Source organism: Glycine soja, chromosome 3 (genome assembly GCF_004193775.1).
Source record: "Glycine soja cultivar W05 chromosome 3, ASM419377v2, whole genome shotgun sequence".
In the NCBI taxonomy this organism is placed as follows: domain Eukaryota; kingdom Viridiplantae; phylum Streptophyta; class Magnoliopsida; order Fabales; family Fabaceae; genus Glycine; species Glycine soja.
In genome coordinates this window covers 32,071,296-32,143,384 of record NC_041004.1, presented here as the reverse complement: position 1 = coordinate 32,143,384, position 72,089 = coordinate 32,071,296, and the positions used below count along the sequence as shown (strand labels likewise).

The 72,089-nt window shown below is 32.0% G+C and overlaps 4 protein-coding genes and 1 long non-coding RNA gene across 7 annotated transcripts; 1 reads left to right on the top strand and 4 right to left on the bottom strand.

Annotated features, from left to right (window-relative positions):
* Positions 1–14,421: 14,421 nt before the first annotated feature.
* LOC114406467 (probable serine/threonine-protein kinase PBL19) lies at positions 14,422–21,205 on the top strand. Of its 3 annotated transcripts, none has more exons than XM_028369177.1 (5): positions 14,422–14,675; positions 15,246–15,642; positions 18,228–18,488; positions 19,423–19,545; positions 20,204–21,205. In XM_028369177.1, the coding sequence occupies exons 2-5, from the start codon at positions 15,292–15,294 to the stop codon at positions 20,759–20,761; spliced, it is 1,293 nt and encodes a 430-aa protein (XP_028224978.1). In that variant the 5' UTR covers positions 14,422–14,675; positions 15,246–15,291; the 3' UTR covers positions 20,762–21,205. The 3 variants fall into 3 exon arrangements, with proteins under 3 accessions (XP_028224978.1, XP_028224977.1, XP_028224976.1); XM_028369176.1 differs by having other exon boundaries at positions 14,428–14,771; XM_028369175.1 differs by having other exon boundaries at positions 14,428–14,860.
* Positions 21,206–25,221: 4,016 nt separating this feature from the next.
* Positions 25,222–27,071, bottom strand: LOC114405476. Its single transcript, XR_003665238.1, has 3 exons — positions 27,034–27,071; positions 26,613–26,695; positions 25,222–25,269 (listed from the first exon to the last, which is right to left on the bottom strand). It is a non-coding gene; the product is annotated as an uncharacterized LOC114405476 (long non-coding RNA).
* Positions 27,072–31,832: 4,761 nt separating this feature from the next.
* Positions 31,833–33,420, bottom strand: LOC114406466 (FCS-Like Zinc finger 3-like). Its single transcript, XM_028369174.1, has 2 exons — positions 33,109–33,420; positions 31,833–32,435 (listed from the first exon to the last, which is right to left on the bottom strand). Exons 1-2 carry the CDS (start codon positions 33,282–33,284, stop codon positions 32,264–32,266), a joined length of 348 nt encoding a protein of 115 aa, XP_028224975.1. The 5' UTR covers positions 33,285–33,420; the 3' UTR covers positions 31,833–32,263.
* Positions 33,421–47,294: 13,874 nt separating this feature from the next.
* Positions 47,295–50,773, bottom strand: LOC114406465 (ATP synthase subunit delta', mitochondrial-like). Its single transcript, XM_028369173.1, has 2 exons — positions 50,377–50,773; positions 47,295–47,870 (listed from the first exon to the last, which is right to left on the bottom strand). The coding sequence occupies exons 1-2, from the start codon at positions 50,623–50,625 to the stop codon at positions 47,526–47,528; spliced, it is 594 nt and encodes a 197-aa protein (XP_028224974.1). The 5' UTR covers positions 50,626–50,773; the 3' UTR covers positions 47,295–47,525.
* Positions 50,774–60,641: 9,868 nt separating this feature from the next.
* LOC114405475 lies at positions 60,642–61,605 on the bottom strand. Its single transcript, XM_028367989.1, has 2 exons — positions 61,285–61,605; positions 60,642–61,211 (listed from the first exon to the last, which is right to left on the bottom strand). The coding sequence occupies exons 1-2, from the start codon at positions 61,553–61,555 to the stop codon at positions 61,144–61,146; spliced, it is 339 nt and encodes a 112-aa protein (XP_028223790.1). The 5' UTR covers positions 61,556–61,605; the 3' UTR covers positions 60,642–61,143.
* Positions 61,606–72,089: the final 10,484 nt, after the last annotated feature.

Here is a 72,089-nt window from a genome sequence, read left to right as displayed (position 1 = left end):
ATTAAAATTAAGTCTGGCCCGATCGATGATAACGTATTATGGATGCAAGCTAAGCATGTTTTAGAACATGTTTGGAATGGGGAAGAAGACCGGAAATTACACATCAGACGAGCTGTCCCCACGTATCAAGGGGAAGAACAAATACCAGAGCAAATTTTTCCTTTCCTTCGACAATCTTGTTTTTACTGGATTATGAAGATGCGATACTTAAAAATAAATGCCTCATTAATCAGTGCTTTGATAGAAAGATGGAGGCCGGAAACACATACGTTTCACATGAGATGCGGAGAGTGTACTATTACTCTTCAAGATATCTCTGTATTGTTAGGTCTACGTGTAGATGGTTTACCATTAATTGGTCCAACAAATCTTAATTGGGCTGATTTGTGTGAGGAATTATTGGGAGTCAGACCACAAGAAGGTGAAATTAAAGGTAGTGTGATTAAATTAAGTTGGCTGGCTCACCATTTTGCACAAATAAATAACCACGATGACGAAGAACAAGTACGAAGGTTTACCCGTGCATGGATACTAAGATTCATTGGAAGTGTCTTGTTCGTTGACAAAAGTAGTAACAAAGTTTCGCTACGGTACCTTCAATTTTTACGTGACTTTGGAGACTGTAGCACATATGCATGACCTGTTGTACTTGCTTTTTTATACAGAGAGATGTGCAGTGCCACCGATTATAAAACTACATCAATCGGAGGTATGTGCATATTAATACAAATGTGGGCATAGGAGCGATGTATAATTTTGGCTCCAAAGAGGACTCCTCCCCCTGTAGAAAATAAACCACTCGGAAGCATCTTTCATTTAAAAAGAATAAATGGTTTTAGGGTATATTAAATTTTAATCTTTGTAGGTGGCTGCGACATGGAAATCAACATATCAGCAATGATGATGTGAGAGTTTTTCGTCGCAAGTTGGATATTATGAAACGTCATGAGGTAAGAACATGGTATTGTATTTGTAAAATAAAAAATAATATGTTTTATTTTACTAAAATGCTGACAACTATATTGTTATATGCAGTTTGTGTGGGAGCCTTACACAAGAAATGTTATATCATTGTTGCCTCCCGTTTGTGTAGTCGAAAGTGTCGTGTGGTGTGCGGTGGTGCCACTAATTTGTTTCCAAGTTATTGAGTGGCACCAACCGGATAGAGTATTGAGATAATTTGGAATGCAGCAACCAATTCCAGAGTCTCATTCGCAACCCTTGAACATTCATGGCATAACACTGAAAGGGAAACATGACGAAAATTGGGGGCAATTGTTCGCCCTAATGATTGATCAGTGGAACAATCGTCATGCTTTTAGGGTCGACGCTTATCCCCGACAAGAGGGCCTATTGAGCTTTAACTCCGACTACATGGTCTAGTATAGGCGAAAGACAAAGATGTTTGTTGACCCACAAAATGCAAACACAACTACATTGGTATTTTTTTGTTTTTTCAATATTTAACTATAATTTTTTTTTAATGATGCCCATTAATTTTCTGACCCTAATAATTGCAGGCTGAAGTTGTGGGGATAATACAATACATGGTGTCTCCTCAAGGGAGGAATACATGGACAGTTGATGATCTCGTGCCTTATGTGGAGAAAATTACGATTTTATCTGAAGAGCAAGAGAGAATCACTGAGCCTGTGTCACATGGTCCAGCATCAGAGCGTCAATTTCCAGCACAAGAGTTTCACATTCTTCAGTCAAGTGTTGAAACTCAAGGCAGGCTGTTGAAGCGGAAGAATATTCCCAACAAATGGTGGAGCGTGGCCATGGAATGTATTACACGCCACAAACATTTGCTCAGTATCCGACTCATATGTATCAGTATCCTTTTCAGGGTCGTGACACTGATACTTCTGCAAGCGAGCATTCGTTCGGTGGTGTTGCGGAAACACATTCTCATTTTTCATGGCCGACTATGACCCCTTCACAGCAATATCATGGCCCAATTCCAACACCTAATGCCCCATTAGGTACACAATGGAATGTACCAGGACAAATACCTAATGTGGGTGACTTATTAGGTGTTGATTTGCGTCAAAAATTTTCTGCTGAGGCTGACGAAGTAGAAGCGGGGAGACATCAGGGCAGAAGAAATCCTGATCGCCAAGCACGAAGATGGGATCGGCCATGTGGCACATCCTCACGGCATCACGAACACCAAAATGAATAATTTGCATGTCTCTGTTTAAATATGTTGTTGTATATTTCTCATTTGAATTTGACACTTAATCTATCGTATGCAGTTTATTACGGCTTACTAATGGATACAGTTTATGTCGCGCATCAAACTATAATAATAAATAAAGTTAAAAAAAACTAAGGTAGAGAAAAGAAAATAACTAATGTTACTAACTAACGATGAACACCAATGCCATATGTGCACTAAGGTAGACAAAAGAAAATAACTAATGTCACTCAACCTGGATTGATCCACTCCATTTATTTCAACTTCTAAATGTAATTTTATTTCATTAGATGCATGAGTCTGGAGTTTTTCCACCTTCCTGTTTGCTCAGGGGTTACATATTAGGGCTTATGGGTTACTGGTTAGGACTTAGGGCTTACGTGTTAGGGTTTTGGGCTTATGGGTTACTGGTTAGGGCTTAGGGCTTAAATGTTAGGGTTTTGGCTTATGGGTTACTGGTTAGGGCTTAGGTCTTACGTGTTAGGGTTTTTGGCTTATGGGTTACTAGCTAGGGCTTAGGGCTTACGTGTTAGGGTTTTGGGCTTATGGGTTACTGGTTAGGGCTTAGGGCTTACGTGTTAGGGTTTTGGGCTTATGGGTTACTAGTTATGGCTTACAACAATGGTTTAGGGTTAGGGGTATTTGAATGGTTTAGGGTTTATGCTCTATTATTTAGGGCTTAGGGATTATTCTTTAGGGTTTAGGGTTTATTTTGTAGTATTTATTCTGTAGGGCTTAGGGCTTACGCGTTAGGGTTTTGGGGCTTATGGGTTACTGGTTAGGGCTTAGGGCTTACGTGTTAGGGTTTTGGGCTTATGGGTTACTGCTTAGGGCTTACAACAATGGTTTAGGGTTAGAGGTATTTGAATGGTTTAGGGTTTATGCTCTATTATTTAGGGCTTAGGGATTATTCTTTAGGGTTTATGTGTTATTCTTTAGGGTTTAAGGTTTATTCTGTAGTGTTTATTCTGTAAGGTTTAGTCCTTGTTCCAGATAGTCCATAATGACTAAGTCCATAGTTTGTCATTGTAGATAGTTGTCCTTTAGTATCTATTTGAATACCCTTAACTACATCATTGTAGATAGTTCTCCTTTAGTATCAATTTCGAAAATAAGTAATGTATACATTTCCTGACAAAAGTACACATTCAAAAATAACTAACTAACGATTTCATTGAACACCACAAAGTAAATACATTGAATGGAACCTCAACCAATACAAGTCACTAATCAATTAAATGAATTACTCCCACAATCATATTGTATTGGACATCGGCGCCTATTGTGCCCTTCTGCTCCACATCTACTACATTTTTATCGATGGTCAGATGGTTCGAGCCAATCCATCTCATTCCTTATCCTTGTTGATTTTGGCCGACCTTTCTCACGAATTGTAGTTTGGTCAAGGATAAGTGTCCATGCATCATCAAAAGGAGAAATTTTCGGTTCATTCCCAAGAGGCCAAGACTATGCGGAGTATGCTTTTAAGATGTGCTCATTTGTGTAAACAACATCTATATATTGGTAGTAGTTCATGCTCACGTAACCACAAGCTGCAATAATGTGTGAACATGGATAGTGAAGCGCATAATACCTTCCGCATTGACAATAATGGCCATTCAAGTTAACTGCCCACTTTTGTCCGTCACGTTGCATTATAGGATTGAAGGTCTCCTCTACTTCAAGCCTTGTCGATTGGATATCTTACACGCGAACAATGTGCGAACAAGCTTGTTTTTGATTTTTTCTAAGTTCTTTAACAAGCTTAGAACAATATACTTGTCCTTCATTTAATTGTCTTTGGGCTTGGCGACCACGATCAACAAAGTACTTTCGACACCTACTATATGTTGACATGACCAATGTTGTTATCGGTATGTTGCGACAATCCTTCAACACCTTATTCACACATTCTGAGAGGTTGGTTGTCATGTAACCATATCTTCGTCCAGATTTATCGTAAGTCATGCTCCATTTTTCCTTTGAAATGCGATCAATCCATGTTGCTATGGCTGGACTCAATTGACAAAATTTTTCTAAGTTTTGATCAAACACATGCTTGCAAGGAGTGTACGCTGCATCAAATTTGTTACCCGATTTCTTGAACATCTCTTTTTGTTTTGCATTGTTGAATTTGCGATTGAAATTGCTTGCTATGTGTCGAACGCAATACACATGATAACCGTGGGAAGGTTGCCAACCAAGTGCTTCGTTAGCGACAACAGACTTTATACTCGCGTGACGATCAGATATTAGACAAATTCCATTCTTATCTGTGACGTGTTCACGAAAGTGGGCCAAAAACCATGACCATGTTGTTAACGTTTCACCTTCGACCACGACGAATGCTAGAGGAAGAACACCACCATTTCCATCTTGTGATGTGGCCATTAACAGGGTCCCACGGTATTTCCCATATAAATGTGTGTCGTCAACTTGTATGATTGGCTTACAGTACTTAAAAGCCTCTTTACATAGACCAAATGTCCAAAATACTCTTTGAAACTGACGATGTTCGCGACTCACCCTATTACCAACAATAAAATCGTCATGTAGTATTTGAAAATAAGAGCCAAGAGAATGATTTTGCATGTGTGTTAGCCATGACAAAAGTTTCGCATATGACTCTTCCTAATCGCCGTATTCAATTGCAATCGCCTTTTGTTTCGCCATCCATGTTTTTCTGTATGAAACCTTATAGGAAAATTCACTATTTATCCTTTCTTGAATCAAAGAAATTTTTATTGATGGATCTTCTCTGATCATGCTTGTAATTCAACTAATAAATTAAAATAACAAATTAAAATAACAAAATAACACAAAAGTAGGATAATATGAACATAAAAAATGTACCTACTGCACAAGTCGCAATTAAATCTGAATCAAGCTTCTCATGGTCTTGTGTCATACTCATATTTAGACATGTGTGCGGTCCACCCCATTGTGTCACTTTCCATGCATCAGTTTTTTTAGATAAAATTGTCCTCATATAAAAAGGGCAAGGAGACTCTGCGTTGTTGTTAGGGCAACAAACGATATATTTGTGCGATTTTGTTTCAATAACCTTAAAACTTTGATGAACCTTCATCACATATTGTTTCAGTGCATTTTTTACCGCATCTTTACTGTCAAAATCCATGCCAGCATATAATTCTTGTCCAACATTAAAAGTCGTTGGCATGTCCAAACCGCAAATGTCCTCCTCGTCCAGATGACTCCAATTGATATTGTTATAATGCAAAGCATCATTCCAAAATAGATTTTGAATTCCTGGTACACCTAATAATTTAAAAAAAATAGGTCAACAAACTACTCGTATTTAGTTACCATTAAATATAGTTCTCATAAAAAGATAGATGTATTCAACTAATTTTTTATTTCATAAAATTTACCTTCTGTTGGGTGAACAATTGAAACTGGTTCAATGATGTCGGTGACTTCATCGTCTGTATCAGATATTCCATCAATACTATCATCTTCATCCAAAGACTCTTCAACGTATGAGTTAGACGCAAGATAATCATTATCATCATCTTCATCATCATGTAAATTGCTTATATTTCTTGGCAGTTCCGACTCATGATGAGATAGATTATGTCCACATGACGTAACCGAATTTGTAGAACGAAACATAGAACCACCAATAACATTCTTTTCTACGTACAATTCTAGAACTGACATTTGTTGTTGTTGTTGAAAACTTTCGATCATAGTTTCAACATCTTCATCATCACAAATTTGCAAGGCAACATATTTTCCTGAAACTAAAAATCTACAACTTATAGTAGAAATAATTTCATTATTTTCTAACTTTACCTTATCTCCAATTTTTTTTCAAAGCATTGAAACTAATTCCGCATTTAATCTGAATCGTCTTTTTACTACCTTCAAATATTACACCATCATTGTCTTCATATACTTTTCCGTTGAAATACAACACTGTAATAATTGAATTCATGATATACCTACATGAACAAAATTAAAAATAATTAATCATAACAACAATAGTTTTAAAATAAATAAGTGTATTTGTTTGCTTCATCTACTAACTTAAACTTAAACTTAAACTACAGATTAAAATTTTATTCTAACTTAAAAAAACTAGAAGGGAATAATTAAAAAAATTTTATGGCCTGAAAAACCATCAACAAAGGCTTGTAAATAATTAAACATAATTAAAATAACTTCAAAGTAAAAAACCTAATTACAAAAATTAATACGCTTAAACTTCACGTTCAAATTTTTTTCTAAAAAAAATCATTATTACTTCAATTAAATATTTTGTGAATGATAAAAATAAAAAAATCTGTTTGCTTGCTCTATTAAACTTAAACTAGACATTGATACTTCATTCTAACAAAAAAATTATTACTCCAATTAAATAATTAAAAAAAATTCCTTAACTTACAAAACTGGAAGACTCACCTCTAAATATTTTTAAGTCAGAAATAACATCAACAAAAGCTTATAACCCGAAGGGTCACACGTCAAATTTCTAAACCACAAAAATCATGAACAAAGATGTTTACAAATAATTACTCATAATAATTTTAAAAAAAAATTCTAATTCCAAAAATTACTACACTTAAACTTTACCTTCAATTTTTTATCTAACAAAAAAAAATTATTACTTCAACTAATATTTTTTCAATGATAAAAATAAAAAAAAAATTATTTGCTTGCTCTATTAAACTTATACTAGACATTCATACTTTATTCTAAAAACAATTATTACTCTAATTAAATAATTTATGAAAAATTCCTCAACTTCAAAATCTGCAAGTATCACGTATAAATATTCTTAAGGCTGAAATACCTTCAACAAAGGCTTATAAATGGAAGAGTTACACTTAAAAAAATTTCAGACACAAAAACCTAATTTAAATAATTACTAGTAATAATTTTCAAATATAAAATCTAATTCAAAAAATTACTACACTTAAATTTCAGCTTCAAATTTGATTCTAACCACAAAATTTATTACTTCAAAATAAACAATTTGTAAATGATAAAAATTATTAAAAAAAAATAAGTTGAAACAGAATGAAATAATGCTTCTAAAAATTTTACTCAATAAAAATTCCTTCCTTAAAATAAATAAATAAATCCTTACTTTCAATAAATAAATAGAACTTTGAAGATTGAATGAACAAACTTCAAACAAAAACAAACTTCAAAGAAAACATTTCTACCTTTCTTTCTCTCTTCAGACCACTTTCTTTCTCGCTTTAGAATGTGAAATTTGAAGTTATACGATGCTCCTATTTAAACGAAAACTACATAAAGTCTGGCCATTAAAACATGCATGTGACCAAGCCAAAATTACATGAAGTCGTCTGGCCATTTAACCATGCATGTGATCCTCACAAGCCACACTATATGCATGTGACCCTTCTTGCACAGCTGCAACTCCTAGCCTGTAAATGGTTCAGCCCTAGCCTCCGTTGCATGGTTCTGCCTATCCTACAAATGGTTCAGCTTAGCCTGCTCACGAACAGTGCCCTAGCCAGATGCACCTGTCTCGCAGGAAGCAATGGCGGGACTGCTTGTTCGTTGGTCTCGCAAGAAGCAATGGCGGGACACGTTCCACGTCAGCATGTCCCGCCATTGCTGTTGGCGGCTTGGGTACGTGGAATGCTTCCCACAATTGGTGTTGGCGGCACCCTCACCTCGCAGCCACGTCACCACTCTTCTCACCATTGCTTCCGGTGGCACCTGCATCTCGCCATTGCTTCCGGCGGCACCCATACAAAAACAAACTCCCTCCGTTAATACTTTCAGAAGGGACCCTGCTTAATAAATAATTTCTAAAAGGTCCCTGTCATGATTTTTGAAAAAAACAAACAAAATATTTCTACTCAAAAGTTAGCATGATGACCCTACTCCTAAGAAATAATTGTTTATAGCGGCCTTCTTAGTCCAAATGAATTTATTTAGTAATCATGCATTCGAGACTCTGACAATTCAAAACGTATGGATGTGATATAACTGGTAAGGATGGAAAATATAAAGAATTTGTTATTAACTTAAATATGTTTTTATTTTTAATAAATATTTAAATTTTTATTTATTTTTAATAATTTTTTGTTTTAGTGTTGAATTTAATAGACTAATAATTTTATTTTTGATTTTTGATAAATTAGTGAATTTTATATTTATTATCTTATATTTATTTTTTATTTTTTTGAGATTAAAAAAAAGTTACTAATTTATCAAGAATTAAAATAAAATATCAAATTATTATTTTATTAGATATTTAACATAAACCAAAAATTTATTATTAAAAAATAAACAACAAAAATTGAATATACATTAAAATTAAAAAGCATATTTAAATCAAATAGTTAATCCATATTGGACGCCTTTATTTTACATCTTTATCTAGGAAGTTATATTATTATTATTATTTAAGACTACTATTAATTAAGATTGTGTGAGTATCTATCTTTTTTTTTTTGTGTGTTTTTTAGAGGATGAGTATCTATCTATTAAAAAAAGATTGTGTGAGTAAATGTCTACATGTGGAAGATGCCTAAAAAACTTACAAATATCAGTTTGTCAAACCAAAGTCCGTGAAGATGCCCAAACAGATTTCTTTTTTATTTTTTAGCTGCAAATACTGAGACCCGGTTCTTGACACTCTGGAAGGTTACCTAATTCTTGGACAGTACGTAACATAAATTATTTGGTTTTTGTTTATCCTCTGTCCTCTTAGCCTCCTTCTGCCTATTCTTCTTCACTGAAAGCCTGCTCCTTTTATCCTCAGGTTCAAATCTCGACACATTCACCCTCAATTTGTAGCTTCTGATAAAAAAATTGTCCAGCTATAAAGCCAATCTAACGAAGCCAAACCGCGATCCTTTCTTGTCCCTCTTTGCAGGGAAAAAGACCTCCTTCAATACTCTATCCGTCCTTTATTAAAAGACATTGTTAATTAATTTGTGTATTAAATAAATTGATTAATTTAATTATTAGCATTAAATTTATTTGTAATTATAATATTTTTAAAAATTATCTTTAAATAATTAATGCATGGAGATAGAATAATGATAGTGGAGTTTTCATTTTTCAAATTAAACTCCTCAATTCTCTAATCCTCATGAGATAGAGAAAGAAATAATTCATAGTATTGTTTATGGACTCAAATAATTAAGAATATTTTAATAAAAAAATAATTAATACAAAGAAAAGAATACTAGTTTAAAGGATGATAATTTTTTTATGTTCTAAGAGTAATCAAGTTTTATAAACAACATCCTTGAAAAGCATTTAAAAAACAGAAGCAAATTACATAAATCTCTTTAGAGGTTTGTTCTATTTATATATGACCCCTCCTTACATTAATATCTCTTACTATAACAGTGTTAAATTGTTGTATGAAAAGTAAAAGATATTTACATTAATTTTTAATTCATTTTTACGAAAATCTGAAATTGTTATTGATTGCTAAGTGACTCAAACAGAGAAAAAATAGAATCATTCTAGGTCTTCTTCCTTCTTATCCGTGTAGCCAAAGGGGAGCTAGGTTCGTCGCCATCGCACCTTATGTGTTTGTCATCGTGGCACCGTGTTTTCTCCTTTGCATATCTCCTCTATGGTGGTGCTAGGTGTGTTTTTCCTCTGCGGTGGTGTTAGGCGTGTTTCGCCTCCATAGTCATGGTTCATAGCGCGTTTTCCTTCATAGTGGTGATAGGTAAGCTCCTGATATTTTAAAAATATTACACATATACACCATGAGGTTGTAAAAATGTTATACATGCAACTCCTGTCTCTTACATATAATACACTTGTTCCTCCTTTTTTTATAAAAATTACACTCGATATCCCTCTTTCCTCTCACTTGCTGGAGTGTAAAAGAAATGGACTAGAACATTTGAACATCGTCAAAATGAAAAAAAAAATCAATGTCATACCCCCCTGAAAATAAACTAACATTAACTTCACCGCACTCAACAACAATAACTCACAAAGATTCAATAAGGATGTGTCAAAGATAATGAATTTTAAATGAAAGATGAAAGATGTGAATAATTTTGAAATTAAAATTTTAATAAAAATCACGAGTCTATTATGTGATCTAAAAAAATAAAAGATTGGTGTAATTTGTTTTAAAAAAACTATTTACTATTTCCGCTGAAATAAATGTCATTAAACACCCAATGAAGCAAACCACCTACTACCTTCAATTTCAAACTCGGGTGGTTGAAGTAAACGGCCAAATCATGAAATCAACACAGACTAATAATAATTGTAGCCTTTCTCCTAACAAGAAATCTTTACCTACTTTTACGACTAATAGTTTTGTTTCATTAATTACACTTGCATCTAAAGAATATTACTCTCTCCATATGTACTTTTAGTCTTTTGAAGACAATTTTAAACTGAATGATGTTTTCAGTTTTTTAATCAGATAGTCAAATATTTATTTTAATTTTATCATTTGATAAATATTGTTCTCTTGAAAGAATTAATAATATATTTATTAAAAATTAAGAAATAAAATAAGAAAATTTTAATAAAACTATCCCCTAATAAATATTATTTTCTTAGAATACTTATTTTTCTTAATTTATGTAAAAAAAAATCTTAAATATCAATTATTTTGAAACAGAGATGATATTATAATTATCACACTATTCAATTATAACATTGAGGACATGGATCAATTAGTATAGTAATTTTTAGTTTATTTAGTAGTCTTTAGTTGAAGCTTTAGATAGATAATTGTATTAATTAAATATTTAGAAGGAAAATTTTATTTTTTATAATAATCTTATTTAACTTGAATATGACTAACTTCTAATATCCAAGCTAGAGGCTTGAGATGAAATATCAAAAACAATGTTCTGATTGAGCAAAAATAACCAAAGTCGGTTGAGTATTCCTATTTAACCTTGGCCCCCTTTTAGTCACCAACCAATTCTCTTCATAAGCAAATACAAAGGTGGTCTAGCTGGCATTTTTTTTTGTTCTTCTTTTGATTTAATAAACAAGTGTCACTATTTAATCCCTCTAGGTGACCAACCAAATCTCTTCATAAGTAAATAGAAAGGTTTTCTAGATGGCATAATTCTTTTGGTTTAATGAATAAACTTCCTTTTCTCTCCATTTCTTTTTCACTTCCTTTTTTTTTATTATATTGATTATAGCATTATGTACAACATTTCTATCATATTGCTAAGGCTATCGGGAAAAATGTGGTCGACTTTCATAAGAATAACATCCCAGCAGAACTTAATCAACATATTTACCAATAAAGAATATAAACAAAACATGTTTATCTACATTAACTCTCCATTCTTACTCAACCATTCATTGCAATTTGTAAGGCATAGATAAGTGGGTGGTTTTAAGCCCAAGCTTTTCTGCCAACCTAGCCAGTACTTGTAACATTTGTACAATTCCCTCGTCAATGATTAGAGAATAATTTTTTTCCTCCACTGAGCACCTATGGTGAAATATATTCTCTCTTTTGACTATTATCCCTTTCCATACATAAGCTTCCCATGAACCTTCTTTCTCACCATAAAATATTAACTTTATCATCATTAATTCATTTTTAATTTATGTTGCCTATTATTAATATTATTAAAAGTATAAATAGAAAAAATAATTAATATTACATTGAAAAATTAAAATAAAATTTAATTTGGAACTTTTTTTTTCTTTTTTACGTGATAATTATTATAAGATAAATATGACTATTACAAAAATGAATTTAACTATTCATTTGTTCAATTTTTAAAAAATTGAAATGCTCATAAATTGAACTGAACTATGACTTATGAGATTGAAATTAATGTGAAAAATATGTTTTAAAATATAACATGTCTACATATAATAGGTCAAAACTAATTTGGGCATTTCAAAAGTAGTTCAAGGCAATTCGGTTTGGTTTGATTCATCAAAAGTATTACGCGATTCAATTTAGTTCGGTTTCCCCAAACTGCTTTTACAACTTGATTTAATTCTATGGTAATTTAGTTAAATTCTTCTAAACATATTATAACATAGGAGGGAGTAATAAAAGTGCATAATTATTTACTATCAACTGTATCACACTATGTTAATTGGTTTCTTATTAATTTTAAGAAATACTAGTAACACATTAATTAACATATTTTTTATTAGTTAAAATTTAATAAAAATAATAAATTTTTGTGAATCTTACATCATATTTAATAATCTTCTCTGCCTGATTTTATAATTTCAAATAAACTTTAATGAATTAGAGAAGGGTATGTTTGAAGGTGAGCATGGATTTATGTAGGAGGGTTGGGGGCCTTAGCCCCCCTGACTTCTTTAATTTTATAATTTATAATATTAGGTTATTTAGTTTTGTCTGGATACCTAGTTGCAAATATAACGATATTTGAATGTTATTTATTTATTTTTTCTATAAAATATTTTCTTTTCTTTTTATAATCTTAATTATAAAGGTAATGATATTTTTTCTTTATTTTACATAAATATTATATTTTTTTTAATAATTCCATTGTAGAGATAATTGTATTCTTTCCTTTTTAAAACAAAGTATTCAAGTATAATTATTTTCCTTTTTATTAATATATTTTATTTTATAATTTTTATTGCTATTTTAATTATATTTATTTGATTATAATAAGTTTATTGATTTATTTATAATGAATTTAAGCATTAGAGAATATTTATTAATTTACCAATGAGACGAGCTTAAAGAACTATATAAACGATTGGCATGTTGAATTTTTATGCATGCCAACAAATATTATCTCTTCTTAACACTATTTATAGTTTATTTTCTCTGTTTATCTCCTTTCATCTCTATTGTTCTCTGCATTGTTTGCGAGACTTTCTAGCTTTAAATGCACATGTTAATATTTACACGTAGTTGTTTTAAAAGATAAGTTGGTGAGTAGTATAATCTATTTTGATTTAGTAGAGTTTTATAACATAATTAATAGGAGCACTATGGGACTTTTTTTTAAAAAAAAATTGTGGACAATGAAGGTGCTAATTTTGATTATAAATTTGTAAAAGTTCTTGGTGGCATGTATATTATAATCTTTTTTTTTATAGTTAATCTTTCTTATGTGTAAATATATTTTTTATTTTCATTCTGATAGATTAGTAATTTAGTTTATGTTTTGGAATTGTTAAAACTAATATTATATAAATTTTAATTTATACATATTTGATTGATGAAATTTAAATTTATAGTTGACCCCCTGAGCCATCTATGTCCGGCTCTGCCCTTGAAAACGTTTAATAAAAAATGAGTTCTTTAACACTTTTCACTAATTTTTAGTTAAATTAGTCAATAGTTTCTGAACTATTTACGACATTTTAAATGGATCTCCAAATTATTTTTATTAATTAAGTCCATGGATGATGTATTTTATATATATATATATTTGGGTCATTAAGATTTCTAAAATCATCACGAATGTTAATCACGATTGTTAATTCGTATCAATTTTAAATCGCCAAAAGTAATCCTATAGACTTCTTTTTTTTTTTTTAATTTAGGGGTGCAATTAAAAATAATAATTTAGCAACCTATTTAAAAATTCATAAATAGTTCAAATAAAAATTCAGAAACATAAGATAATTTAACCTTAGTTTTTAACATTTATAATACATATCTGTATACTTGATGTGGACGCAAAACTCACATTTATTGTTGTGGTGAAATAAACAAGAATGTCATAGATAGAATACAAACATAATGATTTAATGGAGAAAAATATAGAGTTATATGTAATCTCTCAAAGTGCCTACCAAAAGTAAAATTTTATCCAACAATTATATGTCAAACTAATATACTATATGATAGGGAGATCCAAGGGAGGCAAAAAAGAAAAAAGAAAAATTAAAATTAAAAAATACTCAAAAAAGAAAATATACAAAGAAAAATAGATTTTTGAGTTGATATTTTTTTAGATTTTTTAATAATAGATCATCTCTCTAATTTTATCCATAAAATTAATAATAAGAAAAAAAAGTAGAGAGAGACAAAAAAGACATTAAAAAAATCATCAAGAAAGATTTTAAATTAAATCATATTTCTAAAACCTTGATTATTAATTGTGCCAAAATGATGTGGTATGATCTATTTAATCGATCTCAATAACACAAGACTTTGATGTTGTTATAATACATGTCTATTACACTTTTTTTTTTTTATCTCTATTAAAATTTAAATGAATATATAAGTCCGCGAATGTGAGATTTGATACTTTGAAAGAAAAAAAAACACCTATCCGTCCAAAGCTTAGTCAATGCATTCATCTTTCTCTCTTCAAAGTTCAAAAAACAGAAACTGAGCAAGCTGGCTGGCTAGCCTTTGGTCAACCAATCAATGAAAAAGGACAACTTTCAGAGAACTTTCTTTATTATACTTCCATCTCCATCTTCGATGTCCGTGAGAGAGACAGAAAGAAGCAAAAGAAAATTAACATATTTGAAGTTGCAAAAATTCAAGCTTCACGAACGTGTACTGTAGCCTAGCCATGCTTCTCTGTGTTCTTACCTACCTTTGAGGATTCAATTCAATTACACACCTTCAATTTTTCAACCATTTTGCTCTTTGTTGAGTAGTTTTTTTTCCCCTTCTGAGGCGTATTTGTGTGGCTTAGCTGATTCTGGTTCATTTTGCATGTGCTATTTGCCTTCAAAGTTGTATGTAATGTGAATTCTTTTTGGGTTTTCTCTGTTGTTGCTTAATCTATTTGTTCAATTGGGTTGCTTAAATTTTGAAACTTTATGCATCTTTAGTTTGCAGATGCATCTGGGGTATTACTATTCACTACATAGTTGTGTTTTTCTTCTTTCTAGATGGTAATAGTATTATGGGGATTTATTGTTGACAATCATTGGTTTTATTGAATTGATAGCAGGTTGATCAGAGACTGTGCAGAAGAATTATAACATAATTGTTTATGCTATGAAATGCTTTTACTATTCACTACATGGTTGTGCTTTTCTTCTTTCTAGGTAGTAATTATATGACGGGGTTTTATTCTTGACAATCATTGTTTTTGGTGATTTGTTTAATTGATAACAGGTTAATCAGAGACTGTGCATAAGAATCATAGCTGATTGTTTATGCAATGAAGTGCTTTTACTATTTCAGAGACAAATCTAGGAGCAGTAAGCAAAGGTCAGCACCTGAACTTAAAGACCAAGAAAAACTCGAGTTATCAGGACCTGAAAGGGTCACCAAGTCTTCATGCTCATCTGCATCGCCTCGCGGTATACTGGAACTGTATGAGGAGAAGGGTCACAATTTGAGGAACTTCTCCTTCACAGAGCTCAAGCGTGCAACGAGTGATTTCAGCAGCCTTCTTAAGATAGGAGAAGGTGGATTTGGAAGTGTGTTTAAAGGTTCAATCAAGCCTGTTGACGGGAATGGGAATTCTGTTTTAGTTGCCATCAAAAGGCTTAACAAAAATGCATTACAGGTATGAGACTCAACAAATTCCTTGAGAAGTAATTTCTGAGAATGACATATAAACTTTTTTATGTTTAAACTTTAGAGAGCATTTAGAGCTCCTTGGTCCCCATTTCCAGATGAGTAAATATAAAGAGCATAAATTCAGTTTAGATAAAATGGTCAAGGTATAATTTCTTAGTTGTTACCTCTATTTTCTTTGATGTTGTTTTTATTCATGTAATGTGGTCCATCACAGAAATATCACCCAGCTTTTATGTAGTACTTGACTATTTAGAGTTTTTCATTTTAGTTTAGTAATTTTCAATGTCAATATTCATAGCCCATGGACTTGGAATCCTCACAGGTAAGAATACAGAGTCCATTACTTGATGTACCTCCAAATTCTATTTCAGTAATTTTCAATGTCAATTATCGGTTAATGAGATGAGCTCTCTATCTTGATGGCAATGGACTCTTTCCTGTAAAAGTTTTACTTGATTTTGTCATGCAGAATTTTTGGTCAGTCTATCTCTTGATGGATTTTCACAAAACTAGACGCATGGTCTTTACATGACAAGGTCATATGGATATCATATATGAGAGGATCCATTCCCTATCTTAACTACTCAAACTTGAACAATTTGCCAATACTTAGGGGAATTAATTGCCTTAAATTCACCAAGACAATGTGGGGGATCCTACCTTAAGATTTGCTTAGGGAGAGATTTGGTCTGAATTGATATGAAAGTTGATCTAAAGATACATGTACGGTCAATGAGAAAAAGAAAAAGTAAATTTCCAAATTCCTTAAGATTGTATCATACTATTTTTAATTCTTGTGCCTATAAGATCAGGTCAAACATAGATAAAATAACCAAAAAATGGTTTAATTCTGTGCAAAATACTTCTACACCATTGATGAACCATGTGTGTAGAACCAGTCTAAACTACATGTCTACAACATAAACAACAAAAGCCTTATCCCACTAGGTGTTAGGTGGAACCAGTCTAAATTTTTTACTACAAGTTGAAAACCTTAATCACTACAGTGATTGTGGCATTTTCTTATTCACTGTTGGTGTAAAGTTACACTGATAGAAATAGTGGATCAAAATAGAAAATTTAGTTTTGGTAGCTTATTGCTTTTTATATATGCTTGCTATTTCTACAAATTGACAATCACTGTCCATGCACATCTTAGTCCAGTGTTAGGAATGAGGAAACAAGAAATTGTTTGTTATTAATTAGGCTTTTGAACTACTGTGGATATTAGAATTTTCACTTTTCTACTTTATTGTTGTATTCTCTGTCTAAAGATCTGCGCAAAGCAATGAGCCAATGCCAGGTTATCTATGGTATTATTATTTAGCTGTTAAATCCTTGATCAAATACTAGCCAATACTCAATGTATTTTTGTCATCAGTATTCCTAGCCTTGTCTCTTTGATCAGCATTTTGACTACAGAGGTGATTTTCTTTTTCCTTCTGATAGTGTTTAAGATCAATATTAATGATATTGCTGTCTATGTTACCTCATATATCAATTACTGAAAGCTGTGCAAACATGGTCAACCCTTTTTTATCCTTCCCTGGCTCTGCACTGATATTCCTTGTCCTGAATGGATCAGAAGTTTGCCTTACCCAATAGATAGAGTTATGTCATCCTCTTTGCTATCTATCTACTCTCTAACATTGGTAAAAACATGTGTATTGGCTACTGGGAGACCGAGACGATACTTATTCTCTCTGTTATTCAGTTATCTCAGAAACAACTAGTAGTACCTCATTACATTAGTCCATGTTAATCTATGCATAAATAAGTCAGTCGAGTTAAAAAATGGCATCTATAATTATGCATTATAGTTACTTCTTTCAACCTTTGACCTTAGCTTCAAAATAAGATAGTGAGTGTTGGAAATAATCTCCTTTTTAGGGGAAAAGATCTCTCACTTAGGAGCTGTATATTTATTGCTAATAAATGGTAGTTGATTTGTATATTTTCTGACTTATTCCAGACTTATCTCATAGTTTTCTAGTTTCCACTTCCTGTAATTATAGATTGAAATTATGTGCTATAGATATAGTTCTGCTGAGGATTTCTTCAGGCAATTCAGACACAAATCCTCTGTTACAATTATTAATTTGATACTTTTCCTGATGTATTTATACTTTATAGCCATATTTTCTACTCGAAAATTTATCTGATTGAATTGAATGTTTTATGTGTTAAGGCATAGTTTACATCTGCAGACATTATACTGTAATATAACTTCATAATTGGATTTCTGCATGTCTGGTATAATTTTTTTAGGTGTAGTTTGCCACTGATTAATAAAGAAGCCATATATTATTCTTATTGAAAAGTACAAAGGGACTATGATGTATTAATGGATCTTTTACTTTAATGTGTTAATTATGTGTGAGAAAATATTTTAATGTTTCTAAGTTACTATCCTGAAATATCAATTACATTACATTTTTGTTGTTTATGCATGCACATATTTGTGTGTAATCCTTATCTTAGAAGAGCTAAAATGTTCTCCTTTTTTCCTTTTTGCATTGAATATGGTGATATTAGGATATTCCTTTGACCGTGTTTCCTTCTGTGATGTAGGGCCATAAGCAATGGTTGACTGAAGTTCAGTTTCTTGGTATTGTGGAACACCCAAATCTTGTCAAGCTTATTGGATACTGTGCTTTGGATGATGAAAGAGGGATCCAAAGACTACTAGTGTATGAATACATGCCGAACAAAAGCTTAGAATTTCATCTTTTCAATAAAGCATATGATCCTCTTCCTTGGAAAACAAGACTTGAAATAATTCTTGGAGCAGCTCAAGGGTTATCTTATCTGCATGAAGAATTAGAAATTCAGGTTTCATTTATAGCAACATGTTTATATATTATTCCTGCTTCTCTCACAAAGTGGAGTTATATATATATATATATATATGATCATTCATGTGCCATCACTTAACATTATAAGCTCTTAGGAGAAATGGTCCATAACATTATATTGGTGCCTCTATGGCCACATGATCTAGAGTATGATCCTCATTGCCCCCATTCTTCTGATTGAATTGTGATTTTAGCACAAGGTAGGGGGCACGTTTGTTGTCCGTGTTTCAAGCCCAATAATATTTCACATGATGAGACATGTTAGAAATTAAAACCATTAATATGTTGCATAAATTGAACAGATTAAGCTTTTAAAGGAGTTGTTCCTTAATAAGAGTAAGATAAACATAAAAAGAAATAAATTAGTTACATCTTCTAAGTTTTGACAAAATACTGATGCAATTATAGAAATTAGATTGTTAGGTTCCTTAACTAATAACCCTGATATAAGAAGGAAACTTTCACTTTCAGAATATATGCTTCTTTTCCATAGCTTTTAGAAAATCTCTTTTGGGGAAGTGATGCTTACTATCTGTCAACTGTGTCACTGGCAGATTTTTTCTTTCTTTCCCTTTGTCTCATGATGATCCAGTCAATGGCCTGTGTTTTGGCTATTCAAATGTTGGTCTTTGTGTTTGTTTTAGATTAATTGTGCTGAAAAGCAGGGAGTCATAAAGTTTAGAATATCTTTTGCAGGATGAGGACCACTAATTTTAATATGCTTCTTTTATTAGCTTAGATAATCCATCCATTTTAATAAATGAAATATTGCACACATAACAAAGTACTTTAATCTGTTGATGAAACCACTGACCTACTCTTGGATTTTGCATTATTTTTTACTAATTTGTGTTTTTATCTTCTTAACTCTTCTTCCTCTACTTTTAACAATTAGTATGCTACTGCTCTAGGTGATATATCGAGATTTTAAAGCTTCAAATGTATTACTGGATGAAAACTTTAAGCCAAAGCTTTCTGATTTCGGACTTGCAAGGGAGGGACCAGTAGCTGGTGATACTCATGTTTCAACAGCTGTAAGTGCCACGCCTTATTCAGTAGCATTTGCATATTTCATTGGAATATTTTATTGGTTGATCTCAGGGAATTTTAGTACTGGAGACTATCATGTTGGATTTTTCTGTGGATATAATTTCATTACAAATTACAAACTTTATTGTTACCACTATTGTTGGTGATAGAGCTTCCCATGTTTATTACTACATAAATATTCTTCTGCATAGATTCTAAACTTAATTTTACAACTTGTAAATATGACTTAACCAAATATACAACTAAAGCTTTGTCCCAATAGGTGAAGTCAATTATATGGATCACATAACGTCATTGAGCTCAACTAAAGATTAAATTCTCATATATTATTCACCGTAAGATCCCTCTTAATAATTTTCTCTAATGTCCTTGATCTTTCTCTCCCCCTTTTCATAAGTTTAAGAACCATGAAATCTACTATCCATACAGGTGTTTCTAGTGACCTTTGTGCATGCCCAAAACCACCTTAACCAATTTTATGTCATTTTTTCTCAACCAATGTCATGTCACACCAAATATCTTATGTAGCTACACATATGACTTACCAAATATAATCCAAAAAACACAAAAATTTAAAGTTTAAATACTTGATCATCAAGATTTTTCTGAGTTAATGTAAATTTTTATTTACTTTTATGATAGGTGATGGGGACATATGGTTATGCTGCCCCTGATTACATTGAGACAGGCCATCTCACTGCCAAGAGTGATGTGTGGAGTTTTGGGGTGGTGCTATATGAAATACTTACTGGCAGGCGTTCAATGGAAAGAAACAGGCCGAAAACGGAGAAGAAACTACTGGAGTGGGTGAAGCAATATCCTCCTGATAGCAAAAGGTTTGACATGATAGTGGATCCGCGACTTCAAGGAGAATATTCCATTAAAGGAGCACGAAAAATCGCCAAACTTGCAGCACATTGCCTGCGTAAGAGTGCGAAAGATCGGCCATCAATGAGTCAGGTGGTAGAGAGATTGAAGCAGATAATCCTAGATTCTGATGAAGAGCAGCAGCCTGCAGATGATAAAAGTATTGAGGTATCTGAAAATGATCCGGTTGAAGCTGAAGATAAGACAAATCAATCAGGCTCTACAGAGTTATGGAAAAAGAGGATGGAACATCTTGCAAAACTTGGTGAAAGTGTGGAGAGTGCTAGTAGAAGAAGATTTATGATCCTTCAGAGAGCCAATGTGTCTTCATAGTTTCATCCCTAGCAAAATTTCGTTCGTCCTGGACTCCTGGGTGTAACTAACTGGGAACTAGGTCCATCCTAGGAGAAATTGTTATATGGGTCTATGTGGTCTCGGTCAATCTTTACATGATATGCTTTTAACTCTTTTTCATAAATTGAAAAATGTGATTATATGTCACATATAGATTCATCGGGACCCCATAGTTCCGGACCATGTAACAATTTCTCTCTTTCTCAGCTAATGATGATGGATAGACAAAGCAGGCAAAGTTCTATGTGGTTGATGTATAGAATGGAGAACACTAACAGCACTACATTGCTAATGATCTTTTGAGTGGCCATATATTTTTGTTTGATATGAATGAGAGATATAAATATATTAGTGGCCTTTGTATTGTTAATATAGAAACTAGAAAGTGATTCTATGGTATATAGCTTGTGAATTTTTTTTTTCTTTTTCTTTTCAAAATTATTTGATCCATCATAACTTGTTCTCTATATATCATCATTCAATTTGTTTCTTTCAATACATTTCACAACTACTAGCACGGACACGGTTTATTTGTTATTGTAATGTTGAGAGTAAGTTCGATTGATCCAGCCAGTGGTAGATAAGCAAAATGCGCAGATCTACTTGTTTGAAGAGCGTATCATTTTTTTGACCAAGTTTGAAGAGCATATAATAGTGTTTAAAAAAAACAATGAAATTAATAAATAAAAGTCAAAACGTTAATCATATTAGTTCCTGACTAAAATGAATTATGCCGATTTTTGAACGTGTAATTCTCCCGACAAACTAGTATTTATTTGAAGAACCTTAAAGAGTAATTTGATAGATGAACGAATTTATGGTTTGTTTCTTTCACCGGATACCTAGAGGAACGATTTATGAAAGAAAAGAGTTTCATATCCCTTGCTAACTTTATCTTTCCTCCAAGTTGGACGAAAAGGGAGAGGGAAATGGGAATGACATTTTTCTTATATTACATCTTATTTTTTATTTAGAATATTCATGTTATTAATTTTTACATATTATATATATATATATATATATATATATATATATATATATATATATAGGATTCATTAATTTACACTCACATTTTCATCTTTTTAAAAAAAAATACATATATAATATTTAAAATTGACTAGAAGAACTAAAATTATAAATTTTTTTAAAAGTGAAAGATAAATGTCTCAATTAAAAAAAAATAACACATTTGGAAAAAAAAAAGAGCACGCAAATTATTTTTTATCCTAAAAATTAATATTTTTTCATACATGTTAATATATGATCAAATAACAATTTAAAACGTTTATTTCCTAAAATAATCAATCTAAACTTTTATATGTAAAAACAACATATAAACCTTTATGTTGTGGTTACATTCCAATTAGATTCTTAAAATTTATTCAACAATAATTGAACGTGAAACCAAAACTGACTACAATTTAATAAATGATTAAACACATAATCAAATTTCGAAACCATGATGTATTTTCATCAACGGTCAATTTCATGATAAATTGACAACTTCCTCCTAAAATATATTAATCATTTGGGCACTGATCATACCTCTCTATCATATGAACAGACGACAAGTTAAAATGAATTTATTGTTTCGTACGTTTCTGTGACTTACTATGTATGTCATTGTTAAGCATTCATCGTTGAGAAGCTTACACGCTATAGCTCATTGACTATAATGTTTATTAGGTAAGCAGCTTCATCAACTTGAATTAATAATTGACACCTATAAAAACATTTTATAAAATTCAATGACCTGTCACTTTTTCTTTTTGTTCCCTACGGTTAAATTTACATGGACGCATTAAAAATTGGGTCAACGATCCTAAAAAACAATATTGGGTCAACCAAATCAACGCCATCTCTTTTGAACTGCGTTCACCCTCAACCTCCATCCGGTGAGTATAGAATCATTGACTCGTTTTCTGAGTTAATTAGTTGGCCAGATCCAATTTTAATGTGTTATTAATTATCACGTCCTAATCATGGTGGGGAATTATTTTCATTTGTATATTCACGCTTTTGGATAGGTTTATATCAAGGTTTAGTTTTAAGTTGTTACTTTTTTAATCTAATTTTAGATGCATTTATTAAAGATATATAAAAAAAAATTAGCTACCACATTTCTTACAAATTTTTTTTTTTAAAAAAATAAGAAACATAGACTCATTTACTAGATTAGATCCCTCAATTTTTTCTTTATCAGGATGAGAAGGTTTCCAAGTAAGAATTTTGGTGGGAAATTACTTAATGCACCCCTAAATTTGTAAAGTTTCCATCTTACCCTACTCCTACTCAAGTTGCTCACTCTCTTCTTCTCTCCATCTTCCTCTTCACCACGGTGACACCATCATCGAACAGAGCCTATCCTATGAGAGTACCAACATGGGACTCAGTAGGAGCGAAAAAGGAAGAGAGCATGGTCTTAGTACACATGACAAGAACATGTGACTGGTATTGTTTTCGGCAATGTCATTGACTTCACGGAGAATGGTGCTGCCAGTGTGGTAGTTGTGCTTGAAGAACATGACGCAGTTGACTATCGACTTGAGTCAGAGGAGCTTGGAGAGGTAGTAGTTGGGGTCGAGAGCGGTGCCAAAGAAAGAAATGATGTGTATTATGGATTACTCAATCCATAATACATACAAATGTATTACATATATTGAGTAATCTATAATACAAATGAAATACAAATTACTCAATCCATACTACATTTTGTATATTACGGATTAATTGATTTGTGATGTGTGTGGTAGGGGTGGGTAGTTGGGTGGTGGCATGATGGTGGGTTTGGTGTATTGTGGAGTTGGAGTTGGCATTGGGTGGTTGCGGTGGACGATGGTGATGTTGGGTGAAGGTGGGGTGCATTGTTTATGGAGGCTTGGGGGAGAGGTGGTCATGGAGGTTTGCTTGGGAGAGGAAGAAAAATGATAATTTATGAAAGATTTAAATAAAAATTGTTAATTTATTTGAGACTTAAAATATATTTAAGTCTGATTGTTAAGTCTGATTGTTTTAAAGAAGGCATTCAACAAATTTTTTCTATGAAAGATTTGAGTGTAATAAAGAAGATTCTAAGATTGAAGATCAATAGAGATACATAGTTTTAGAAGAATGTTAAGGATATCTTAAGAAGATTATAATGAGAAAAATTCTTGAAAAATTAAATATGCACAATTGTTCCATTAGTTGGACATTTCAAACTAAACCTCAATGTCCAAAAATGTAGAAGTGAAAGAAGAACTAAAGGAGGTACCTTATTCATCACTATGGAAGTCTTATATATGTAATAATTTGTACAAGGCCAATTGTTGCTTATGTAGTAGGAGTTGTGAGACAATTCCTATAGAACCCAAAAAAGAGCATTGGAAGCTAGAAAAGGATATTAAGGTATTCTAGAAGAATTGGTAAAGAGTCTTATGTTTTGGCAATTGAAATTTAATGCACATTATGTATCATCTCATTTTCTGTGAATTAAATTAAAAAGATTTTTTATTTAAAATAAATAGAGTTTTAAAAAAATGATAAGATTTTTGTAATTAAATAAATAAGAAGAAATAACTTTATTAATTAAAATAATGATTTGAGAGGGAAAAAAAGTATTTTATTTATTCATTTGATAGGGAATAAAATAGAGTTCTTTTTTTATAAAATAATAAAAATAAATAAATAGAGTAAATAATAAGTTGTAACTACCCTAGATATAAACAGAGACGTGTTATGTCAGTTTTCACATGGACTATACCTCCTCTTACTCTCAATTTTGTTTTTTTCCCTCTTCTTCTCCCAAAATTCTCTCTTTTTCTCACATACCACCAAACCTATCTCAGGAAAACGACAATCTCGGACTCATTCACCGTTGGATCGTTGTGAAATTTAAGCACTAGGTTCTAAACTCAATTCCAAGCCTTCTCACCGTTGGGAATTACGAAAAGATGTCGAGATGATAGAAATACCCTTCACTTTGTAACTTTTTCTTTCTTGCAGAAACCCAGAACTGTCTCGATAAAACTATGATCCCGAACTTGTTAACTGTTGGATTGTCGTGAAATTTTGGTATGTGGTTCACGATTTAACTAAGCATGTAACGACCTGCCTCGTCGCTACGGTATCCACACTCTAATATTCGATAATTTCAATTTTTAAAAAAAGAACTCCCTTAATTTTTTATTATGAAAATAGAAGTGATTTTGTCACAACATAAATTCATCCAACAACAAGCCATTACTTAAGTGAATATGCATAATTACATAGAAACAATAATTTGGTACATGTCATACACATAACGAAAATTAAATATGTTCATATATATATATATATAATTAAAATTTCAGTTTTACATCTTTAACTCAACAAAATAAAACTTAAAAACCAACTACGGAGGAGTTGATTACAAAACACAACTCTCTCCCAAAATAACGCCAACGTCATTACGTCGGCTCGGCGGCTCCTCACCAGAATCTTACTCCCTACACCCTGCCATTGTCATTCTGCTCCCACGAACAAGGTTCGTGATCATCACAGGTATCAACCACACGATACAAAATTGCAAGGGTGAGTTTATTATAAAAGAACCAATACCAATTCCAAATAATCACAATTAGCAAGGAACATAGGCAAACATGATAAGCATACACAACAATCATTATTCAACACTCATATCCAACAAATATTCATCATTCACATCCAACAATTACTCATCATCGATCCATGGACCCAATCAAGACTGCACAGAATGATGCATGCACCTGACTCAACACTCAGATGCAATGTGGTACGTACCAACAACAACCTAATATCAGGAAATAGCCTAAGCGTGTCTACACGACACTCTCACTTAGGGAACTGTGCTGAGTTTGTCGAGATCACCCGGTTGTGCACGTAACAGCCCCCCTCCCATAGGTGATCAGCCTGGGAGCCCAAAGGTGTTCCCTACCAGGTGACAGCCCCCTAGTACAAAGTACACTTGGCCACAGTTACTCTATTTCCTGTGTCGTATAAGCTATGATCACGGCCAAAGGTAAATGCCAAAGACCATGGACCAATTAAAGCACCTAAGCATCCCCTCAGGAATGCTTAGATTCTCTAACCACGCTAGTTACCCACGTCTGGGCCATCCGACAAGGTCAGTGCACTCTACCCCCCCAAGACATACACTTCATACGACGTATGATCGTGGTCAAAAGCTAGTGCCAAAGACCCTGGAAGGTCAGTGCACAGTGCCCCCCACGATCATACACAACATCCAACGTATGAACGTGGCCAAAAGCTAGTGCCACAGACCCTGAAAGGTCAGTGCACAGTGCCCCCCACGAACATACACAACATTGCACATGCCAATGCATTTCCAACATCAATGAACAAATCGTATTTCCATGTCATTCACAACATAAATATCATCTCATCTCAATGACGTTATCAACAACAACAACAACCTCATTTCATATTCACATATTCATCAATAATAACAATTCATGTTGACATGGTCTTTATTAAAAACGTCATCTCAAATCAATATCATCATAATTATCATTATCATCACATATCATTTAAAATCCTTAATGGCAACATCAACAACAATTCAAACAAACACAACAATATCATTTCCACACGCACGGTCTTCAAACAACACATTTCAAACAACCAGAACAATATCATTCATCACAATACATACATACATATATATATATATATCGCATCCCATTAGTTAAAACGTAATTTTCTTTGAAGAAAAATCAGCATGCAACAGGGACAGGCAGATATCCTCATAGCTAGGTTCCCTGACCCTAACTATGATGTTAAAATGGTAAATTTTATAATAAACTCCCCTTACCTATAGTGAGCTACCCCACGGATTCCTCGTCGCGTCACTTGAAGATTCCTTTTTGTCCTTGCTTGTCGATTCCACACAAGCCTCTACCATGCCAAAACGAAGGAGACTTAGTATGGATTTAAGAAAACAAAGCTAGTAACAGTGCTCTGGGTCAAACACCCACATCACTACATGAAAGAGATGAGAGTATTTCGGGTTTTACAAAGGAACGTAATTTGGAAATTCCGACCACGCCAATGTGACCGGGGTTCAGTGTAGGTTACGAAAATAACATGCATTTCATGAAAGGATAACATTTACAAAGTCTCTTTCTCTAAGGTTTTTCAAAGGAAGCATAAGACATGCAATGGCGGTTGAAAAGTTAGAAAAGATGCAAAGACAAGATGGAACTAACAAGAAACAAGCATAGAACCATGGTTACCTCGAAAGAAAATGAAAGATCAGATTAGGGTTTTTGTTCTCTACCGAAACCGCAAGCCAAGTTGGAAATTCTGCTTCGATTGAAGGGTTCCTCTCGGTGTGGGTTTTCAATGGAGAACAATGATGGTTTGGGGTGGCTAATGGTAGATGTGGATGATGGAGAAAGTACTTGGAACTTTAGAAATGGATTTGGAAGAAAGAAAGAAGAAGAAATGGCATTTTTCCTAAGCTACACAAAAGCAAAGGCTAAAATGCTTAAATAGGAGATGCTCTCGGGAATGGAAGCTTCTAGCACACTCCAGACATCTTGTTAAAGATCCCAACGGTCCGATCATGGACAATTGTCTTGTGAAGTTGCAGACCAAATTTCGAGAAGATCCAACGATTAACGAACGTTGGGCATTGTTTTTACCGAGGCAGCTTCATGTAGCTTTCTCTAGAAGCTTCATTAAGAGGCTTCCTCCAGAAGCTTCCTCGTGGCTTCTTTGAGAAGCTTTCTCAAGAGGCTTCTTTGAGAAGTTAGATCCTTATCTATCCACACCCCTCTATTAACTAAATTAACTTCCTTAAGAATAATTACGGATGAAAATAACGCAACAAATAATCAAACATTAAACATAATTACTAATAATATATAGATATATATATCAGGGTGTTACAAAGCACACCTTCATCGTTGGTATTTACAAAAGAATTCCTATGAACGGAGAAAGATGCATCGCATGTAGGACCATGAAATGGAGGCTTCAATCCCTTCTCATTCTCTCTAACGTTTGGGAACCCTAACAGAGCAACCGGAGAAGAAGCTCTAGAAAGCATAAAAAATGCCACAATTGATAACAGAGAATGCTTGAGTGACTACATCGAGGTAAGGGATGAGTTATTCACAATTGGAGATTAGTGAGAACATGTGTAGAGATCCTTAGAGTATCAATTGGAAGGAGTTTTTGGATGTTTCCGTAATTTTTTATTTTATCCTTATAATTATAACTGTAAATTATATATGTTTGATGAACCAGTTGATGTTCCAATGAGAAATTATTGTGAAATTGATGTGTTCTTGTGTTGAGTGTGAACCTTTAAAAAAAATTGAGTTCTTTTTATTAACGTGAATTATATTCTAAATAATATTATTCAATGACTTATTTTATACAAATTATTATCTTGTTTTAATTTTTTCCATGACGATGATCAACATGTTATGTGTATATATTTATTGTAATAATAAAATAATAAATTAAAGAAAGTTGTAAGGTTAATGCCTAGTGATAATTTCTTTTGATATAATATTAAATTAATTGTTAAAAAAACTCTTTTGATTAAAAATAATGTAGCTTGATTTACTATATCTATCTATCTATATATATATATATATATATATATATATATATATATATATATATATATATATTTGTTGTCATGCAAATATGATTACTGTGTGATGTGCATATGAGTTATGAAGCGTAATAAATTATTATAATGATATTATAATATTATTATGAAGATTGAGTAGTACATAGTAGAATGTGTCAATTTGCGAGATACATGTAAATATGAGATGATTGATTGTGACATTATGAGATGTTAAATTGTGATCATGATATTTGGTTGTGAATAAGTATGTGTATTTAACACTTATGTGACAATAATTATGTTCTGAGCTGTGAATTATACAATAACCCGATCAGTGTTGATATTGAGAAAATGTTTATGCGCAGTGTTAAAGAGAAAGTGTAGGTTTCCTATTTAGGAACCAATGTTAAATTGTAGCGCAATGTGTTGAATGTGTTTAAAACACCAGTGTGAGGTCGTGGGTATTATATAATTAATGAGCAGTGTCTATAAATTGAATTTGTGATGAATTATGAAATAACATGTTGCTTTGAGATCATAATATTGTTATTGAGATTGAGTATAAGTGCAAAGTTGAATATGTGTTAATTTGGGATATACATGTAAACATGTGATGATGGATTGTGACATTATAAGATGTAAAATTGTGAACAAGTTTTAGTTGTGAATAAGTGTGTGGTTAACACTTGATGTGACATTACTTGTGCTGTGAGCTGTGAATTATACAATAACCCGACCAATATTATCTTGAGAAAAATGTTGATACGCAGTGTTAAAGAAAAATTGTAGGTTTCCTATTTAGGGATCAATGTTAAAGAGAAAGTGTAGGTTTCCTATTTAGGAACCAGTGTTAAATTGTAGTGCAATATGTTAAACGTGTTTAAAACACGAGTGTGAGGTCGTGGATATTGTATAATTCATGAGCAATGTCTGCATGCAAAAAAAAATTATTTTAGGGGTTGGACCTGAATTAGGAGGGAGAGGCCCTGACAGACTCTTCGGAGTGTAGGCCTTGAGGGTAAATACACCTGGTTTGAGTGCTCTTTTAAGCCTGTGCCGATGCCACATGGTTGGAGCATTCTCGCAAAACAGCGTGACCCTGACTGGTCTCCCTATGATTTTACTTAGTGAGAGTAACCTGACATACCCATGTTGTGGTGTGTCTTGTTATGTACTCCTAAGCGCCCCATGGTGGTTTTTACAAGTTTGAATATGATGTAAAAGAAAGTCAACGTGGGCCTTTTACCCTGTTGAAAGAATTTTATTTAAATGTGTTTTAAAAATTTTTAATTAATTATGATTTCTTTTCCTTTTATTAGTACATATATGTATGGGGTAGAGGGTATCACACGTTGAATGTGCATATGTAGATATTGCAAGCGATGTGGATTCAAGAAAGTCTAAATTAGGTTATTTAATTACTTTTGTAGGGAAGATGTTTCTTGGGAACTTAAATTCCAAAAGTGTGTTACATTATCAATCACTGAAGAAATATATTATTGTAACAGAAGCTTGAAAAAAGATACTATGACAAAAAACTTCTTAAGTGTGTTAGGACATCAAGATGATTATATGGTGATCTACAATAATCAAAATACCATTTATTTAGACAAGAACCTCATGTTTCATACTTTCATTCATGTTTGGAACATATTGTTATCAAATATCATTAGACATGAGAAGCATTAGATGGAAAGAAATTGAAGATTGAGAAAGATACATATAAATTTCAATTGGTCTAATACAAATACTAAGTCGATGCCAACCAAGAAGGTTGAAAACTACTCTCAAGAAGTTTGTATAGTAGTGCATAACAAATTAAGCCAATAATGAAGACATTTGTTAGAATTCCTTCCTAATTGATAAAGTACCATAAACAAGTAAGTGGTAATTAACCATATGTATACCAAGATGTGCAATACTTGAGGACCACCATTCCAATTTAGGTGGTTGTTACGTAACAACCCTTGGAGATAATTAATGGCTTGTAGATAAAATCAATAGATAAAGGTGGCTTATATATAATGTTTTAGATAATGTGTAGTTTAGAGATAATTTATCTGCAATGTGATGATGATATATTTAAATAATAAGATGCTAAAGATAATTCTAAGATGATATCAGAGCATATCCAAGATTAATCAAAAGGATCACCACTAATATTATCCACACACCAAGCTCAAGAAGTATTGGGCATGAAGGGTATATTGGAAAAAATTCAAGTCTCACATTGACTAAAAATAAAATCAAGTTGAGTATATAAGTAAGGAACAACTCTCACCCATTCTTTTGGGATTGAATTAGGTCCAAACTCAAATTATTATTTATTTAATTGTTATTGTGATGGTGAGACAAAAAAATCTTTCAAAACTTATAATAAAATATTAGTATGAATTATAAATACGGGTGTTTCGTTCTTATATCATTTGAATAAAAATCAATTTTAGTTTTATGTGTAAAACTAATAAATAAGTTTATAAAATTCAGTTTATTAAATATTTGTTAGAAGTTAAATATTTTAGTAATTAATTAAGTTAGTGTTTGGTTCGTTTATTTGAGATAAAAATTTTAAAAATTTGTGAGTCACACCTTTACATTTTACTTTAATTTAAATATTTCATTTTTTTATCGCAATTCATTGTCACACATTTTTTATTCCTTAAAATCAAACTCAACGTAAAGTAAAAATAAAAAAAGAGAATAAATATGTTTTTAGTCCTTATACTTTTATTTTTTCTTATTTTTAGTCTTTGAAGTTCTACATGTTTTTAATAAAATATAAGAATTAAATTGAATAATATGAAACTTCAGATACTATAAACAAGAAAAAATAAAAATATAAGAATTAAAAATATATTTTTCAAAAAAAAAAGAAAATCCAACCTCCCCTTCACTGATTTCCTGTATCTGTACCTGAAGTCAAGCTAATGATTTGAAACAAGTTATTTGTAAGCATAAATCAAATAAATTGTTTTTATCAAATAAATAAAGATTCATATTAAACTCAAATTTCTAGCTAAATCATTATATATATATATATATATATATATATATATATATATATATATATATATATATATATATATATATATATATAATTCAATTTGTGAATATAAAGCTTTTGGTTGGTAAGAATGCAAGAATATAATTTCTAAATTGAGAGATATATTTTGGTTTCTAAGAATATTTATAGTGAAAATAAAGATGCAAAATTTGACACACTTTCAATTAATATTTTTTCATATGTTAGAATTCCCAAATCTAATTTAAAGTTACCCTGTAACCAAAAATCTGAACTTATTTGTTTAAGGATCCGAACTCTTCCTATTTGGACAACTACTCGTTGGTTCAATTGAGATTTTGAGTTGCTATGAGAATGAATTTTTAGTAACTAACGGATATTTTCATTGAAAGGAAAACAAAATTTTCCATAATGAACACATGATGTTGGAAGACCATAACAAAGTTTCCACTCATCTAGATCTTTGATGAAGTGTGCTTGATACTTTTTTCCATTGCCTCGATTTTCAGGAAAACAAAACGGCATCTTAATATGAATATCCATGTTGTTTCTTATAGAACACTCAAAGCAGGTAGAGTAAAAGAGTGATAAAAAAGGTCAAATCAATATTATCAAAAACAAACAAAAGGAGCCAAAATTCTTTGTTGATTTTTTTTTTCTCCCAATGGAAAACCCAACTTTTTTCTTTACAAAGGCGGCGAATTGAAGATTCATCCCGGGTTATCAGAATCTTCATGGATTATTGATGATTTCACTTCTTCATTTGGAACTTTTTCCATTCCAATATTCCATCTTTTTTTCCTTCAAAAATTGGGCACTTTCCCCACTCATCATCATGTCATGGATTATTCTTTGATTAGGCCACTGCAACTGTGCCTGTTCTTACAGCCTTATTGGGTGTGGAATTTTGATTGGTCTCTGATTGTCTCACACCCCTTTTGGAAGAAAGCTTCCAACTTTTCTCCTTTGACTCATCAATCTCTATTTGCTCCTGTCTGCACTCTTTGCTACAAAATGGTGTGTTCCCTCTGCATAGCAATAATTCCAAAATACTTATTAGAAATTAGAAATCTAAACAATTAGATCAAGTTTTCAATTAATCCAGAATATAATGATAATCTTTCTTTTTCATTAATAGAAGTATATTACATGGATCAGACAATGAATAAATAAAACCAACTACATGAATCCCACAAGGTTAATCAGGACAATACCAATAGGTTGGTTGTTACTTGAGGTGAAACTTAATCCGATTTTCTTAAATAAGGTCTTAAATTTGAGTTATGGATAAAAAAACGTTATTGAAAAGAAAAAATCTCATTAAAAATGGTCAGTTAAATTCTCCAACAAAGATTAATCATTTACCAAAACAGATAAATACTTCGTACGAATCAAATACCAATAAAATGTTAAAAAAAATAATCCAGACAATAGTAGAGAAAAAAAAATCAACAAAATTCTCAAACTAATCAAATAATTATCGTAACTTTATTCTAGATCTGAAAAGACTAAGGTCTAGAACATAGAAAAAGGAAACAAAACTTCTTATGCCCCATATGAAAATTCAGTGTAATTTATTTTTTTTTAACATAAAAAGTTGATCAAATCAACAAGAATCAGCATCTGGGGTATCACTAGGTGGCTCATAAACAGATGAAAGTGGTTTGAGTGACCTGAAGTGAATTAAAATTGAGCTAATACCTGTACATGAAGATGTCACGGTTTTGGCCGAGTGGTTTTCTGCAAAGAAAACAAGCTTGGAGGAAGTGAGGCTCCTCAGAGTGATCTTCACTTCCAGCATAGTAAAACATGCTAGATCTTGGAGAAGGAATTGAAGAAGAAGAAGATGGTGAAGGAGGGGAGGGAAAGGTAGTCATAGATGAGTGTTTAGAGAAGAAGGAGCTAGAAAAATGCAGGGAATGGAACCTTAGAAAAATGGCTATTATATAATGATAGGTTTACATGCATTAGATTATATAGGGTAGAGCACATTGCAGAGTATGCTCCTGCTCTTCACCAATCATGAGGTTTTAATATTATATTAATACTATGTTTATATCATACTTCTTAGGCCTAATTTGTATTTTTCTGCTCTTACAGAAATGTTAATAACCTTCTTGAAGTTTCTTTTAATTTGCAAAAAAAAACTTACGATATTGGTCCACTTCTAAATTCATAGGGTTTTTCTGTTTTAAAGTTTTTTTCTTTTAAAAGTAAAACTATTACTTCAATTATATTATTATCTAGTTATATTTGTTTTAGTATGAAGAAATACCTTTCGGCAAGAAATTTTTTAACATCTAATTTTTTAATAGTTATTTTTTATGATTTAATAATAGGTATTTCATTTTGGTGTTGTTTTAAAATGACAAGAGCGTGAATTCTTTTAAATTCTGTTCTCTCTCTTTTTTTTACAAAATTAATTTTTTATAGATAAACAATTCATCCATTTACACACACATATATATATATAGCTGTTTTTCACTTAGTTTTACCATTAATGCCATTATAAATAGTTTACATTGTTATAATTAACATGTTTTTTCTTTTAAAAATATAACTATTATTTCTATTTTTTACCAATAAATTATTCGTCTGAGTGATATTAAACTTGATTTTTTTAAGTAATGTCTTGAATTGAGTCTTCTGAATGAAAAAAATATAATTAAGAGATGAGATCTCATTAAAAGTGATCCAGATTTGTTGGCGAATATTAATCATCAGCAAAATAGATAAATATTCTCACACCAATGTTATAATGACAAAAACAAAAATTCTATTTTTTGGAATTAAAAGTAATTTAGAAAATAAATATGCTATAAACCAGGACATTCTTTTAAATATAATTAAAAATAATAATCAATATTACAATAACTTTTTAACTGATTTTTTTAATATATCTTTTTAATTGATATTCTTTAAAAAAAATTAATTGATACTCTGTATGTTTTTATTTATAAGATTCAAATTTAAAATGATATTTTTTTATAAAACTTAATTTATGATATTTATTGTATTAATTATTTTTAAATTAAAAATATCCTTTATTAAAAAAGAATATATTAATAAATCATTAGAAGAAAAAGAAATATTAATAATAAAAATAATTTTTAAAAAATTATAAATTTAAGATAAATTTATTATTAGTAACTAAATTAAAAATTTACCTTAATGAATTATTCAATCTTATAGATAAACAAGAATAACATAAAAAAGAAACATAAATAGTAGTAGTAGTGATTAGTTGCCCAAAACATAATTTTGATCAATATAATAAAATCAATCATGTGATGTGTTAGATGGAGAACTTGATTGGTAGGTACCGTCCAAGTGCGTGCAATTGGTGTACCAGAATAGCCCCCATTTGAATGATGGGCCACATATTAATTCAAAAAAATAAATAATAAAAAAAAGGCAATGGTGGTTTTTGGACGTCATGAAGTTGAAACTCGAAATCTTTGGGACCTGTTTCTTGCACTACATGTACTTTTCCCAAAAAGACCTTTCCACTTTAAATAACCTTTTTAATATTTGGTCATTTCTCTGTTGAGTATTTGTACTACACTCCCAAATGGGTTGCTTTTTCACTCTCTAATTGAATCATGTCTCGACTAATGGCAAAAAGACCAAAAAAGAAAGAAAAATAAATAAATCATGTCTTCAACCAGGTTCTCTTCACTTGGACTGTTCCTTGAGCAAGGGAATCCTTTTACTTTTATATTCAACTTTTCTTTTAACTATTTGTCGATACTGTGCTTGCTGGAATGAACAGAACGTGGCACTTGGGAAATGATGCGATGTCAAGTAATTAAAAGGCACAACGAGGATGATCAAATTTTAAGATTTTGTGTGTCATAGCAAATGTCTCATAACCTATGAAATGAGAATCTTTCTTTTGCTTGGTATGTCTTCCTAAGATATAAGTTGCATGTGAGGTCTATGCTCTAGATATGACGCATGGTTATATTAGTGTTAATTCAAAAGGAAATGACGTATTTTTTTTAGATTAAAGATTACCAACTATCATATATAATTTATTAAATTAAAGATTAATTTTATTCGTGTTTCTTACTTATTACTGGTCTAATAAAATGTTATACATAATAAAAATTAAATATTAATTTTTTCATTAAATATATCATTTATGTAAACACAACACATTCTTGTACCATTCTTTTAATCTTATGGAGTTAAAAAAATGACGTATGCTTGAATTTTTTTAATTTGTATTTTTAACATATAATTTATCAATTAACTCTTCTATTCATATTATTGCTAATTACAATAAGCATAATAGAGGAGTTACATACATTTCGAAATGAAATTCAATAAAGCTGGAGAACTTTTGAAAATGCCCATGATATTTTTAGAAGTTTTATAATACTAGGAGTATAGGATACGTTTTTGCTTCCCAAAAAGTTCAGAAATTCATGTAAGTGAAAGGGCATAGAGGTAATTGTGTCACTCCCATCTCATCAAAATCAAACAAACTCATGATATCAATGCTGTGCATGGCCCCAGCTACCACTTATGGCTGTTGCTTTACCTAGCCCGTCACTTCTCACAATTCTAGAACAATTACAAAATAATGTAAGAGAAATTTGATAGTGGGATTGGTGAATTTTCCCGAAAAGGGAAGACTTTTAATTTTGAAATAAAAAGATTTGTATTGTGATTGAAATATACGGCACTACTTACATAAAAAGATATTGTTTAAAAAGTAGTATAATTTTTACATACCAAAATGATAATCTATGCTTTATATAAATAATAAACTAACTAATTTACCATTTTCTTTAATTTTATATTTTTAATTTTATAATATACTAAATAAGTGAATATTTTTCACAAAAAAAAAGTTCGTCTGTCGTCTTTCTGTTTTGTGATAAATATCAAACTTTATACAAAAAAAAACATTAATGTTTTTTCGATAGATAAAATTATTATATTAAATTATGTGTTTTTCTATCAAAATATAAAATATAATAAATTTTATTTTTTAAATCAAATTAGTGGGTCATGTATTTAAGTATCATTAGTTGCTTTTTAAAGAAATATAATCATTAGTTGCTAAGAGTATTGATACCCTAAAAAGGTATCATTTATAGCGCTAAGAATAACTAACCATTGCAATTATTTATTCAAATAAGGTATTAATGTTATTATTGATAAATAGTTCTCGTTACGTATCCAATTTAATGTCTTTCATGCAATGTTCGGCTCACTATGAAGTATAAACCTTTTATTTAATTGTTTTCAAAATTAAAACAAAATAAATGTTAATTAGTCTTTAAAAGCCGTGGGTACGAGAAAGGTCATTTCACCTTCAATATAAAGAGAGTTTGTGCTTAAAAGAATATTAGTAATACAAAGGTCACTGTTTAACATTTTATTTTAAATAATTTTTTATTAATTAAATTTATGTGAGTTTTATTTATTTAAAAATAAGATTTAACGAATAAAAATATATTAATAAAAGCATATAAATATTGCTGATTTTTTTCATTATACTAAAAATCTTCACTTTTTTCATTTCTTTTGAATAACAATAATAATAATAATGAGAATTTTTATAGAATGAAATGAAATAGCGATGACAAAGAGAGGAGGAAAAAAGTTGGAAAAAGCATTCATGGAGCTGACGGGGCAAGGGACCCACAATGAATGAGAAGGCGACAATAACCATCAATGTGGGACCCATCTGACACATGGTCTTGCTGGCGCTTCTATTCACCAGTCCTTGTCGTGCGGACCCACAACAGCTACCCGTGCATCGCGGTCAGCCACTACCCCTGCTGCCCGTTGCACGTGCGCTCCCTTCACTTGCGAATCCAGACAGTCATTGCAAATTGCAACGTGGCTCTCAAAAATATAAAAAATCAACTTGATAGTAGTAGTATACATTTCGTCTTCTCCTCTGATTCTTTAGGCAGAAATTAAGTATTGTGGTATGTTAGGTTTAGAGAAGAAAGAGAAAGGAACTATGGGTGCTTACGGATTGAATTTCGTTAAACCTATTGGATTGGGTTGTATTATTTTATCAACATATCTAATCCAAATTAACTTGATAATAATCGGAATGGGTTTGATCAATCGTACCTGAATATTTAAAGAATATTTTTTATTTTGTAAAATTGATTTTTTTTAAAAAAATAATTGATTTTTATATAAAATTTTATAAGTATATAATAATTAAGTGCCTTCAAAAGAGATTAAATTTTAATAATATTTAATTAATAAAATTAAAATAAAGATAAAAATAACAACTTAAAAAATCAAGGTTAACTTAATTTAATAAAATATGTTAACTAAAAATTAATATGTTTTATATTTAATATTAATTTATATAATAATAATAATAAATCTAATTATATATCATTGGTTGGTCAGAGTAAAAATAATAGAACTTGTTATTCTATCCTTAAGTTAATCAAATAGTTCAGGTTAAGAGATTACTCACATTTATAAATATCTTCAAAGAAGATGAAATGATTAAAAAGAAAGTGAAAGAAAAGTAATTTTTTTTGTGATTCATAAAAATCGAACCTAGGTATAAAAAAAATTATACCAATTCATATATATTATTCAACCAATTAATAAAAAAAAAACTAAATTAAGTATGTGTATAAAATCATATAAATATTTTGGGTGAAACTAAAACAAAATAATTAAGGTCATTTTTTTGGCGTTATTATGTTCTTGTTGCAACATATCTATCAAATTTGTAATAAGATTATTGATACAAAGTTTTCTATTGATTCTTTCTTTTCAAGCATATTTTTTTTAAAAAAAAAAATTATGAGGCTCATACTTCAAATCTTATTCAAGAAATCCAAATCTATGTTTCAATTGAACCACAACACATTGGTAAAAATCATAAGGTCATTTAATTTTTTTCACTTTATTTCTATTTCTTTTGTTTCTATCTTGTTCCTAATTTAAGCAAAGCATAAAAGACTTAGCATGTGTTGATTTGATCTCTGTATGTTACGATTTGATCAATATAACACGAACCATTTATCGTTAAATTGATTATATTACGTATACACTTTCAGAATTCAAATTAATTGTCACTTATGAAGACGTACGAAAGTATATATTTAGATGATATGATAGTCTTCACATGCATTTCATTCAGAAACTCTTTATGTACTTTGGCACAGTAAGTAGTTTGTTGATTCTGGTGAGTTAACGCGCTAAAGAATTTATTTTTTCTTAGTTATGGTTTTGAAAGTGTTTAATTTATATATAATTTTTTATGGCATTAAATAAGTTTTTAGTCTTTTAATTATTTCAGATTTCAAATTTTAGTTTCTTTTCAAAAAAATTGACATTTTTTAAGAAAAAGTTTGATAAATTTGAATTCATCATCAACTTTCTTTCAATATTTTTAATTCATCGTATTAAACTAAACTTGTTAAATATTGATATGTCAAACAAAAATTCATATTAATATGACATATGAGAGTCATGGGACATAGATATTATGCGACAATCTCATGTTATATTATATTATCACGTAAATAAAGGTATCACATGACATGATTTTTTGTGGGATATTTTTTAGTCTTTATATAATAAATTTTAAAATTTAGGTTTTAATGCCTACACCACTTTCACCTTTCAAGTTTTATTCTTTGATTTAGTCCCAAAAATTGAAATTACAATCTTTAGTTATTAATTAAATTTTGTTTTGTTTTAATCATTTTTAGAATCTTTAATCTCTTCTTCATTTATTTTCATCTTATCAATATTATCACAAACTACCATTCAAACTATTGATATTTGAGTTTCTTCTTTGGCATGATTTTGATCTCTGGTATTAGAGCCTGATGGGGAAGTAAGAATATTATTCGTAACGACATATGTTAACTGATTTCATGGATCTGAACTCACGTACAGTAATCATTTTCGTTCGTGTATAGTACTCTTAATTTAAACAATATATGTTTGAACAATATTTCTAGAAGTACAACAGTTTGATATTTTAGTTGAATGATAGTGTAGCAGTAAGCCTCGTGAATGCGAAAGGGCGGTAAGGCTAAGGTGCATTGTTCAAATAAAATATTTAGACATAATATACTGGTGGCTATAGGAGTAATGTTCAAATTATATTGTCTGAGAAAGAAAAAAAAAGTTAATTTTTTTTTTCAGATCCAAGAAATTTAGTAACGTATAACCTTATGGCAACATTTCTATGGAACCACATGAAGACAAAGATATTAGAGGATGAATTAATTATGCCGCGTCTTTTACGTTCTTTCTCCCGTATTTCTTTTAGATCTAACTCGTCTTCATCATCGTCCTCAATAAATTCCCCAAGAAACACCAATTTGCTCAACGAGCAAGAAAACCAGACCCACGAGGTTGCCCCTAAACACAATCTCTTCGATAAGGAGGTTCGATTCGAAGATATAAACCAAAATATGGATGACGGGAATATTTCAGAAATCCGTTAGGACACACTATATATTCTTGAGACAATTAAAGACAAACACAATTTTGATTACATAATCAAGACTGTAGAAAATAATAGGGACGAATTTCATTTACTTTCAAAAAAATTCAATTTATGAACATAGTCGAAAATACAAATACTTACACATAGGATGTGTACAAGTAGCCATCAAGCCTTTAATTGATATGGGTATAGATGTCGCGGTATTAATGTGCCTTAAAGACATTAGGCATAACAAATTTGAAGATTCCTTGATAAGGACGGTAGAAACAAGCCTAGGACAAGGTCCGGTCTACTTTAATTGCTATCCAAACAAAACAATGAGTCTGATGAATAGAAACATTCTTGATTCTTTGTTCTTAAAGATCCACTTTCATGGCCTTGACATGAAAGAAGGATCAATTCCAGCGACACTAATCTATAGGATTCAGTACAAAGTCATGAATATTTGTGCATCAAGAGTCCTTCTAAAACCACAAAGAGGAGAGACAACCTTGTTTATCACTGATATGACAAAGGCCAATGCTTCTCTTTCAAGAACCATAAAATGGGATGAGGTAACTATTCCTAAAAAATGGGTCATGAATAAAGCCACACCATCTGTTCCCCTACCCGGTCCAACCATAGAACAAATTAAACAAGACAACTTTGGTAAGGAAGAAATAACCTTTAACAGGAGAAATTCTTTCTCATCAAGGATAGAAGTCTCTAGGTCTGAATATGAGTTAGCAAGAAGGTCTTTTTTGGTGCGAACCCGTTCAATTCCAGTAGGAATAACCAGATCTGAGTCACACAACTAATTTCCTACTGTAAACCTCCAAGGTTTAGATACCACTTCTAGTATACCTAGAACAACATACAACCAAGAACAAGAGAACGACCAAAAGTTGATCGAATCTCCAACTTACTCCTCTATGCATGAACCTTATGATGTTATCTGACAACTTTAGCATTAATAAGGGAACCGTTAGAAAATACTTTTATTCTCCGGAGCATGAACTTCAAAGGAGATGATTTTTTCAACATTTTAAGGGTTCAAACAGAAACAATCCATGACAGAGCAAAACTGTTGGGGAAAAGGATCTGAACTTGCTGTGCTTTTAGCCGGCTCAAAATCTAAAGAAAGCCTGGCTAAGAATCTCAAAGAAGTTCTCCAAATGTTACAGCAAGAAGAAGAAGGATCTTTCTCAAAGAAGGAAGAAACAAGTTCGTCAGAAGAAGAAGAAGACCCTTTCTAACAGAACGAAGATGGTTGTTTTGGTATTTCTTTGAATGATGATTAAAATATTAATTGTATTATCGGTCACATAACCGGTTGTATGTGCAATTGTAGAAATAGTTCCGGTCAAGTAACCGGTACTGTAGCAAATAGTGAATTTTTTGGCTTTAAAAGGAGTCCTCGACCTTAATGTGATGCACCCTTTCATATAACCATTTTTCAGGTTTTTAGAGAGAGAGGCGCTTTGCATAGAAAAAATCTTTGTAAGCTCTTCTTTCAATTTCAGTTTGAATAAACTTAAATTTTTTTTTTCACATCCCTTCTCCCTCTTGATCGATCCTGTACGGCTTTGTCGCCGCTTCTGTTTCTTTTATGATTTAATTGCTTTAATTTCTTAAGTATAAATATATACAATCAGATAATATATATATATATATATATATATATATATATATATATATATATATATATATATATATATATATTATCTGATTGTTTTTAGGGAGAGATTTTAAATATATAATATTGAGTTCTTAGGAATTATAAATAAGCATCAAAATGAGGTGGGACACGTACAAGTAGTAGTCCCAAATCACCCACCCTTTAAGATAAAAATTGTGTCCTATGTTTATCTCATACTTGCCATAAGTATTTCTTAAGCATATACCTACAAAACTTATCCATATATGGTTATATCTACGAGTGTCTATGGTCATTTGTAACATCCTCTCTTATTGTGAGAAAAATTATGAATAAAATGTAATAACAATAATAATTATAAAATGTAATAAGATGTTATAATGATTAATTGGAGTCAGCTACCTCCAAGGGCTTACGCGCGACCTTCTCCTAACTGAGCAACTTATATGAGTAGCACTTGGTAGTAGGAGAGACGATCTATGCAACACATGCTTACCTTGTATATCTTGTTGGTTGCTTGATATTAGCTAGAAGAGCTTATCCTATGCATTAGTCGATACTTGCCACTTGTTGGTTATTTAAGATCTTAGTTGATGTGTAGCTGATATGCATAGGGGGCTATTACCTTGTGTTTAATGTAGGATATAAAAGACGAGATGATGATTAAGAGAAAAGAAAAAAGGAAAAGTCCAAGATTCAATCTCTTTTATTAATAAAAATTAACATTAATGTTTGCCGATTGAAAAAACAAAATCAACCCTATGTTTAATGTACAAGCACCTAAGTGATGCTAGCATGCATAGCACTCACCAATTTTTAGATGTATAGCCCTTATTCAAGTACAATTTTTGTACATTATTTTGTTTCACTATTCTAGGTTTTGTTTTTTGTTTTACTATAGATATTTATGTTAATATGCTTAGTATGCATAACAGTTTGAGCATTTTCCTACTTTCAATAGTCAATGAGACAGACAAAACATACACTGAACACAAAGTAATGACGAATTCAAGATCCTAAGTCAGTGGATATAAATTATAAAAAATAAAATCAGTGAGTTCAATTATATAAATATAGATGAAATAAAATATAAAAATATAAGATTTTATTTATAAATTTGATCAATTTTAAAAAATGAGGAGGTACAAGTGCACACCCTCACATGACTGTAGTTCCGCCACTGACACAAAGCCTCATGCTTGTAGATGGAAGCCAGGGGATTTGGACATTTTGAGCCCTCGAGGGAGATCATGTATTCTCTCCGACTAGATGATGTCATTTGAGGATCATAAATAGTTGCAGGTGTTTCACGAGATGCCATACTTTTCTGGTTTCCTTCGACTTGGCAACCACTTTTGTGCGTATCTACCAGAGACAGTCGTATGTCAATTTGGTCACATATAGGAGATTCCTCGATCCCTTTGTTGAATTGTAGGGCATGTGCCCTTTAACGAGGTAGTTGATGAGTAGTAATAACTAAAGTTGGACATGTGGTTAAGTCTGTCGGGAAACCTACAACTAGAAAGCCTGTCATGCGAAGCCTGCATTTCAAACATACTCAATTTTAGCAAGCTTGCACCTGCTAGCCCACGGAATTAGTGGGTCGACCCATATAAAAAATAAAAAAATTAAAAAATTAAATTTTAAAACGTAAAGTTGGAACCATTTTAAGAACTATGAATTATCAAATAAAAAATTATTTGTCCAAAATAATTACATAATTTACATCTCAAGTCACCTAAAAAAAGTATTTTTTTCATATCATATTTACTTAATTTGTAATTCTATATTAAATCAAAATTATCACCATTCACCAAACCATTGAAAAATATATAAAGTACTTACATTCTATATTTTTTAAAAGTTATTTTTTTCTTAATTTATGCCCCTTATTTATTAGTATCATATATTTTATATTAAATTATAAAAAGTCTGTGAGTAAAACTTGTTTAACACGCAAGTAAATGGACTGGGCTAAAAAATTTGCATTTTAAATGAAGGATACTGCTTGGGGCACCCAACATTTTTGCTGGGACGCCCAACAGTTTTCATAAATTCCAAAAATACCCTTAGTATAAGGGTATTTTAGGTTATAAATAGCAGCAACAACTTTTTATTTCTGCAACACCATTTTTTCCCGTAAAATCTAGGTTACTTAGTGTTAGTTGCTTCCGTTAAGACCATTTTTGAAGCGTATTTGGTCTCCGATGATATAGGAACATTGTTCAGGAGTATGGGATCAAGTTTGGTTAGTTTTTGTCACCGGAGAAGACGAGGTACGCAAAAAAAATTTAAGAACCTACGGATTGACAATCCGTATGGTTCATACGGATTGCTGATCCGTATGAATCATACGGATTGTCAATCCGTATGATTCATAGGGATCAGCAATCTGTGTGAACCATACAGATCATCAATTCGTATGGCTCATACGGATTGACAATTTGTATGAGCCATACGGATTAATTATCCGTATGGTTCACACAGATTGTTGATCCGTATGAATCATACGGATTGCCAATCCGTAGATTTCTAATTTTTTTTAAATTGTGAATAAAATTATATGAATTATAATTTTAGAAATTTTAAAAATAAATTTTTTGTAATAATTTTTTTTGTAAAATTGTGTGATTTTTTTTAAAAAATAATTTTAGCAATTTTAAAAATATTGATTTAGTGATATTATTTTATAGTGGTATAAACAAATGTATTTAGTAATTAAATTGTTAAAATAAATTATAATATATATAAACTTTTTAAAAATTAGTAAAACTAACATTAGATTGCTTAAAAATTAATTTAGTGATTAATTAAAAATAATTTAATTCATAAACATGACCAAATTAATTACTAAAAGATACTGTTTGTCGCACAATATTACTTCAACATTGCAAAAAATTTATGATCAACACATAGTAAAACAACTATTATATAAGAAACTGGTAACTAACAAACGGATAATATTAGACAAATTGTTTGTAGCAAAAAAATAGTTAGGGAATTCCTAATAATTAAAAGGAATAATGTTCAAAGTCCTAATAATGTTCCAAGTCCTAATAATGTTGAATTTAATTCATAAACATGGTCAAAATAAAACATGGTTAACTGTTAGATGAGAGAATTCAAAAATAACTTTCATGCTAGCTTTGAAGGATAGGGTTTCACAAAAATATTTCCATCCAGCTCCAATTTTAACTGTCTTTCTCCAGTGATTGAACACAATTCGACATTGTGCAATGTCCTCCAAATTCAAATAAGTCCAGCCTTTGTCTTTAAGAAAATAATACATGGTGCTTGGAACGTCTTGATATTAAGATTAATGTTATGTCAACAATTTATGAAATTTAAAACTTGGAAGATAAATAATTGCTGACAACTAAATTGGAAAGTTGCTTACCAGGCTGCTGCAGGTAATTTTGTGCGGAGTGAGATACACCTTGAAAGTGACAAAATTTGGCACTTGATGGTATAATGAGTGTCATCTTGGGAATGATTTTGGAAGGATACTGCTCTTGAATATGGTGAGAAAGAATACACTCTTACCATAATGAGTTAACGACACTTGATGATCTTTGGTCAGGTGATAAAAATCTCTTAGTGTTGTCCACCCTGCTACAATGTGGCTAGTTTGTCCAAATCTTGGTTGTAGACAACGGTATGGAAATTTTCATCCTTGTCAATGAAATGCCATAAACGATCAAGTACGTCTTTTCTCCTTACAACAAATGACCTACCAACTTCACCGTAAATTTACATTTGAAATAGATAAAGCATTAGAATGAGACAAATAGGTTGATTAGTTGCACAAAACAACAAAATAATGATATGTTAATTAAATCAAAATGAAGATGACCTGGTCCTTAGCATTAATGGTGTTTAAAATAGCATCTGGTGGAACCACGACTTTCAACATGATCTTGGCCATTTTGCAGCATTGTCTGTACTCTTCATTTGTTAATTCTGACATAATTCACATTCAAGCATGATATTTAAAAAGATTATTATACAATGATATAACAAAATTGACACTCAATTAGAAGTCATGGTGAACGCCAATTCATTCTTAACAATTGGCAGAATTATTAATCTATTAACTCGACATATATTCGAAAGAAAAATTATTTCAAATAAAACTGTTAAGTAGCAGATACATAAGCTGAAACAGACATATAGATGTTGTTCCAAAGCATATAGTTACTTCAAACTGACACAAGTACATTCATCAAACAATTTTAAACATTGGGAGAACATGACAAAAATTAGTCATCAGGATTATGTAATTATTTTTACCATTAATGTCAAAGTAGGTGAATGAAAAAGAAACTCCTTTACACAGCGTATAAAAAATAACAATTTTTCTTTTACGAAACATCATAACAATAAAAAAAATTTAAAAATAATTTCGACTTTATTATTTTCAATTAAAAAAACTATAAAAAAAACCATATGGATCACTGATCCGTATGGTTCATATGGATTGATAATCCGTATGAAGCATATGGATCTGTGATCCGTATGGTATCTACATTAAAAAATAACACCACAAAAAAATTATAAAAAATAACAATTTTTTTTTACGAAACATCACAACAATAAAAGAATTTTAAAAAATAATTTTGACTTTACTATTTTCAATTTAAAAAAACCATATGGATATAACACCACAAAAAAATTATAAAAAATAACAATTTTTTTCAAAAAATAACAATAAAAAATTTTAAAAAAATATTTCAACTTAAAAAATATTTTAAAAATATCATACAGATTGTCAATTCGTATAAATCATATGGATTGACAATCCATATGAACCATACAGATTATCGATCCGTATGGATTTTTTCCAGAAAAATTGCGTTTTTGGAAGCAAAGCAACACATTGAACTCCTACTTTGATTCAACACAACAAAGCAACACATTGATTCATTCAATCAACCAAAACAATGAATCAAGCAGAGTGCATGACAAAAACAAACAGAAAATGAAGGATATACAAGATGAAGAAGAAGAAGATGAACCAGGAAGAAGAAAAGCAACCAGGAAGAAGAAGAACTAGAGGAACCAACAACAACCGTCAAAAGAAGCATGTGTGCCAAGCGGAGGAAGACGAACTAGAAACAGCACGGGAGATAGAGGCAGAATGAAGAAGAAGCAGAGGAGGAAGAAGAAGCGACGAAGAAGAAGCAGGAACGACGCAGGAGAGGGAGAGGCAGTGACTCGTTCATAAGAGTCACTATTATTATTTATATTAAATAGGTGAAGGACATTTTAGTCATTTCACCTAGGTTGTTGGGTGCCCCAGCAAAAATGCTGGGTGCCCAAAGCAACCCCCTTAAATGAATTCTAAAAAAGACTTGGAATGTGCGTTACTTTATTGCAAAATTGTTGATCCGGATGACCATCCGTATTGCAAGATTTTAAATTTATAATCTAATCAATTGTCGGAATGTAATGGATTTTATAATTTAGAATTTAAAAGATATAAAAAGACTTTATAAATTTAGAATATTTGAAAGAATTCCATACATTTTTAGACAACATTCAACTTTATAAGAGTAGTCTATGAAAAAATAACAAAGAAACTATATGATTTAAATAAATAAAAATAGTAAAATCAATACAATAATTGATCCTAGTTCTATACTCTTCTAAATAATATTTGTCCACATATTTAATGTTATACTAGCCTTTCATATATTAGCATATTCTCGTACGTGCTCTTGAATTTGAACAATAGAATCAAAATTATGGTCTTTTTTTTTTTTGTTAACCAGTATTTGCCATACAATAGGATAATCCAACACAAAAATGAAACTTTTGTTTCTAATTTCAAGGTCTTGCCCAACATCCTTGAGCTAGATGGAAGCTGTTGAAATATTATTTTATCAAGTCACTTTCAACATAGAAATTCATGGTGAAAATGTTCTTTTAGCAACTTTGATTACACCGAGACAAATCAATGCCACATAGTGGGGGGAAATAAACAAATACAGAAGGAAAGACTTAACACTACAGTACTTATTATTAGCCTGTAAGAGCAGAGTTCAGAGCACTATGGACATCAACCCCAATCTGAGCTTCAGCTTTCTCCAAATCAGTTGTGGCTGAGTTCAGCTTCTGGGTGAAATCTTGAAGACCCTTCTGGACTAGATTCGCATCAATTCGGTCCACCGGCACAGCCTCAACAGCTATTATATCAGCAACAGAGTTTGCATGGATGAATGCAAAGCCACTGCTGACAAAGTACTTGGTCACATCGTTCCCTTCATGTACAGATAAGACACCAGGTTTCAACTCTGCAATTGTTGCTACATGTCCTGGGAGAACACCCATCTGCCCAGTTGTTGCTGGTACAATGACCATATCAACCTGTTGCACAAAAATTGTTATTTTTCAAGGAAGATCGATGGAGATTTTTTCTTACTAATATCCAAAACTTCGATAGGATGAAATCAGTGAGGATGGAGATGTTGCAGCACAAGAAAATAAAACAGATAACCAAATGTGTCAATAATGGAGATAACTACAATGCAACAAATTTGAAGTTTCCACTTCAGATAGAAATCAACATTCTTTTCTGATATGGTGGCACTGTAGTATAAAAATATTCAGTCCAATCGATGTGCACATGGTTTAATACTAAAATAATTTATATGTGCATAAAGCTTTCTGCTCCACAAAATAAATCTGCTGCTTTATGATGACAGTTACAAGGATAAGAAATTGAGACTGGCATATTAATTCACTTATAATCAGATACCAACAAATCACATGCACAAGGTGGAGAGCAAAATTACAGTTACCAATAATTCTGATTTCACTGTTTATTTGATCCTTTTTTCTTCCTGGACTATCAATGCCACTGCAAGCACACTTTTGTAGTTACCTAAATTCAATTACATATATCACAAACTACTAACACTATCTCATACAGCAATGGGAACCACTCAATTCAACAGCATGGCCAGCTGTCTTAAGTCTTAAAGTGGCAGGCTTCCATTAATTTAATTAGACGAGTCACACCAATTTAATCAGACACCTCAAAATTCACTTGCACAGCTGACACGCTTAAAAGCATCTGTTTGATATCCAAATCACAAAACATCTCACTCAAAAGATAACAAAAAAACTTTTTCGAGAAATAATAGTGGTTTGGAATAAGACTGCTTCTACTGATCACATTTGCATGGATTAAAAAATGCAAGGACAAAACTGTAGGAATAAGCATCAAACAGTCAATACAAATTTGTGTCGCAAGGACAAACTTGAAAACTATGGTGCCATGAAACAGCATCATAAAACAACTCCTTCAATAAAAGCATGCTCCCGAATGTTATTATGGCATAATATTTTTATGATACTGTCCCTCTACAAAATTTACTCTAAGAGCAACAAATAGTCAGTGCATCATGTCTTTGCAGTATTCAAAAGGAAGGTTTACGTGAGATAAAAAATAGGTAAAATTCTTTTCGATGCTTTTTCTTTTGAGGTAAAAGCAATGCTAAAGACACTAAAAAAGAAATATTAAAACAGGCCTCTTGCTAATAAAATGCAGATGGTTTGGAAATATATTATGAAACAGGTTGTAGAGCACATTATCATAGTTTCAAGTTTTATGGGTATCCAAAATAAAACACATTCAAAAAGGAAAAATTAAAGCTAGGAGTAGCATAATTGAATCCAGATGTCGGTTTTATATAAAAAATGTTCAATGCTTGATAGAATTTCAAGATTCGGTCCCAAGAAGAAATGCTACTAAGGCCAAGAAGCAATAATAATATATATAGTCTCAGCATTCATTTCCTGATATATAGATCTTGAAATCAATGCATGGTAATGTGTGATACTTATATGTGAAAAATAACAGGGTTACCCATTCAAATTTTGCATCTCTATGCTTATGGTTAATTAGAAAATGTTAAGCTTGATTATATTTTGTTTAGAACTGAGGCAACATTCTTCTTTATTTATAAATTTTTTTGGATAACTGAAGAAAGGAAAAGCATTTGAAATCAAACAGGGTGATGAGAAAAAAGCTAGATCTCGTTGTCTAGATTAGTAACAACTCCTTATTAAACAAACAAGGGAATGTACCAAGGAAAAACACATAATTCTACAGCATTATTTGATTCAGGAATTCCTAAAATCCAGAAACAACACCGTTCCCGCATAAGAATTTTGTATACATTCAATTCTAGATTATATAGCAAGGGAAATGGGTTCCACACAAACAATGACAGCATACATAACAACATTATGGAAGAAAACAAAACCACTTATTGTGCTTATAAAAATCATAAAAAATAAAATCAAATACCTACTTTTATTCGCAAAGTATAAAGCCCTGAAAACACTAGAAAAGGATTAAAAAAAAGATCAATTTCAATTCACAATCAATCGAAACAAGTGAACGAAATCTGAACAAAGTATAACAAACAGCAAGAAAATGTGTCCAAAGAACAGACCAAAACAACCCAAAAATGGAGCATAGGATCCTAAATAAGCAGCACTCTCACAAGCAAGCTGATGAACACTGAACAGGATCCTAAATTCACCTTTTAAATCACAAAAGTAAACCGCACACACACACACACACACAAAATTCAAAATTACGAAACTTCAAAATTCCGAGGATCTAAACAAAAGATAAATAAACCAAAAAAAAAAAACAGCGTATTAATATATTCATTTCCATCAAACAACCCTAAGACCAACCTCGTTCACCTCAAACGAGTCAAACCCCACATCAACCAGATCAGCACGCTTGAAATGCAGAAACCGAAAACCCACAATAAACCACATCCAAAACAAAAGCTTCCACAGATTTTTAAAAAAATAGAAAAACTTAAAAAAAAAGGAAAAAGAAAAAAGTGACCTCTTTTGCGGCCAATTGAGAAGAGTAGGGCAAGACGAAGTTGACTGTGAGCTTGGAAGGGAGAGCCGAGGGAGTGGGTGGTCGGGGCTTCATGTACGCCAGCGGCGTCTTCGGCGGGTCGATGTTGGGGCTCACTTTCTTCCACGCCTCCGCGAAGGCGGAATCCGCGGCGGGGGTCGCCGGCACGTCGGAGGAGAGGCGGCGGCGGGAGGCGCCGGTGAGGAGGGAGGAGGTTGCGCGGCGGAGCATCGCGAGATTAGGGTCGGATCGCTCGGTCTCGCTAGGTCGGAGAGAGAGAGAGAGAGAGAGAGAGAATGGGAGTGTTTGTTTGTGTGTGATGCGAGTGAGAGAGAAGTGTGAAAAGGGACGAAAAGTTTGAAGGAGGAGTGGGTTTACTTTGGAGCAAGGGTTTGGTCTTTGAGAAATTTTGGGCTTATATTGTAATATTGGGCTCTAACATGTCTCAAGAATGGGACCTGAATTCTGCACCTCCCATTTTTTTAAAATTTCAACCTATCCCTTCTACTTTCTTCTTCTTTCTCTTCTTTCTTTCGGTGGAGCAGCAGACACACAACCCCTTCCCCTCGTTCTTCTCTTCTTCCCATAGCACACCCCGCTTTCTAGTTCTTCTCCTACTCAAGTCTTCTTCTTGTAGTCATTAGAGGTTCCAACGTAGAAGTCCTTATCCTCCTGTAACTCTCCATGTTGTAGGTAAGTTTCAACGCTTCACATTCACATTGTGGACTTGTTTCCTAAACAAACTTTCCAAAATAACTACTTTTTCTTCTAGAATGACTGTTCTGGAAAAACCTTTTCCAGAAGCAAAAAATAACCATTTTGAAAAGCCTATTCTAGAATGGTTATTTCTCGCTTCCAAAATGGTGGTTCCAAGAATCCATTTCCGAAAGCAAAAATAGTCATTCTGGAAAGCCTATTCCAAAATGCATTTGTTGCTTATGGAATGAGCTTTTTATAAGTCCAATAATACTTTTCGGAACCCTCTTTTTGGAATCTCATTCCTGAATTTTTTTTTTTTTTGCTTATGGAAAGCTCGTTCCAGAAGCTTTTTTTTGTTATGGAAAGGCTATTCCAGAAGCATTTTTTGGTTACAAAGTGGTCATTCTAGAGCCTTTTTCTACTTATGGAAAGGCTATTCTGGAAGCATTTTTTGGTTACAAAGTAGTCGTTCTGGAACCTTTTTCTACTTATGGAAAGACTATTATGAAAGCATTTTTTGGTTATGGAATGGTCGTTCCGAAAGCTGTTTAATAGTTAATTAAATTTGATTGTTATTTTACATTTTTAGTTTTAGTTTGTATGGAGGATGATTACTTTGTAATAAGATGTCTGATGAAGTTGACATGGATGTGGATGATACCGTTAAAAATGAAGATTGTAACAAATTTTTTACAACTATGAAGGTAATTTTATTGTGTGAAATTAATAGGCAGTTTATTTAATTGTTGATGTATTTAATACTTGGAAGGTGAACTTTGACCAAAAAAATGTTGTATGTTGTTTATATAGGTTTTTGATACTCGAGATGAATTATTGAAATGAGTTCAAGAGGTTGCATTTGAGTTGGGTTTTGTTGTTGTTATTTTAAGGACAGACATAACAAATGGAAAATCTAGAAGGAAGGCATTCGTCGCCTTGGGTTGTGAGAGGTGTGACAAATATAGACAATACAAAAAAGATGCAAAGATGACCACTAGGGCTAGAAAATGTGATTGCCCCTTTAGGTTGAAAGGAAGACCATTAAAGACTGGCGAAGGATGGGTACTTAGGGTTTTGTGTGGGTCTCATAATCATGATATTGCTGAGACTGGTTGGCCATCCATATGTTGGTTGACTAACAAGTAATGAGAAGACAATGGTTATTGATATGACAAAGAGTGTGGTGAAGCCTAAAAATATTCTTCGGACATTGAAAGAACACAATGACAAAAATGTCACCACCATTAAACAAGTGTATTCTGCCAGAACTACATATCGGAGATCTCTCAGAGGCCCCAGAATAGAAATGCAACATTTAATGTATTTGTTAAAGCGTGATATGTATATTCATTGACATGTAATAAATGATGAAGAAGTTGTATGTGACATTTTTTGGACACATCCTTATGTGCTAAAGTTGTTGAATGCATTTAACATAGTGTTCTTCATGGATAGTACGTACAAAATCAACAGGTATAAGCTACCTTTGCTTGAGATTGTTGGTGTTACTTGTATTGGGCTAACATTTTCTACTGCTTTTGCTTATATGAAAGCTAAACATGAAAAAACTGTGTGGGCACTTGAAAGGTTCAAAGGCCTTTTTCACAGACATGATGAATTGCCAAAAGTGATTATCACAAGCAAAGGTCTAGCTTTGATGAATGCAGTAAAAATTATGTTTCACATAATTGGTTGTGCCAATTTCATATTGATAAGAATGTGAAAGCAAAGTACAAATAACATGTAACTCCCAAAGAGGCATGGGATCAAAGGCTTGAATTTCTGTTATGGATTGTCCTACAGAGTTTGCCTATGAAGATTATCTGACAAAGTTTGAAGTTGTTTGTGTACCCTGGTGTGAGTTTATTGATTATGTGAAAGATACTTGGTTGATCCTGCACAAGAAAAGATTAGTCAAGGCATGGACAAATAAAGTCATGCAATTGGGTAGCACAACAATCAACAGGAATTTAACTTATAACACATGGTCTATTAAACTAGTATTTGTATACAATATTCATTTTACTGGGACGTTTGTCTCAAACTTGTTTTGTAGGGTTGAGTCTGCCCATTGGGCGTTGAAGTGATTGCTCCAGACTACCATGAGAGACTTGTGTAAATGTTGGGATGCAACAAACAACATGATCATATGCAAAATAATGAAATTAAAGCCTTATTTGAACATAGCATTTACATTGTCAATCACACTTTTAATGTATAATTGTATAAGAGATCGTGTGGATTTGTTTCAAGGTATGCATTGAATCATATTGCATATGAAATTCATAGAATGCAATTTGTTGGTATAGACTCGTCTCGTTGTGGATGCATTGTAAGATTTTGTCCACCTCTTGTTTTCTTTGTCTCATCAAATGCAGTCTCGTATTAAACTCCAAGTAAGTCAACAAGCACAGAAATTGCCGCTTCCTTATCCGTATGTTCAAAATTGTAAAATTCCCTTGTAATGGGAATGTGAAGCAATGACTCCATGTCATCAAGGGTTATCGTCATCGTCATCTCTCCCACAGGAAAATGGAAGGTGTTTGTCTCTGTGTCCCATCTCTTGGAAAAAGCAAATAAGAGTCCCTTATCTATGGTGTGATGATTGTATGTAGTCAACAAAAATAAACCGAACCCCTTGACCATGTCTTGTATCTAGTCATGTAGGACAATCTCTGACTACAACTTTCTCCTATGTGTTACCAACTTTAGCTCACCATGTTCCTACAAGAACATAAATAGTTACTAAATAAGTTCCAAAAAAACTTACAATAATTGAATCAATTTTAAATATTGAAACAAACTTAATATTAGTAGTTTACCTTGCCACTCTATATTTCCCAAGCCACATGATCAGCATATGAGGTCAGTTGTGACGTGTCCTCGGGGCCACCAGGGAATACAACAGGTACTTCTAGCTCTTGGTGGTCAGTAGGCTTCACTTGCTCAATAATTTGGACAGGCTCTTGAGGCTCAACAACCTTCACAGGCTCAACACGCCCTAAAGCCTCTACTTGGCCAGATTGGTCCAAAGGGTCCATCATTGGAGCTCCTATGCCTTCGTCTAACATTGTAGGTCTAACTCATTTGTCATTGCCATCATCACCATCAAAACTAACCCTTTTTTTTAAAATTAATTTATTAACATAAGATATTACAACTAAACTACAAATAAACTACTAAGAATAAATTGTAGGGGTTTCAAATCAAATTAAATTTACTAACAAAAATACTACAATCTTAACTTTGGGCTATAGGGGATCACACTGATAATATATAATGAAAGAAGCAGACATTAACTTTTTCTCTTTATTGCTATTATTATTTTTTTTTTAAGTAAATTACAAGAAGAAATAATATTACTAACAAGGAATATGGAAACAATTGATCACTTATAAGTTATAACGATGACATAAAGTATAATTATAAATTAAGAAAGAAAAAGAGACATTCCTTTGAAATAACCAGCTACAAACAATAGAATATATTTTCCAATTTTTACATTAACAATAAAAAATTAGAATAGGCAACAACAACATTTTCTAAACTAGTTTGAATGTAGGGAATTCAAAGAATCAATCCTGGGAGTTATGCCTCATTAATTGCTAACAAAGTTGTGCTCATCTTTGACCAGTTTTAGTCATAGGAATTCAGTTGTGATAATGTAATGATAACTAGTTTTAACATCACTATAATTCAACAACTCAAATTCATTTTCAAACAAGATTTGAATAGCCTGTCTACTATGCATTCCAGAACAGGCAAAGACTTTTGAAATGACTATTCTGAAATAGCCAATCTGAAACGACCATTCCATAATAGTCATTGACTATTCCAATGGCTATTACAGAATGACTTTTTTGGAGTAACCATTTCGGAAGCCTGAACCCAATCCCATACTCTATCCCATCCAAACTAGAACCCAACCCCCCACCAAAACCTGTAGCCCACAAGAACCCAACCCCCCCAAAAGAAATAAACCCAACCCCACCAGAACCCAAACCCACACTAGAAAGGAAGAACCTTACCTTCAATGGCGAAGGAGGAATGAAAGAGGAAGGGATGCTCGACTTTGAGACGAAGGAGGAAGAAAGCATCCTTCACAAGAAGGAGGTGAGTTGTAGGTGAGAAGGACATCGTGGAAGAGAGGTGTTAGGCTTTTAAGGGAGGGAGATGTTAGGGTTAGGGAGGGAGGTGCCAATTCATTAAAGGCAATAGGGTAATTTCAAATGAAATAGGGGGTGTAAGATACACTTGTAGGAGTGCAGGATTTAAGTCTCCTCAAGAATGAGTGTTACTATGGTCGCTACCAACTTCGCTATTGGCACTACCAACATATGCAAAATTCCTCTTTTACTCACTCAACTGGTAGTGCCAATAACCTTCCATTCTCCTCAAACTTCTCCCTCATGCCACCCCCACCCCGCCATCCAGCAAGTTGTGCAACCCAACCTTCATCTTTGTTTAGTGCACACACTTCAATGTCATCCTCCAACACAATCACGCACATCCACTTTCAAGATCTACGTCACACCTCCTCGATCCCATCGAGATCCAGACCGCACCACCCCATCAAGATTCATGTTGTTGTGAGTGGTCAAGATCTGTTTGTGTCTATAGGAGAAGGGAAGGGGAGGAGTGTACAACAAAAATACATTTCTGTTTAGTAAAAAAACAAAACAAAAAAGAACAGAAATATGATTTTGTTGATGTATAGTACAACAATGGAATTGTATTTCCATTGCTTTTATTTTTTCATCCTATGTGAGTGCAACAAAAGTACAATTCCACTGTACACTATACAACGAAATCGTATTTCTATTGCTTTTTTTTTGCACCCCCAAATAACAACGGATATACAGTTTTGTTGTGTTTCTGTTCAGGGGGTAATTTTGGAATACAACTAAAAGGCACCCATGTGGGTAGTCTCATTAGCAATTGTGGTAGTATCAATAACAATATTCCGTTAATAAGACTACCACAACAATTTCATCCATACCCATGCTATTTCTCTTTGGTTTTGTTTTTATATATTTCCAAAACATTCCTCACAAATAGTATTTTTTTTGGATCACATGTATTTTTCATCAGAGACGATCATGTTTGAGTTGAGTAGGATCACTTTGAGTAACAAACCTCTCCTTTCAAGTATTTAATGTAACTGCATATCCAGGTCTAAAACTCAAGATTTCAAATTAAGTTGGAACAACTCCACGTCAGTTGATCCACGTGCTCGGTGGTCCTCACTCCTCACATATAGTCTCTGTAACATTAATTCTTTTTAGACATTATTAATTCTTAAAAAAATGATCATATTTTGTGGGGTTTCCCCCATGACAAGGACTAAGGATCAATATTGTTAAATAGGCGCCATAGAGGCATTATAATGCTATTGCAATGGGGAATTTCTTGGATCCACAGTTTAAGGCTACATCTGGTTTTTTTAAGGCAAAAATAAATTTTATTCATTCTACTACATATGCTATTGTGACCGTTATGAGTATCATGGTTGCAGCATGTATGTAACTTATGCCATCATATCATCTTTGGCGAGTCTTTATCCAATTAAACATTGAGTTAATTAATACTATTATACCGTATAGGTATTAGGCCTAGCCAAAAACCCATATATACCCTTTGACCTTTAACATATAGAAGCATAAGTCATCCCTTGAGACTGGGTACTTAAATACGAATCATCGAAATATTCGCAAAACACACGAGTACTCAAGTATTCGACCTTGCAGAATACTTGAACACTTTCTAGCAACTGTTTTGTATTCGGCCAGTCGGCATGGCCAAACACTTGCCTAGGCGCATACCTACGTATTCAATAAAACCATGCTTAAAGAATCAGGGTAATCGGCATGGCCGAATACCCGAACATCCCCTAAAAACTACTTTTTCCCTTGACCAAGTGCTCGACTTGGTGATCAAATACTTGGCCTAGTTGAGTACCCAAATACCCAAAGATGGAAAATCATGATGATAAACCATAAAGCATGATTACCATAAGTAAGAAACATTAATGTTATTAACAAAAACCTTAATGAAAATTACTAGAGCGTTACCTAAAATGGTAATGACGTACTAAGGCCCGTAGGTCCAAGGGCCCATTAAAATATGTATAAATAGTTGTGAGAATATCAAGGTAAATTGTTGTTCATATTGCACTAAATACTCATTTATTGCTCTCGTTCGAGATTTGGCTTGAGTGTCAGAGTACCTTTGGTAGGTACCCTCTCTCTTTGACTGACGAGAACTGATTACTAGAAGCAGAAGACTTTGGAGAAGGAGTTACCAAGGAGAACGATTACGTAATTACCCCTTTACAAGTACAACTATGTTAAATTTTTTTTACTGCATTTGAATTTTATTTGCATACAAGTTATTTTTGTGTACATATATAATTGATATATATTATGGGTTCAAATTAGTGTATATGTAAAGATAAAATTATGTATAGTGACAACTTTCTCTCATACCTTTGCATAGCGAAATAAGGAATGTTAATGAAACATTTTTAATGTTTCCTGATAATCACATTTCTAGTTATTTCACAAAAAATGTGATTTTTAAAAATATAAGTAAATATCTTGAAACAAATGTCTTGAAAAAAATTCATAATTATAATGAGAAGGAGTTATTAGGAATAACAAATTGTAATATATAAAAATGACGACAGATTTACATTAACGTAAAAAATGTCTAATTGAAATACACATCAATGATATTAAAAATATTTAATATACACTCATTTTACTTCAATTTTGTTGGGCCATTAGATAACCCAACAAAATTCCACTAATAAAGTTCTTAAATTACTTTTGTGGGCCTTACATCTTTTACATTCTTATATATAATTTATTTTAACTTAAAATATTAATTTATTTGTAGAACAGTTCTCCGATGGACAACCCAAAGATATGATCTACCACAAACTATTTTTTTTACATTTTTTAAATGAGACAATAATGTCCTTAGTAAAATCCAAAAACCTAAAATAAAGCCTATTTATTCCCTTCCGCCTCCTCTCTCCCTTTGTCATTTGTTTTCCTCCTTTGCCACCATCTCTTAGACTCTTATAGCATGATCTCTTTGGTTCACTACATGTTTCATCCTAAGGACCTGGTCTTCAATGCGCTTTATCATCATCATGTGTCGATGCAGTCTCACAAGATGGGTTCTTAGTCCCTTGTTGGTGCACGATGCCACAATAATTCTTTTGTTTCGAAGGTGTAGAACATAGTTTCTCTGTTGTGACCATTTTACGCTGCATATTTGGTCATGAAGGGTTTTATTGTGGAGGTAAGTGTGATCTTGTTCTTGTTTAGGTGTAGGTTTTTTGGGTGATGGTTTTGCTTATGGCTATTAGGGTTAGGATTATGTGAATTTCCAATTTTTGAATTTAGAGATTTGGGAAATAAGGAGAAAATTAAAACTTCAATTTAGTTTCTTATGCTGTGATCCAATTTTTGGATTTAGATTTTAGGGGATGAAGGGAAAAATTAAAACTTTGATTTTGTTTATTATAGGGTTGGGTGCTTTGTTTATTTATGCCTCTAATGTTGAGTTCTTATCATAATTAATGATTCTTGGTTATTGCATGAAAGCAAGGATGCTATCTCTTTTGCATAGAGTTTAACACCAATTTGCCACTTTATGCAACATGTCAAATAGCTTAAGTTTTGTCACCAAATGTAGTGCCATGGAAAACACAATTGACTTTCCAAGCTACATAGGATAACATAAGAGAAGCTTTCTTGATCTTGTAATTCTTGTACTTCTTTTATCTTTTCTTTTCCATAAACATGCATTGAATTTGGAAAGGGATGTTGTCATCACAATTGCAGTTAAAGCTCATGGTTGTGGTTGACAAAGAATAATATTCAAAGGATAAATTGGACATTGCATAAAATACTTTTAATTGTTAAGAATTAATATAAAATTTTTTAAGTAATCATCTAGTTTAAATATTTTATTAGTAAATCCAATGGTTGGAGATTTCTTGTCCACCTCAAACCACATGTTTGATGGTCCACCTTAGTCGTAGTCTTTATTTGTATTATAATTCTAAAACAATAAACACATAAAGCGTTGCTTCACTGTTTGATTGGTATTTTCAATATTTTAAATTCAAGTTGTTGTCGGTCATAATTAATAGCTTTAAATTGACTTCAATGTTTTTAAAAATGACTATTATTGTATCATGCTCAAATCCCCCTTTTCTTATAAATCTTATGAAAGTGAATGCCTACCCCATAACATTTTTCTCCCAATTTGCTCTTACCATCCCCCCTCCATCATCTGTCTCAATTCACTTTCCCTTTCACCTTCCTCCTCCACTTTATCGCCCTTCCATGAAGATGCAAACAAAAAATGAAGGTTGTTATTGGGTTTGCATGTGATTCTGTTTTCTAAGTTGGTGATTTTTCACTTTATGGCTTTCTCAATTTGTATTTTTATTTGTTGGATGACTTTTAATTTTTTGCCTATGACTTTTCCAATTTCCAGGCTTGTAGCGTTGGCCCACAAGGGGATAATGAAACCCCATTTAGGTTAACACACTATAACAAGACTATGGTCCCCAATATACAATTCACTAAAAACTATTCCTTCATTCTCTTCATCAGAAGAGAGATTGATGTCCCATCAGAAACTCAAGAGGTTGGGTTGAAGAAGAACCATAAAGCTAGCTATCAGTTTCCCTTCTTGAATGATGCTCGAATTAGGAACTAACAATGGATCAGGTATTTATTTTAATCCTTAATAATCAAACTTGTTGTGGATCCTAGGGCTTTTTGTGAATTTCTCTAAGATGTGTATGTGAATTTTTTGCGTTTTCATAAAGAGTAAATAATATTAAAATAAGGATTAAAACTCCAACATGTTTATGATTTTTAACTTTGAGAATTTGCGGTTTTATGGGGTTCTTAACTTTTGTGGGCCTTACATCTTTTAAATTCTTATAATTTTTTTAGATCAAATTACACTAACCTTCCTTGAGAATTACTCTAATTACACATGCATCCCCTCTTTTTTTTCACCCTACGCAAAATCTCCTAACTTTTGCATTCTCATTATACAAGCTTTCCTTGTGTCTCAAACGGTGTTAGTTTCATTAACAAAATTATGCATGTGATTGGTATGTGATGTTTCAATGATTTTTTGTTGTCAAAATGTCCCCACCCTTTCCTTGTGTAATTCCATTTTCCAGAAAAAATCGATTGCAATTGATTTATTGAAGTTGTACTCTAGTGCTTCCGACTATCTTACTTTTCATATTTCTATTTCTTCAAATGGCTTCCTAAAAATCTTGATAGTTCTGAAGTCATTTTTTCTCAAACACCCAAAGAAGCTATTCAAACAATGTGAAAACACATTTGAGGTGCAATTGAAATTCAAGGGGAACAATTGTTAATGACAATTTGAGGCAACAAGAACAAAATTTCTAACTTTTGGTAGGTATTTTTCTTTACTAAAAAGTTAATTAGATTAAAATGACACTAGGAATGCCCTTGTCAAGTTACAAAGTAAAAGGATTCAAAGATCACAAAAACTATGATAGGTTATATGCTATTTATGTTAAACATTTAAGCATAAAGAATAAATAACCTCAACTATACCAAACACCCTTGTCAGCATATAAATGAGTCTCCCACTATCTAACTTTTTTCAGTTATGAATGAAGAACATAACAGATGTAGAAATGCTCACAAAACCAAAAAACTAAGGCTGAAAAAATCATCTGAATTGTCATTGGACACTCATAAAGCAACATGGTGCACTCCCTGTTGTTGCATGTCTGCCATAGCCAAAAACCCTCTCATTTGTTTGATATTCTCCTTTTACTTCAGCCATAAATTCTTAATTGTAAAGATCTTGCTACCTAGCATTTCCACTCTGTAAATCATTTCCATGGATCCCATCTCCAATATCTTATCAGACATTGATGAACACTCCAACACACCCTCTGCTGCGAAATTCAAATGTTGGAACATTGTTAACTTCCATGAGCCAACCTCGTCACTGAACCAACTGTTGTAGTTGTTATGGAAGCAGTGTGCCCAAACAATAATGAGCATGAAGAGACTGATATCGAACGTTGTCGCAACGATCTACACAATTGCACAAGCGATTCACTTCAACATAAAGGGTAACAAATTTCGAGTTCTCGTAGATCTCGCTTACCAATCTCATAGATCTTGCTAACTTTTGAGTTCCCATGAGTTGTTGACATTAGGTTTAGAGCGAAAGGGTCTTGGTTCGGAGGGGAAGAGGGAGCCCAGGGAATAAGCGACAATTCACCCTTCACCGTCGCCTCCACCAGTAGCTTTATCTCATCACCACTGCAACAACAGCTCCCTAGCAAATAAGAATTGGGAGTAGGGTTAGCTATATGTTGGGATTTGGGAATAAAGGAGAAGGACATTTTTGGGTTTGCAACAAAAGAACATAACATTGATTAATGTCATTAAAGGGAGCAGAGGCCAAAGTAATGTGAGAAAAAAAAGGAGGGAGTGCATCTGTAATAGACTATTTTTTTACATACTTTTTATATATGAGACAATAATGTTAATGTCCTTAGTAAAATCCAAATAAAACCTAAACAAAGCCTTTTTATTCCATTCTGCCTCCTCTCTCCATTTATCATTTTTTCTCCACTTTTAACACCATATCTTAGACTCTTATAGCACTACCTCCATCCTCACACATATGATCCACTATGTGTTATTTCATCCTAAGGTCTTCATTGTGCTTTATTATCATCATGTGTTAACATGGTCTCACAAGGTGGGTTAAATTTTCCTTGCGCTCCTCATCCTTATTGTGGTCACCATTGTGAACTAGTGTGTGTGGACCCTTGTTGGTGCAAAATTCCATAAGAATCCTTTTGTCATGAAGGTGTAAAACACTTTCTCCGTCCAATTTACATAGCATATTCAAACTTGAAGGGGTTTATAGTGGAGGTACTTGTGATCATGTTCCTATTTGGGTTGGGTTTGGTGAGCAATGGTTAAGCTTATGACTATTAGGATTAGGATTATGTGAATTTTCGATTTTCAAATTTAGAGCTTTAAGAAATAAGGAGGAAATTGAAACTTCGATTTAGTTTCATGTGGTGTGGTTAAATTTTTGGATTTAGATTTTAGGGAATGAAGAGAAAAATTAAAACTTTGATTTGGTTTCTTATGGTGTTGGGTGCTTTGTTTATTTATGCCTCTGATGTTGTGTTCTTATCATAATTAATGATTCTTGTTTGTTTCATGAAAGCAAGGTTGCTATCTCCTTTGCATAGAGGTTAGCACCAATTGGCCACTTTCTGCAACAAGTCAAATAGCTTAGCTTTGTCATCTATTGTAGTGTCATGGAAAACACATTGGAGTTTCCAAGCTACATAGCATATCATATGGGAAATTTATCTTATAATTCTTGTGCTTATTTAATTTCCTCTTGCCATAAACCTGAATCAAATTTGGAAAGAAGGTTTTTATCATAATTGTAGTGAAAGCTCATGGATGTGGTTGACGAAGAATAATATTCAAAGGGAAAATTGGACATTGCATAAAGTTGTTAAGAAATTAACATAAAAAGTTATAAGTAGTCATCTACTTTAAATATTTTATTAATAAATCTAATGGTCAAATCCCCCTTTTCTTATAAGTTTTATGAAAGTTGATTCCTACCTATAACTTTTCTCTCAATTCAATCTCACCCTCCTCTTTCCATCATCTTCCCCTCTTAATTCACTTTCCCTTTCACCTTCTTCCTCCACTTCATCGGCCCTTCCATGATGGTGCAAATGAAAATGGAGGTTGTTATTGGGTTTGCAAATGTGATTCTATTTTCTAAGTTGGTGATTTTTCACTTTATGGATTTTTGGATTTGCATTTTTGATTTGCTGGATGGCTTTTAATTTTCCTGTCTCTGACTTTTCCAATTTCTAGGTTTGTACTGTTGGTCCAGAAAGAGATAATGGAAACCATTTTAGGTTAACACACTACAAGAAGACTAATCCTTCATTCTCCCCATCTAAAGAGAGACTGATGTCCCATCAAAAACTCAAGTGGTTAGGTTGCGGAAGAATCATAAAGTCATCAGCTTCTTGTATTGAAAACACTCGAATCAGGAATTGATGATGGATCCAGGTATTGATTTTAATCCTTAGTAATTAAGTTTGTTATAGATCCTAGGGCTTTTGGTGAATTATTCTAGGATATGTATATGTGAATTTTTTGCTTTTGCATAAAAAATAAAAATAAGAAAATAAGGATTAAAATTCCAACATGTTTATGATTTTTCAGTTTGGAAAATTTCAATTTTACGGGTTTGTATAGTGAAGTATCAAGGCTTTGATTTCAATTTTTGAGATTTATATTATTTTTCATCTTCATTCGCTTTTAGATTTCAATTTTTTTATTGTTAAGAAATTGTTTCTTAATTAAGTAATGGTTCTTACATATGATTTCCACCTAGAGTTGTTACAACAATAAAATTCTAAAAGAATTGTTATTAACTATAATAGCCTATTAAGTAGCATGCATAAAGATGTTCTTAATTAAAAAAAAAATTATTATATCATTTTGGTAGAGGTACAATTCTACTAAGAGATTTGTGTTGGAACATACTCAAAAGAGTAACATGATGTTCAATAAAACAACTCAACAAGCTTTAATGTTTAGGTTTTTGAGAACCAAGGACATCATTTCAAAATGTTTGGTTGTGTTACATGACTAAATACTATTTGATTGGAGGGTAGGAAAAAGGTGGGAAAATGGGACATTCCTCCAATTTCAGTCTTGCTTTTAATACTAGAGAATTTATCTTTTCCTCTTTCTTCACTAGAATTAAAGAGTCTAATAAAAATGTACATCTTATATCATTTAATCATGTATTTTTAAAAAACTTTTAAACAAAGGTTTAATTACTTTGAAATTTTATCAAATTTTTAATTAGGTCCTTAATTTTTTTAATTGCATTTCTAAACTTATATTTATTCTTCTATTAAGTCCTTGTACTTGTATTTGTTTTTTAATTAGGTCCCTACTTTAGGGACCTAATTAAAAAAAATAACACAAAGTCATCACCTCTTAGCAGTATTGAAACTTGCATAATGAAAATAAAGGTGATCAATCTTCTCTTTAAAGGTGAAGATTCTAGAACAAAGTTGGCATAATGAAAAAAAGGGCATTACAATACATTGTAATCCTCTACAATATTTAATTTAAACCAAAGTAACTAACAATATCTCAGTTTATTCTAAAAAAAACAATATATCTTAGTTTAATTTCATTATGATTACACTAATGAAACATTTTATGATGCATACTTGCCTGAAGTTAAGGCATAGGCAAGAAAGAATAAAATTCAAAACATAATAATATTTATCTGCAGCTGTAACAAATTTATCTTATCTCATTATTTGTGAATATGTGAGATTGTACACACCAAATAATGGGATAAATCCAATACTAGTACTTTCTTCATTCTTCTTCTTCTTCACATGATACCTTAGGAGGAAGTTTGCTAAACCAAATGGTTGGAATTCCTGCTATTGAACAACATATTCATATTCATAACAACCTCATTCCTACACATGATCTACATATTCTTATTCATACTCTTAGCTTCAATCAAGATATTCCTGCTCCTGCTCTTTATTGCTATATTCTTTCTCCTTCTAGTGATCTTGTGCTTGATTACTATATTCCTACTCCTACTAATGTTCATGCACTTGATAACTACTACTATATTCTTGCTCTTGCTTGTGATTCTTGTGTTGGTCTCAAGATATTCCTCCTCTTCTTACTCTTGCCATTAATCAAAATATTTAAGCTTCTAATTCTTTTCTCCATCAAGATAATGCTTATTTGATTTCTTCCCTTGATTATACTATTCCAACATTGAGTACTCCCCTTGATCAAAATATTCCCACAATGATTTCCACTTATGATATAAATATTCTTCATCTATTCCCATCCTTGATCAAGATAGTTGTTCCCTATCCATGTCCACTAGTCGTGAATTTATATGGATTCTATCTGTGCATGAGGTCCTTGTAAGGAATGTCTCCTACCAAGTATGCTTTGGTAGGTATAAGAGAATGAATATTTATAACATTATTATGGGCTTGAATTTCTTTCTCAACAATAGGAATGTTATTACTTTGATCATAATTGAAAATCAATGTGGGAATATTTTGATCAAGGGCAGTACTCAATGCTGGAATTTTATAATCAAGAGAAGAAATCAAATGAGCATCATCTTGATGCAAAGAAGCATTAGAAGCTGAAATATTTTTTTTTATCAATGGTAGGAGTAGGAAGAGGAGCAATATCTTGACCAAGCCAATGATCACTAGCAAGAGCAACAATATATTTATCAAGTGCAAGAACAGTAGCATGAGCAAAAATATAGTAATCAAGTGCATGATGCACTAGGAGAAGCACGAATATAGAAATCAATAGCATGAGCAAGAATATCTTGATTGAAGCCAGGAGTAAAAATAGGAATGTGTTGATCATGAGTAGGAATGAGTTGATTAAGAATAGGAATACATTGTTCAATAGTAGGGATTCCAACCCTTTGATTTAGCAAACTTCTTCCTAAGGTATCATGTGAAGAAGAAGAATGAGGTAGTAGCACTCGATTTATCCCATTGTTTTCCAAAAGTGTGTACATTCTCTGCCTAATAATATGATAAGATAATAAATTTGTTATAGTTGTGGATAAATATTGTTATGTTTTGAATTTTATTTTTAGTTGTCTATTCCTTAACTTCAGGCAAGTATGCAACCTAAAATGGTGCATTACTGTAATAATAATGAAAATAAACTCCGATAATGTTAGTTATTATAAGTATTTTTAATTTTCAGTTAACCTTGGTTTAAATTAAATAACAAAGGATTACAATGTAGTGCAATCATTTCTAATCTTGTCTAGTATATCCACTTATGCAAGGAAAAACTATAGTACTTTTTTGGTTGTTAGAAGTTCTTGATGCACGTCAATTTGAAAACATATAATACTTGTTTCCAAATTATTGTCACCATTTTGACATGAATTTACTTGTAGATGTGAATTTGATACGTTAAACTAAACACAAGCTATGATTTACTAATTATAATTCTATCTTGTTTGGAATGTCCTCTAATCCTAATACTAATGAAAACAAATTATTTTATTATAATACTAGATATACAATTGGTCTTAAAACCACAACTAGACTACAAACTATTGCTAAAATTGTTGGTTGCATTTCCTAGGTTAGATAGACTGAAACTCACAAAATTTCTGGATCTCTATGGATTACATAGAATAAAATTTTCTCAAATGCTTTTGCTTTTAGGATTTTTTATGTTTGGCATAAAAATTGGAGAAAATTTGGTAGGTGATTAATTGATCTTATTTTCCATAGATTAAAAAACTTGCTCTAGTGAAATCGAGTGCTTAAGCTTGGACAAATAACAGCCAACTCAGGTGGTTGATGAGAGTTGTTAGTCTCTCTAATGTTGCCTTCTAAGAGTTCTCTTAGAGTAACCACACTTTTCTCTTTCTCCAAATTGAATTCTCATGAGTTTGGAAGAACAACATAAAAATGAACATTATGACTTAGGAAAATTCGATTTGGAGAAAGAGAAAAGTTTGGTTACTCTAAGAGTACTCTTAGGAGACAACATTAGAGACACCAACAACTCTCATCAATCACCTGAATTGGTTGTTAGCTGTCCAAGCTTAAGGACTCATTTTCACCGGAACAAGTTTTTTAAATTACATAAAATAAGATCAATTAAACACCTACCATCTTTTCCTCCAAGCTGTGTGCCAAACATAGCGATTCCTGAAATCAAAAGCTTTAGAGAAAATTATGTTCTATGTAATCCATATAGTTCTAGAACTTTGGTGAATTTTAGTCTCTCTGACCTGAGAAATGCAATCAACAATTTTAGCAATGGTTTGTAGTCTATCATTGGTTTCCAGACCAATTGTATTTCTAGTATTTTAATAAATAAAAATATATTTTCATTAGGATTAGGATTAAAGGACAAACCAAACAAGAATACAAGATAGAATTATAAGATGGACTATTTGATTCTAGGAAAGAAAGAGAAAAAGTAAAATCCCCTGATATTAAAAGTAGAATCCCCATATTCAAAACCTTTAGTTGTGCTACATGGCTAAATAGTATTTGATTTGAGGATAAGGAATGCGAGAGAAGATGAGGAGTTAAAGTCCTCTACTCTTTAATGTTAGAGGATTATGCTTTTCCTCTTTCTTTCCTAGAATCAAAGAGTCCATCTTATAATTCTTTTATTCTTGTTTGGCTTGTCCTTTAATCCTAATGAAAAAATATTATTATTTACTAAAATACTAGAAATACAATTGGTCCAAAAACCAGGACTAGACTACAAATCGTTGCTAAAATTGTTGGTTGCATTTTTCAAGTCAGAGAGACTACAATTCACCAAAATTCTGGAACTGTATGGATTACATAGAACATAATTTTCTCCTATGCTTTTTATTTTAGGATTTCTTCTGTTTGGCACACAACTTAGAGGAAAATATGGTAGGTGCTTAATTGATCTTATTTTCCATAGTTTAAAAAACTTGCTCCAGTGAAACCGTGTCCTTAAGCTTGCATAACTAACAATCAATTCAAGTGATTGATGAGATTTGTTAGTGTCTCTAATGTTGTCTTATAAGAGTTTTCTTAGAGTAAACACACTTTACTCTTTCTCCAAATCAAATTTTCTTGAGTCTGAAAAAGCAAAATAAAATCAACATTATGAGCATATATAGGGAAATATAATTGGTATCTTTTGGTTGGAAAAAAAATTAAACAAAGAAAAAATACAAATAATGCTATATTTTCTGAATTTATAATGGTGTATAGGCTAAATTAATGTGTTTTGGTGCTAGCATGGTATATAATGGTGCTAGTATTCTTGACATTGTAAAGACACAAGAAAATTATGTGTTTGAATTAGAAAAATGTATAAAGTTGCTTAGTAATCTCTCACATTGTTGGATTACTAATTACATGTGTGATTCAAACCTTAGTGATTTGTCACATTGTGAGGGACTAACTTCTTCCACTAAATTCAGCTTATTTATAACTTAAGTAACATTAATTAATTATTAATGATATTTCTTTAAAAGAAACCCTACACTCTCTTTATTATATTTGAAACATTTTCATGTCACACTCCCTGTAGAGGGTTAAGCCTACAAGCATAACTAGTTGCAGAGATGCTTACATGTAAAAGAGAGAAAAATGGGTTTCACATGTGAACTATGAAATGAACCAATTAAAGAGTAAAGGGTTTAATTGTCACTTTAAGTTTGTAACTGGAGAACACTTAGTAGCTAATTTAAAGAGTAGAAGGTTTTTTTATAAAAAAAAAGCCTAAACAGTGACCAAAGAGATTATTGTTTAACTTATGCTTGTGTTTAACTTTCAGGTATGTCCTTTTATTTTCCTGGCTTACTTGATTCTTCTTTCTACTTTCCCAAATGCATATTTGTGTGCGCACACACACACACACACACACACACATATATATATCTATTTATTTTTTCACTCCTTAGATTTTTTAGAGATGTTGTTTAGGGTATATTGGAGATTTCAATTTGACTAGAAAATAGAAATATAGTCAAAATAATGTATAAAAGTTATGAACAACACTTATTTTTTGAGCTAGTGTTTGGAGTTGAGTTACACCCAAATTCAAATAAGCTGTTGTACTAGTATCATATATGAAATGCATAATGGTCACGTGTGAGCAAAAATTTTGGGACCAAATCAAATTTTCTAGGTAGTTCATGTTTCATGGTCCCCGTACATGTCTTGTTTATCCGCTTGGGTTGGATGCTGAATATTTCTTTACATTATTTCGCTAGTGATAAGTAATATCATAATCTTCTTCTGCATTTTTCTGTTTATAAAATAAATAATACTCTCCCTATCACTATTTGTAAGACCCAAGGTCTTATAAAATGAGACAAACAATTCTCTAAAAAAAGGTCTTGTAGGAATGAAAAAAAAGGAGTATTTTTTATTTTTTTTATTGATTATTAAAACTAGTGTTAGTTATATTTATGGTTTCATGTCAAATGAGACCAAGTTGACTAATTCATAATGCCTTGAATTCTATTTTGTACTAGTTCATGCCCAAGTTAAGTTAAAACCCAACATTTATGATAACAATAATTACAATTGTAACAAATTTATTATGTTGTGTCATTTTTTGTTAGTATGAGAGAATGCACACACTTTTGAAAAACAATGGATGAATCCAATGCTTCTACATCCTTCTTCTTCTTCTTCTTCTTTATATGATACCATGGGAGGAAGTTAGCTAAACCAATTGGTTGGAGTTCCTACTCCTGAACAACATATTTCTATTCTTTATCAATTCTTTCCTACTCATGATCAACATATTTCTATTCTTACTCTAGGCTTCAATCAAGATATTCATGCTCCTGCTCTTGATTCCTATATTCTTGCTCCTCCTAGTAGTCTTGCGGTTGATTACTATATTTCTACTCTTGCTATTGTTCATGTGCTTGACAACTATATTCCTGCTCTTGTTATTGATCCTTGGCTTGGTCAAGATATCTGTCCTCTTCCTACTCCTACCATTGATCAAAATATTTCTTTCAGCTTCTGATCTTTCTCCCCATCAAGATAATGATTATTTGATTTCCTCTCTTGATTATAAAATTCTAGCATTGAGTATTGCCCTTGATCAAAATATTCCCATGTCGATTTTCACTTATAATCAAACTAACAACATTCTTGTTGTTGATCCATGATGCAATCCGACCCCACAAGGGCATTAGATAGAAGACTCCAAGTAGATTGGGCCAGAGATCCAAGGGAAGGCCCTAGGGTTCTCATGAGCCTTAGGGTAGATTTTGAGCCCATGGGCTAAGTATGAGCCCGCTTATCTTTGTAAATATTAGAATAGGTTTTTTTCCTTCATTTAGGCCTTGTATTTTGGCCATTCTAGTAGTATAGGGTTTTAGCCTTGTATTTCGAGGCATTTTGAGTAGTCTTTGTAGTAGGGACTTTTTTTTTGTATTTTCATGTATTTTTTCATGGGGGTGAGCTTAGCTATTATATAGGGTGTGTAGCTAAGCTCTAGCTTCTCATCTCAAGGAGGTGAGCTTAGCTATTAGAGAGGTATGTGTAGCTAAGCTCTAGCTTATTTAGGAATCTTCTTAAGGAAGCTTCTCAAGGAGGTGAGCTTAGTTATGAGAGGGGTGTGTGTAGCTAAGCTCTAGCTTCTTAAGGAAGTTTTCTCAAAGAAGCTTCTCAAGGAAGTTTTCTCAAGAAATCTTCTCAAGGAAGCTACCTAGTCTATAAATAGAAGCATGTGTAACACTTGTTGTAACTTTGATGAATGAGAGTCTTGTGAGACATACTTCAAAGTTCCACTTCTCTCCCTCTTTTATTCCTTCAATTTCGTTCTCCCCCCTCTCTCTTTCTCTCCCTCTTTCTTTTCCTCCATTGAAGCATCCTTCCAAGCTTCTTATCCAAGGCTCATCTTGATGGTGAAGCTCCTTCTTCCATGGCTTATTCCCTAGTGGATGATGCCTCCTCTCACCTCTTCTCCTTTGTCTTCCGCTGCATCTCCATGGTGGAAAATCACCATTAAAGGACCTCATTGAAGCTCAAAGATCCAGCCTCCATAGAAGCCCCACAAGCAAGCTTCTATCAATCCAGAAATTAAAGCCCCTAATAATGTTATAAATATTTCTTCTAATGTTATGAATATGTTGCTCAGGACCAGGAACTCCAACCGTTTGGTTTAGCAAACTTCCTCCTAAGGTATTCTGTGAAGAAGGAGGAGGAGGATGAGGAGGAGGAAGTAGTAGCACTGGATTTATCCCATTGTTTTCCAGAAGTATGTATACTCTTTCATAGTAACAAATAATGAGATAGATGATAAATATGTTACAATTGCAGAAGCCAAGATAATAAATATGTTACAATTGCTGAAGAAGCAGATGAATGGAAGAAAGAAGAGCTACAAATATACAAAGAAAGTGAATCAACAAATAAGTTAGAAACAAGAAGCAAAAGCAACCAACAACTTAGGGAATCACAAAAGTTTAAAGATTAATAATGATAATAATAACTATTGTTGTGTTTTGACTAAACTTAGGCATGAACTAGTAAAAAATAGAATTCGAGGCATTGTTAATTAGCTATTTTGGTCTCATTTGACATGGAACTATAAAAATAACAGACATTGGTTTTAATAATACTAATAATGTACTGTCATTACTTGTTTCTTATGAAAGGAACCAGAGGTAGTAATTTATTTGGTAGATAAAAAAAATGCATAAGAAGATTCCGATATTACTGATCACTAGCTAATGTTTTGATTCCCTAAAAGAAATTGATCTAGTCCTAAATATTTTGCTCATGTGTGACCAATACATAATACAGATTAGAGTATGATACTAATACAACACCTTATTAGAATTTGGATTTAGATCTAACTCAACTCCAAATGCCAGCTAAAAAACTAAGAGAGTTGTACATAACTTATATACATTATTTTGACCATATTCCTGGTCAACATGGAATCTCCAATACACCCTAAACAAAATCTCTAAAAATCTAAAGGAGTGAAAAATAAACAAATATTTAAACACATATATGTATATGGGAAATAAGAAAGAAGAATCAAGTATGCCAAAAAAAAGGACATGCCCAAAAGTTAAATACAAGCATATGTTAAACAAGTTAAACCCTTCTACTCTTTAATTAGCTACCGAGCGTTTCCCAGTTACAAACTTTAAGTGACAATAAAACCCTTCTAGTCTTTAATTGGGGAACAAGTTCTCATTCATTTCATAAGTTCATATGTCAAACCCATTTTTCTCTCTTTCTCCATGTTTGTGTGTCTCTCTTACAATATGTAACATGACTTTTTTACTTCAAAAAAACAAAAAAAAATAAAATTATCCAAATAATAGAAGTG

What these genes read in the sequence shown, in the direction of transcription:
- LOC114406467 (XM_028369177.1), top strand. Translation starts at nt 15,292, where the DNA reads ATGAAGTGCTTTTACTATTTCAGAGACAAATCTAGGAGCAGTAAGCAA. An exon ending in TTAACAAAAATGCATTACAG is followed by an intron (nt 15,643 to 18,227) that starts GTATGAGACTCA and finishes TCTGTGATGTAG; the next exon opens with GGCCATAAGCAATGGTTGAC. An exon ending in ATGAAGAATTAGAAATTCAG is followed by an intron (nt 18,489 to 19,422) that starts GTTTCATTTATA and finishes CTACTGCTCTAG; the next exon opens with GTGATATATCGAGATTTTAA.
- LOC114406466 (XM_028369174.1), bottom strand. Translation starts at nt 33,284, where the DNA reads ATGACTACCTTTCCCTCCCCTCCTTCACCATCTTCTTCTTCTTCAATT. An exon ending in CGTGACATCTTCATGTACAG is followed by an intron (nt 32,436 to 33,108) that starts GTATTAGCTCAA and finishes ATTGCTATGCAG; the next exon opens with AGGGAACACACCATTTTGTA.
- LOC114406465 (XM_028369173.1), bottom strand. Translation starts at nt 50,625, where the DNA reads ATGCTCCGCCGCGCAACCTCCTCCCTCCTCACCGGCGCCTCCCGCCGC. An exon ending in CTCAATTGGCCGCAAAAGAG is followed by an intron (nt 47,871 to 50,376) that starts GTCACTTTTTTC and finishes TTTGTGCAACAG; the next exon opens with GTTGATATGGTCATTGTACC.
- LOC114405475 (XM_028367989.1), bottom strand. Translation starts at nt 61,555, where the DNA reads ATGTTATGTTCTTTTGTTGCAAACCCAAAAATGTCCTTCTCCTTTATT. An exon ending in TAGCAAGATCTATGAGATTG is followed by an intron (nt 61,212 to 61,284) that starts GTAAGCGAGATC and finishes GCAATTGTGTAG; the next exon opens with ATCGTTGCGACAACGTTCGA.